The sequence below is a fragment of the Dendropsophus ebraccatus genome, chromosome 7, assembly GCF_027789765.1.
Source record: "Dendropsophus ebraccatus isolate aDenEbr1 chromosome 7, aDenEbr1.pat, whole genome shotgun sequence".
NCBI lineage: Eukaryota > Metazoa > Chordata > Amphibia > Anura > Hylidae > Dendropsophus > Dendropsophus ebraccatus.
Window position 1 is genome coordinate 80,001,453 of NC_091460.1, and position 62,116 is coordinate 80,063,568.

At 42.4% G+C, this 62,116-nt stretch overlaps 1 protein-coding gene across 5 annotated transcripts; it reads left to right on the forward strand.

The window, feature by feature from the left end:
* The first annotated feature begins 28,398 nt into the window (after positions 1-28,398).
* AADAT (aminoadipate aminotransferase) lies at positions 28,399-50,798 on the forward strand. Of its 5 annotated transcripts, none has more exons than XM_069976593.1 (14): positions 28,399-28,545; positions 35,898-35,966; positions 39,212-39,380; positions 40,074-40,206; positions 40,812-40,886; positions 41,840-42,049; positions 42,702-42,767; positions 43,452-43,534; positions 43,710-43,806; positions 44,954-45,015; positions 45,785-45,849; positions 47,512-47,618; positions 48,979-49,080; positions 50,543-50,798. In XM_069976593.1, the coding sequence occupies exons 1-14, from the start codon at positions 28,509-28,511 to the stop codon at positions 50,585-50,587; spliced, it is 1,320 nt and encodes a 439-aa protein (XP_069832694.1). In that variant the 5' UTR covers positions 28,399-28,508; the 3' UTR covers positions 50,588-50,798. The 5 variants fall into 5 exon arrangements, with proteins under 5 accessions (XP_069832694.1, XP_069832695.1, XP_069832699.1 ...); XM_069976594.1 differs by lacking the exon at positions 28,399-28,545 and adding an exon at positions 30,980-31,058; XM_069976596.1 differs by lacking the exon at positions 28,399-28,545 and adding an exon at positions 31,045-31,104.
* Positions 50,799-62,116: the final 11,318 nt, after the last annotated feature.

A 62,116-nucleotide genomic window follows, 5' to 3' on the forward strand; every position in this document is an offset into this window, starting at 1 on the left:
ATGAAGAGCAATTTCCCCGATTACAGGAGTACCTCACATGTGGACACAAACTGCAAAGTCGGCGCACGGAAAGCCTCCAAAGGGAAGCAGCGCAATTTGGATTTTGGAAGCTGGATTTGGCCAGAATGGAGGACGAAGGGTTCGCAGAGCCCCTGCTCTGCCAAAACATTGTAAACCCCCCACAAGTGACCCCAACAAACTCAAGAATCTGTGGCTCATACAGGTTGGGGTCACTTGAGGGGGTTTGTGGGGCTTCCTGGGGCTTAGTCCTTGGGCAGCGCCTTAGGGGCTTATCATCACTAAATGATGATGACGATGAGGAAGAAGAGGAAGGGAGAAGGAACGTGGGATCTTTCTCTTCTCCCTCACTGGTTGTCTCAGTATCGGAGGCAATCCAGGCGTATGCCTCCTCAGCCGAGAACAACCTGTGGGCCATTTTTTTTTGTTTTTTTCTTTAGGGTGCCTTCACACACACCGGATCCGCAGCATGTATGTAAGTTAACCCCCCGAGCATACATCATCTCCCCCGGCTCTGGCTTGCTTCGGGGCTCCCCAATCAGTGTGCTGCCCCGCCACAGCCAATGAGTAGCTGAGCGGAACCCCCGAAGCGGGGAGGAGGTGATGTATGCTCCGGGGGGGTTAACTTACATACACGCAGCAGGATGTCATTCCCGCTGCGAGTATGTATTCTCATAGTGATGAACTGAAACTGGATCCGCAGCAGATTTCGCTGCGAATCCACAGCGTGAAATCCGCTGTGGATCCGGTGTGTGTGAAGGCATCCTTTAGAGGGGGTGTGTAAGTGTTATGCTTTTACACGTGTAAGTGTTAGTTAGACCTGCTAGCTGTCTCCCTGTACCAGAGGACTAACGGGGGGGGGGGGGGGGGCGGAGGAGGACACATGGGGGGAGGAGGCACCCGGCGCCCGGCACACTCCAGGACTGCACCTGGCGCCGGGCACAGGGCACACAACCCCCATCATCACCTTCTCTGCTGCTGATTCTCAGCTAGCAGAGAAGGTGATGATGGGAGTAGTGGTATACAGCGCCCGTGATTTGCCGGCTGGTGGTTACCGGCCAATCACGGGCGATCGGGGGCCGGCACCCACGGGCAGGTGATGCCCAGGCATAGCTGTGATTGGTGCTGTCTCGAACAACACCAATCACAGCTCTGTGCCAGGATCCGGTCCCGGAAACACAGCAAATCGCTGTGAATGGCCGATGAGAAGTCATCGGCCAATTACAGTAATCATCGTCACAGGGGGAACGGAAACTGCCCCCTACGTGACACAGGAAGATGGCTGCTGCAAGAATCAGCAGTCATCTTCCCCAGAGCGCTGCGCGATTTCGCACAGCGCTCGTTTAAAGGGCCCGCGTACCGAAACGTCATGGGTCCTTAAAGCGTAACTGTCATTTCAGGGTCATTTTTTTAAAACATTAAATATCAACAGTACAAGCGATTTTAAGAAACTCTGTAATAGGTTTTATAAACCAAAAGAGTTTCCTTCTGTACTGAAAAAGCAATCTCCCAGCCTCCCCCCTCACTTCAGAAGCAGCAGGATTTCTGTGTCCATTATGTGGCTATGGAGAGGGTAGGGGCTGTTAGGAGTGACTGAGCATGAAGCAGTCCTGCACAGCACAACACCCTGCAATCTTCTCTCAGTAAGTTCATAGATAAGCACTGACCTTTCTGACCCCAGAATCCTGCATTTTAGGTGCCCAGAGAGTCTAAAAGCAGCTGACCTTCATGTCACCTCTTCCTGCTCCCTCATCTCCCTCGGCCCCTCCCCCTTCCATAAGGATAGAATGGAGAGAGCAGAGCCCGTCTTCACTGGCTTTTGTGTAATGAAGACATGTTTGCCTGATAATGCACAGATAAGAAGTCAGGGGGGGAGGCTGGGAAATTGCTTCTTGAGTACAGAAGGAGGCTTTTTTGGCTGATAAAACCTATTACAGAGTTTCTTAAAATCGCTTATACTACTGATTTCTGCAATAAAATAAATATGACAGTTACGCTTTAAGTGAAAGTGATCCAGCAACCAAGGCAAGGCAAAGTATTAGGCCCCCACTTGGCCCTTAAATGTAAAAGAGTGGTAATGCATACAGTGATGCATCACTGCTCGCCATGGGCGCACACACAAGTTTCTTAAGATTTGGGATCTAAAACAATAAAGTATACCTCCACACCAGGATGACATATTACTGCTACAGTAAAAAAAAAGTGTGGCTTGGAAATCACATTGCACTGGCTCGTGCCTAAGGCCCAACAGGAGACCAGTAGTGAGGGTAGGTGTAGTATCAGAATGAGCAGGCAGTGGGTTATCAGGGTACAGATGTAATGTCCCAGAACCAATGTGAAATTACTGTTCTGAGCCTGTGTAGTCTGGAACTGAAAGGAAAGCTATAGGTCCAATATAAGCAAAATAGCTGCGCACAAATCTGTCATACAAGTGTGTATTACGAAGGGCTTGTGAACCTCCAAACAGTCCAATATAAGAATAGATACACACAAATAATATGTTTCAATTTTCTTTATTCAAAAAATATTTTTGAGGATACAAATGCACAATGGTATATTTACCCAACTCACGTGCTGAAAGTTCCGATGCTGTATAAGAGAACAAAGTCCTTTTAAAGCTCAGTCATAGCGCTGTCATCTCCAATGGATGCTTGAAAAAGTGGAGTATATCCACGAAACATCGCAGAATCCGGCGTCTGCTTCCGCAAAGCCGTTCACCTTCATGGAGATGACAGCGCTCTGAGTGAGCTTTAAAAGGACTTTGTTCTCTCATACAGCATCGGAACTTTCAGCACATGTGTTGGGTGAATAAACCATTGAGCATTTGTATCCTCAAAAATATTTTTGGGATATAGAAAATTAGAACGTCTCTCAGTATTTTCTACTATTACTATTGCAAAGGGTTATCTGTGAGTTTACCTCTCAGATATCACTATCAGGTAACAGAGGTCAGTTTCATGATCTCCCCATGTCTTATCCACCTATAGAGCTCCCTGAAGTCTATATATTCAAGTTGAGAAAGCCACACACTCCAATGAAGAGGTGCTGGTACTTCAGGTGCTGTGATTGTATGTAAATAGCATGCTGGCCACTTTGTACATTTCAGCCATGATTAAAGAGGACCTGTCACCCCCCGTGCCGGGGTGACAGGCTCCCGACCCCCCGTTAGAGCCCCCTATACTCACGTGATCCCGCTGGGTCCCGCTTCCTGATCCGGTCGGGTCACGAAGATATCAGCGCCTGGCGCGCGCGCTGACAGGAGAGTCCGACGCTCATAGAGAATGAATGGGGAGTCCGATGCTCCATCATTCTCTATGGGCATCGGACTCTCCTGTCAGCGCACGCGCCGGGCTTCGGGTGCTGATATCTCCGTGACCCGACCGGATCAGGAAGCGGGACCCGGCGGGATCACGTGAGTATAGGGGGCTCTAATGGGGGGTCGGGAGCCTGTCACCCCGGCACGGGGGGTTACAGGTCCCCTTTAAGGAGCTGACGCTCTGAAACTTATCAGCGTTATACCATGACCTATGGTTTTTTATTCTATGTTTTTAGGAATAAATACACAAAACAAGGCTATGCGTTTTAAAAATTACATAATTTTATTGACACGATTAAAAAATCTCATGACATGTAATAGTGTAAAAAGGATCCAGCAAAGACAAACAGAAACCACAGTATTACGGTCAAGTAATCACACAGTCAAGTATGGGCAAGCGTCTACAGGGCATAAATATCAGCACATGCAGTGTATCCACATGGCCTCAGGGCTGCTAAACGCAGCGATCTTACGCGAAACGTGCGTCAGGGTTACAGACGCCAGACTCCACTATGGGTAAGGGATATTTATACTTTCCATCTTAGATAGACATCCTCAGGTTATGCAAGTCTGCGTTTAGCAGCCCTGAGGCCATGTGGATACACTGCATGTGCTGATATTTATGCCCTGTAGACGCTTGCCCATACTTGACTGTGTGATTACTTGACCGTAATAATGTGGTTTCTGTTTGTCTTTGCTGGATCCTTTTTACACTATTACATGTCATGAGATTTTTTAATCGTGTCAATAAAATTATGTAATTTTTAAAACGCATAGCCTTGTTTTGTGTAATTGTTTGTTAAGAAAGGCTATTATATGGTAAATTTCTGGACAGAGTAAAATATGGTGAATTAATCTCTGCTAGGCAGAAACCAATATAATGATTTAAATGTCCATTGGAACTATTGTGTATAAAAAATTTTGGAATAAATGTATAATTTTTTTTAACACACCTGTTGGAGCTGGATACCTTTTTGCATTCATTTGGGGTATGCTGGGGTATAAGATTGTTATATCTATGTATATTATGTATACATTGTATTGGTCAATTATACATTGCATACCCTTGTAGAACTTACTGCTCTCTTTTTTTGTAATTCTTTTCTTTCTTTTCTCCCCCCTCCCCTTTTTTCTTATCCATTATCTTTTTACTTTTCTTTTCTTCTTTTCTTCTCACAAAAGTGTGCAATAGGGTTGATATTCCTGGAGGTGTCAGTAATATGGAAAATGATTTAGCTTTGCTAGATAAGTGGTCCAAACATTGGAAATTGAAGTTCAGTGTTTCCAAATGTAAAATAATGCACTTGGGGAGGAGGAATCCTCTATCCGATTATCACATTGGTGGTACTGTGTTGGAAGAGACTTCAGAAGAGAAGGATTTAGGGGTAGCGATTTGTGACAGCCTTAACATGAGTCGCCAGTGATACCAGGCGGTGGGGAAAACAAATCGTATGCTGGGCTGTATAGCTAGAGGTATAACCAGTAGGAAGAAAGAGATTGTGATTCCGCTGTATATAGCTCTGGTGAGGCCACATCTGGAATACTGTGTCCAGTTCTGGAGACCTCACCTAAAAAAGGATATTAATAAAATAGAATGGGTCCAAAGACAGGCTACGAAAATGGTGGAGGGTGTGGGGCATAAACCATATCAGGAAAGACTTAAGGATTTGAATCTGTATTGTCTGGAGGAAAGAAGGGAAATGGGGACATGATAGAAACCTTTAAGTATGTTAAGGGACTAAACAAGGTTCAAGAGGGGAGTGTTTTTAGTTAAAAAAAAACTTAGCTCAAGAACAAGAGGACACAGTGAGAGGTTAGTTGGGGGGAAAGATCAGAAGCAATGTGAGAAAATATTATTTTACTGAAAGAGTAGTAGATACCTGGAACAAACTTCCAGCAGATGTGGTTGGTAAATCTACAACAACAGAATTTAAACATGCCTGGGATACACATACATCTATCCTAAGATAATAAAGAAAATACTAAAAGGGCAGACTAGATGGACCCAGTGGTCTTTTTCTGCCGACAATCTTCTATGTTTCTCCCCACCCCTTGTTCTCCTTTTTTATTTATTTATTTTTTCTTGTCTATGTTTGCAGATTTAGGCTGGGTTCACACTACGTATATTTCAGTCAGTATTGTGGTCCTCATATTGCAACCAAAACCAGGAGTGGATTAAAAACACAGAAAGGCTCTGTTCACACAATGTTGAAACTGAGTGGATGGCCGTCATATAACAGTAAATAACGGCCATTATTTCAGTATAACAGCCGTTGTTTTAAAATAACAGCAAATATTTGCCATTAAATGGCGGTTATTTTAAAACAACGGCTGTTGTATTGAAATAATGGCAGTTATTTACTGTTATATGGCGGCCATCCACTCAATTTAATTGTGTGAACAGATCCTTTCTGTGTTTTTAATCCACTCCTGGTTTTGGTTGCAATATGAGGACCACAATACTGACTGAAATATACATAGTGTGAACCCAGCCTTAATCTATATTTCTTTCTCCCCTCTCCATTCCTTTTTTTCTTCTCTTTTCCTTCCATTCTTCTTTTTCTTCTCTGCTCCACTTCCATGTTTTCTAGCTTTTTTTCTCTTTCTTTTTCTTTGTTCCATTCTGTGTCCTATTTAGAGGAGCAGTTTTTATGATTTTAATTTATGCTGTGATCAAAGCCATTGGCCAAAACACTTCTAGCATAGGACAAGCCTTTTTATCTGTACTTAGAATTTTTTATGGATTCAACATAAAAAAGACAAAGCTTTTATCTGGATTTCAAGCTGGAATATGCTGTCAATGCTTTGTCTCTGTAGAATCTGCCAAACATTTTAGGCTATTTGCATTTTCACCATCCTAACCATCTATACAATGTCCCTATCTGTATTGCTCCTTACTGTAACAGTGTTCACTCTGTGCCCCCATGTAGTGCTTAGGCCCTATGTGGACCCTCAAATAGTACTTACACCCCTCTATGCCCTCATATAATAGATAAGCCCCTCTGTGCCTCTATATAGTAGTTAGACCCCTCTGTCTTCCCCATACAGTAGTTAGGCCTCTCTGTCCTCCCATAAAGTAGTTAAAGCCCTCTCCCTCACATATATAGGCATTGTCCCAGTAGTAAGCCCCTTCCCTCACATATAGGCATTGTCCCCTGGTAATAAGCCCTTCTCCCCTTACATGTAGGCATTGTCCCCGGTAGTAAGCCCCTCTTACCTCACATATCGCCATTGTCTCCTGGTAATTATCCCCCTCCCCATATATAGGCATTGTCCCCTGGTAGTAACCCCCTCCCCCCACATATAGGCATTGTCCCCCTGTTAGTAAGCTCCTCTTCCCTCAAATATAACCAATGTCTCCATGCGTCACTCAGTGCCCTCGACCAGTGATAGGTGGATCATCGTAACTGTAGATACAGGTATTTATATTGCCACAACACATTGCGAGTACCTAGTGTCTGGATAGGTACTTGAGTACGTAATCCACCTACTATTTAAGTCAACTTTATACTCAAGCAAGTAATTACCTCCTAAAGAGACCTATAAACCTATAAAAGCTATATTCATTCAGTATACCTGCTAAAAGCTGTGGTTTTAAGTATTCTCTAGTATAAAAGGGATCTCAGCCAGCGAACTCTCAAACTATTATTTGCACCTTGCTAACAAAGGAACTGTTTATTACTGTGTACTACACTTTTAGGCTATGTTCCCACACAGCATTTTTGCTCAGTATTTTGCAACCAAAACTGGGAGTGGATTGAAAATACAGAAAGGCTATGTTCACACACTGTTGAAATTTAGTGGATGGCGGTCATTTAACAGTTTTTTCAAAACAACAGCCATAGTTTTAAAATAGCAATTATTTGGCCTTAAATGGCATACATATTTCAACAGAGTGTGAACATAGCTTTTCCATGTTTTGAGTCCACTTCTGGCTTTGGTTGAAAGATACTGGCCAAAATACTGAGCAAAAATACTGTGTGCAAGCATAGCTTTAAGAAAAGTTTAATAAAATCTGCACCTGCTTAAGTTGATCCTGGACTGTATGATTCCTCTGCATTACACCTGCAGCTACACCCTGTGTGTTGGGATCCAGGGAGGGCATACACCGCCCCGAGCCCTGTGAGAAGATCCACAGCGGTATCGTAACAGCTGCCCTTGCAAATAAAACCTAGCATCCCTTGGGTTACCACATAGTCTACTATTGGGCTACTATCAAGGAAGTTACGTATCAGCAGCAGGGCCGTGCTAACAGCTGCTGCTGCCCTGGGCACTAAACCTGAAGACTCCCCATCTTGGGGAGGGTGAGGGAAAGTGGTTTCGGCCACATGCGTTTGAATCGCGTTTTTTGCGTGTTTTTTCAACAGCTTCAAACATAAACAAATTGAATCAATGATTAGAGCAGTCTGCATATAGTCTGACTGAATTCTCACTACAGACCTGAACAATACCCCCCCCCCCCCCCCCCCAATAAGTCACCAGATTTACTGGCAAGTCTGAACAGGAGGTGGAATACTAAAAGAAATAAAGTTGTTTCTTTGCCCCTGTTCCCTGGTGCGGCCCCCTTGCAAAGTAAGAGAAGTCCACTTACGGACAAATGTAGGGATCCGTGGTCGAAATAATAAATCTGGTCCAGTAGTTTCTTATCCTTGTAATTCACCGACTTATAGCTACTACAGTAGACCTGTTAAAACTTAACCTTTATTACAATTTGAAAAAGGTACCAATAACAAAAAAGCCCATCCAAAATTGGAATCACACAATAAATAAGTGCTAATCACATAAACACCTGGGGCAGTGGTGTAATACTAAGATACAAGGGGAGAGAGAGGAGGGGAGAAATGGGGAGGATATATTGCATGCTAATCTTGATGTCCCAATGTCTCACCCTGCCTTTTGGGGAACCCACCTCCTTAATAGGGTGGCCCCAACCACGGTGTCAGTCCCTTGCCTAACATACGTGCCCAGGAGAAAACAACAAAAATAGTGAAATAAACTGTGTTTAGACCAGTGCGCTCAATTCCAGTCCTCAGGCCTCACCAACAGGTCATGTTTTGAGGCTATCCCATACAAAGAATACCTGATGCACTATAATAGTATAATTATTTCACCTGTGAAATACTAAGGAAATCCTCAAAACATGACCTGTTGGTGAGGCCTTAGGACTAGAATTGAGAAGCACTGGTTTAGACAGTACTATACATATATACAAAAATGCAAAAATTGCATCATTAACTTGGATTTATAGGTATTACTCATAGAGCATCAAGGCAATATTGGTACAATAAATATTCTTTCCAAAAAAGTATTGATATGATTTTCCAACGTGTTTCACCCATCAGATTAGAGTGGGATCATCAGGGAATTATACACCCAATCGTGTCCATCCTGTAATACCATAATTCGAGACAAGCTGCACACCAACATATGGATGGGGTTGGCAATAAAATAAGATTAATAGATAAGAACAACAATAGAGTATTGTATCCCCGATAGAAAATAGGGTTAACAAGAACCCGGACTGGCTATGCAATAAATGGTGTATACTATATATCATTAGAGATGAGTGAACCGGGATCGGGTTCGAGTCGATCCAAACCCGAACGTTCGGTATTTGATTAGCGGTGGCTGCTGAACTTGGATAAAGCTCTAAGGTTGTCTGGAAAATATGGATACAGCTAATGACTATATCCATGTTTTCCACTTAGCCTTAGGGCTTTATCCAAGTTCAGCAGCCACCGCTAATCAAATGCCGAAAGTTCGGGTTCGGATCGACTCGAGCATGCTCAAGGTTCGCTCATCTCTATATATCACATATAGCTGCAAAACAACATGTATCCTGCCAACGATGAAAAACGCAACTTAATTCCAAGTAGCAGCCAAATGTCCCCCACAATGGGACTAGCACATGCATAATATAGAATACTAAACAATATTTTATATAAGCATGCAAACAAGGGAACAAAATATAACAGATAACATCCCCCACCGCCTAACCAGTCTAGGATAAATACTGGCTGGACTGGATAATTGCAAGGGTAAAATGCTACTCATCCATACCAATGGCTCAGATGTAGTAACGGCATCAGGACAGCAAAAAACGCAAGCTCCAGACAGGTACTATCGCCTCCATGATGGACGGTGCAAGGTGCTGCCCTAGGCACCAGACCATGGGTGCCTAGTGGTAAATACGGCCCTTATTAGCAGAATTAGTAGTCAGAGGGATGATCAGGGTACGATCCATCCTTCTTATTTGTAGCTCTTACCTTAACACAGCTCTCCAAAGCATACATAAATTCTGCTCCTTAGCTCCTTTTCTAAATGTAGTGGAAACCATGCCTTTATTTCACTGTCCAATAACCATGTGATAGGGAGAATCTCAAAAATATTGCACAGTTATTGGGGGAGAAGAAAGATTGGGTTTTCACTGCGTTTGAAACTCATTCTGAAAGTATATGTGGAAACACAGCCTAAGGGCCCTTTACTGACATGTCACTTCTTTGGGCAGACTGCGGAATTCGCCCGACCATAGAAAAGAGTCTATGGGACAAGTGGAAATGCACGCGGGAGCGAGCAACGGAATTCGCAGCAGATTATCCACTTCTTTTCCATAGTGTGAACCCACCCTGAGGACCCTTGCAGACTACAGAAATCAGAAGAGAGCAACGGAATCCGATGGAGAAATCAGATAAGCTCCATAGGATTCCATTGCTCCAATTGACACCCCCCCCACACACACACACACACACACACACACCCTGAGCTCCCGTTTGACGATCTGCCAGTCCCATAGGCTCAAATCTATTGTCCGGCGGATTCTGTCATCTGCCCAGAGAAGTGACATATCACTTCTTTGGGCAGACAACAGAATTCACCCAACTATACAATGTAGTCTAAAGGACAGGTGGAAATGCACGTGGGCGCGAGCAACGGAATTCGTGGCTATTACGTAGTGTGAACTCACCCTAAGGGCCCTTGCAGACTACAGAAATCATGTGGATAAGCCCTGTAAAATTCCGTCGCTCACACCCCACACCCCCCCGCTCACTCCATTCTATAGTCCGGTAGATTTCTTCGTCCTCCCAAAGAAGTGACATGTCACTTCTTGGGCGGACGACGGGATCCACCCAACCATAGAATGGAGTCTATGGGACAGACAAATTTTTAAGCGGGAGCGTGCACGTAATCCGTGGGAGCTTATCCGCGCGATTTCTGTAATGTGCAAGGGCCCTAACAGGAACTTTCCAATTGGCTTATTAGCTTATATCTGGATTAATATCTGCCTATCTATGCAGTTACTTGTGGTATGAGTGTATGTCATTGCCTGATAATGCGGTCTCATTACTGACCACACAGGAGGTCCATCGCGACCACGTGGCTCTCAGTCTATGCTATATAGGGTCCATTGTGACCCAATGAGCCATTTATATACTTTGGTGTTATCCGTTTTACATTCACATTTTATATTATGGTATTCTCTTGTGGATCTATGTGATATCACGTAGGTGTCATAGGGTATACTCTTTACTGGCTGACATACATGTGTTTATCGTATCACTATCTGTCCGAGCATCTGAAGTACAACCTCTAATCTTTAGCATTTACCTTACTTACCATATACGCCTTTTGTGCTCTATCTTGGCATAATGTTAATAATGTTCCCTGATGAACCTGGGGTAACGCGTTGGAACAACAGTAGTTTTGTACTGCATCAATAGCGGAATTGTGGTATCATAGGAATAACAGAAGTTGTGTACTATATCAATAACGTGATTATGGTATCATAGATCCAGTTTTTTTTATTTATAGCATATCATATTCTATTTGTATATAGCATCAAGGTTTGTTAGGTGTTTCATAGCTTGTTAGATTATCATCACATCGTTTCTCTACTTTGTCTGTCCGTTTGTTATTTTTTTCCCGGGCACTTAGAAAGAGTAGGGACTGTCTACGTTGTTGGGGCCACCCTGTTAAGGAGGTGGGTACCCCAAAAGGCAGGGAAAGATCGCACCACAAGAGCAGGGCACACTTTCTCATGTTAGATAGATTTGAGGTATGTACCTCTTTTAGTATAATCTAATAAATGTTAAGTTTTATGACTATTATTTGACCAACGGTGGATCCTATTTCTCAGTGACACGCTAATATTCAAACTCCACTGGGTCGCCCTCACCTAGGGCTCACAGACCCTTAATTTTTCCTGTGTTTGTATTGTTGCAATTGGCTTATTAGGGACTTCCCGGACGATCTTTACATTGTCTGGGGAGCCCATAGGAGATAGCGGCGGTCTGCAATGTGAAGTAGAGTAGCAAGAGACAGGATGAGCACTAGGAGTTTGTGAGGAGTCAGTTGCCAATGTTTACTTAGGGATCAAGCCTGGTTCCTGCAAGAAATTTCAACAAATAATCTGGGTACCAGCTATGCCCTGGCCTGAAAGTCATTTTTATTTTGCAGCCTTTAAGAAGAATTCCCACTCCTAGTCTAAAGAGGGTAGTGATTTTAAAGCGACTCTGTACCCACAATCAGACCCCCCAAACTTGTACCTTCGGATAGCTGCTTTTAATCCAAGATCTGTCCTGGGGTCCGTTCGGCAGGTGATGCAGTTATTGTCCTAAAAAACAACTTTTAAACTTGTAGTCTGTGCCAAATGAGAGTATCTGTGCCCTAACTTTGCACCACTTCTTTGTCCCTCCTCCCCACCCTCTTCATCATTAGGAATACTCCAGGCAGATTGCCTCCTATTCCCCACCTGTATCAGCCCGGCACATGGGCTGGATTATTAAGGACCTGTGCAATGTTCAGCATGGAGAAAATGTTTCAGTGGCATTGCTAATGATGAAGAGGGTGGGGAGGAGGGACGGAGGGGTGGTGCAAAGTTAGGGCACAGATACTCCCGTTTGGCACGTGCTTCAAGTTTAAAAGTTGTTTTTTTAGGACAATAACTGCATCACCTGCCGAACGGACCGCAGAACAGATCTTGGATTAAAAGCAGCTATCCGAAGGTACAAGTGGTTTGGGGGGGGTCATATTGTGGGTACAGAGTCGCTTTAAGGACCTCTTGCAGTCTGGGATAGACCTTACTGAGTCTCCAGTTGGCTTCCAACCACTTTTTTGTGCCTACCAGTGTGATATCTTTCTGTCACCTTCTGTCAACTTTCTTATCAACTCAGGAACATTAATAACTAGCTCAACCAGGACAGCGCACAACCTGAAGCTATCTTGTTCAGTTTTGAACTGTAACTCATTAAGAACTGTGCCTTTATGTTTGTGGATGATCCATTACTAATTAAAGTTACCTGTTGTATTCCACCCTTCTTTTCTCTCGTATTTTCTACTCCTGGTGCCCCGATGTAGCAGGCCAGATTAACCTTGTCCAGATTATACCCAGGTATAGTTTGGCCTAGGCCAGAGTATACCCCAGGGTATAAAATAGCCTAGGCCAAACTATACCCGGTGTGTAAAATAGCCTAGACCAAACTATAACCCATTGTGTAACATAGGCTAGGCCAGAGTATACCCATCCAGACCAGAATATATCCATCTAATGTCAAACCAGGCCACAATATACCCCAGGGATAAACTCTATATCTGGGGGTGTAAACAGCCTAGGCCAGACTATAACTCTCCGGGCCATAATGTTATTACTTTACTGATTTTTTTCACCCCTGGCCCAGGCCACAGCATACCCCAGGGGATATAATTTTGTACCCAGGGTTGTAAAATAGCCTAGGCCATACTATAAACCTAGAATATATACAAAAAGGTTCACCGTAGAGGAACTCAATCACCCTTACTCTCAGTATAGCCCACTAATAAGTTGTAGCCATGGGTGTTACTCTACTCAATTAACAGATGAACCCACCATAAAGATGAATACACAACAAAAAACTATGGGCATAGATTCTGAATCACTGCAAAATTTATTTATCATAATTATGATGATAACATAATAAAAACAATATATAAAAACTCACTAAAAATATTTAAAAACAACCAGGTACAATACATATATAATAGACAACAACATAGAATGTATGGGTGATCAAATATTAGGTGCGTCGCAATGGTATGTCATTCCCTAAAACTAAACCGCTGTTCCAGCAATATTATGGCACAAGACAAACCAGAGACAGTCATAAGCCTTATCAGCACTCACCCATTTCTCCTATGAGGGTCACAGCGGTCCCTACGTACGTTTGACCTCAACCGGGCTTCTTCAGGGAACTGTCCCCCTAAATCCCCCTCTCCCTTATATACATACTGGGCCTCATTATGGATTAGCCCCGCTTCCGGGCTTGTCGGCGCGCCGGACCGGAAGTCGAGACCGCGTCACTTCCGGGTCAGCAGCTCACCCCACGTACGCACGGCCGTGACGTATTAACGTCACGGACATGCGCACTAGGAGTACTGAGGCTGCCCGGAAGTGACCGCAGCGTCAACGACCGGCCGGGCACACACACCCATCTGCGATGACTTCCCAGATTAACTATAACCTCGCTGGGACAGCAGTGATTGAATAAACAGGGGTTTTGGACATATAATAAAGGCGAGAACAAAAATTGTTCCTATTCTCCTAACATACTTCACCGAAATAAATATCATAGTACAATATATTAATTCATAATATTTAAGTGATTTATACAAAATAATGACTACATTCTTACTACAATTATATATATTACAAAAGTGACTAGTGCTATAATAAAAACATAAGTGATTTGTTACAAAGCAAAAAAGTGCGCAAGTGCTGCGCAGAGAAATACACTAAATTTGTGTACTACAAAAGTGACTAGTGCTATATTAAAAGCATGATTAAAGTATTGCAATACAAAAAAGTGCGCAAGTGCTGCGTAAAAAACGCAACCAAACCGCAAGTGCAAAAAACGCATAAAGTGAATCGGTGCAAATAATTATTACATTTTTTATTTTTTATTATTTATTTTTAATTATATATTACAAATCATTATAGTTACTATTATTTCATGTGCAAAATTTATTACAAAAATCTTCTATCCAATAATATCCCCCTCAGTTATTAACAGAAATATCAAGAATGCTGTCCCACTTTCTTATCTTCTTGAGGTACCCGAAACCTAAATATAGATAGAAAATCTGTATGGCAGAGTTTAGAATAGAAAGAAATATAGTGAAAAGGAAGATGGAAGGAAAAAGAAAGACATTAATAACATAAAAATACAATAATATAAAAAGATTATGGATTCATAAAAATGGAACAAAGCTACAATTTTCATTAAGTCCTGAAGGGGCTACTGTACCTAACACTGTAATCCAGCGGCACTCCTTCTGGGCCAGGATCCTCCTCACATTGCCTCCTCTAATACCGACCTTGACCTTTTCAATCCCTCTGACCTGAAAGCTTTTTGGATTACTTCCATGGAATAATTTGAAGTGTCGGGGGATAGTCTTAAGGGAATCAATATCATCTGTGTCTTTGGCTGCCACTATACCTCTCACGTGTTCCCTTATTCTCACTTTTAGTTCACGTGCAGTCAAGCCCACATATATCTTGCTGCAGCCACATGTGGCATAATACACCACATGTGTACTATTACAGGACACATAGTCCTGAATCGTATATTGTCTTGTGCCGTCGGCATTTTGAAACGTCCCTATCCTAGTAACATTCGGGCATGCCACACAGTTTCCACATGGTTAACATCCTGGGGCTGGAGGGAGTTTACAGGCCAACACTGGGTCTGTAGTTAAGACCTGCCAGTGTTTATGCAATATTTTCCTCATCATTTCCCCATCTACAGTTATATGTTGACACAAATCTCACAGTCCCATCACTTTTTTTATTTCTTATCCCTGTCTTTAGGGTATCCTCCCTTTTGGTCTGCTTAGCTCGTCTATCACTCTCTTGCTATATCCTCTCTCTCTAAACCGATTCTTTAAATCCTCCGCTTGAGTCTCAAATTTGGACTCAGAGGAGCATATATTCGACGCATCCTTAGGAACTGTCCAGTTGGGAAAGCCCTAATGGTTGCCGGTGTGTGTGCTGAGGATGCGTGGAGCAACGAATTTGTGGAGGTTTTTTTGCGGAACACATCCGTCTGTAACATACCCAGATCATCACTCTCAATTAGAATATCCAAAAACTCTACCTTCTTTGGATCACTTTTATAGGTAAGTCTGATGTTTAGGTTATTGCGGTTGAGCTCATCCATAAAGCTCCCCAGTTGGGACTCCGTTTTATTTATTTGGCAGGGATCGGAGTCCCAACTGGGGAGCTTTATGGACTTCAGGACTTAATGAAAATTGTAGCTTTGTTCCATTTTTATGAATCCATAATCTTTTTATATTATTGTATTTTTATGTTATTAATGTCTTTCTTTTTCCTTCCATCTTCCTTTTCACTATATTTCTTTCTATTCTAAACTCTGCCATACAGATTTTCTATCTATATTTAGGTTTCGGGTACCTCAAGAAGATAAGAAAGTGGGACAGCATTCTTGATATTTCTGTTAATAACTGAGGGGGATATTATTGGATAGAAGATTTTTGTAATTAATTTTGCACATGAAATAATAGTAACTAAAATGATTTGTAATATATAATTAAAAATAAATAATAAAAAATAAAAAATGTAATAATTATTTGCACCGATTCACTTTATGCGTTTTTTGCACTTGCGGTTTGGTTGCGTTTTTTACGCAGCACTTGCGCACTTTTTTGTATTGCAATACTTTAATCATGCTTTTAATATAGCACTAGTCACTTTTGTAGTACACAAATTTAGTGTATTTCTCTGCGCAGCACTTGCGCACTTTTTTGCTTTGTAACAAATCACTTATGTTTTTATTATAGCACTAGTCACTTTTGTAATATATATAATTGTAGTAAGAATGTAGTCATTATTTTGTATAAATCACTTAAATATTATGAATTGATATATTGTACTATGATATTTATTTCGGTGAAGTATGTTAGGAGAATAGGAACAATTCTTGTTCTCTCCTTTATTATATGTCCAAAACCCCTGTTTATTCAGTCACTGCTGTCCCAGCGAGGTTATAGTTAATCTGGGAAGTCATCGCAGATGGGTGTGCGCGCCCGGCCGGTCGTTGACGCTGTGGTCACTTCCGGGCGGCCTCAGTACTCCTAGCGCGCATGTCCGTGACGTTAATACGTCACGGCCATGCGTACGTGGGGTGAGCTGCTGACTCGGAAGTGACGCGGTCTCGACTTCCGGTCCGGCGCGCCGACAAGCCCGGAAGCGGGGCTAATCCATAATGAGGCCCGGTATGTATATAAGGGAGAGGGGGATTTAGGGGGACAGTTCCCTGAAGAAGCCCGGTTGAGGTGAAACGTACGTAGGGACAGCTGTGACCCTCATAGGACAAATGGGTGAGTGCTGATAAGGCTTATGACTGTCTCTGGTTTGTCTTGTGCCATAATATTGCTGGAACAGCGGTTTAGTTTTAGGGAATGACATACCATTGCGACGCACCTAATATTGGATCACCCATACATTCTATGTTGTTGTCTATTATATATGTATTGTACCTGGTTGTTTTTAAATATTTTTAGTGAGTTTTTATATATTGTTTTTATTATGTTATCATCATAATTATGATAAATAAATTTTGCAGTGATTCAGAATCTATGCCCATAGTTTTTTGTTGTGTATTCATAATATAAACCTAGGTATAGTCTAGCCCAGGCTACAGTATACCCTGAGGGATAAACTCTATATTTGGGGGTGTAAAACAGTCTAGGCCACACTATTTCCCTCCAAGTTATTATGTCACTGGTTTTCTCACTTCTGGCCCAGGCACAGTATACCCCAGGGGATATATTCTATACCAGGGGGGAATATAGAATATATTCCTCCACAGGGGCGGACACAGAGTGCAGAGCGCCCCTGTGCAAAAAAATGTGTTTGGGCCCCCATAACCCATTTGTTTCTCCACCTTTCTGCCTTGAAGGCGCACACATATGTATGCCTAGGTATCCAATACTTGTGTCCTGGTCTCTCGGCAGGGCCCTACAGTACAGCACAGATGCCAGGGCCCACTAAAGGACTGTACTGCAGTCTGTGCATGCCCCAGTGTGGGACTGGGGCACCTGTGGCCGACCAATAGAACTGATCATGGGGGCACCCAAATAAAGAACCCGTCAGAAGCGACATGCTGACCTAGTCCCATCTTGGACTGATGTATCTGTGACCACAGCTGCCTGAATAACAATAACTACAACTCTCAGAATGTCTTAGATTTATGAGTCTCTCAGGGAATGCTGGGAGTTGTAGTTTCAACCTCTTGAGTTGTCTGCTCATTTGTACTTCAAATCTAAGCATATCCTGAGAACTTCAGACTGCAATAAATGCTGGGAGTTGTAGTGTTTGCAGCTGTTGTACTTGGAGGGTCCTGGATGCATTATACACTGGATGCTGTGTGGGGGATTGTGTGGGGGATTAGAATATATAGGTCAGATTGTGACCCCAGAACAGCACTAATAGGGGATAGAACACATGGGCTCTTAATCACTGTTGGGGCAGAGGTGGGATACATGTACTGTATATGGCTCCACAGGTGGGATACATGTACTGTATGTGGCTGCACAAGTGGGATACATGTACTGTATTTGGCTGCACAGGTGGGAGACATGTACTGTATGTGGCTGCACAGGTGGGAGACATGCACTCTATGGCTGCTTAGGGGGGAGATGAAAGAGAAAAACAACCATGCTGCAAGGGGGGGAGGGCCACAGATATTTGCTAAAAAGGCATAAACTTACAATAAAATTTACAGCACCAGAGAGGGGAGCTGTCATCACATGCTCTCTCTCCTACTTACACAAGGTATGCTGGACAGTGGAGTACAGGATGGGGTGTCAGGAGCAGCAGGGTGCAGGAGGAGAGAAGAGAACCAGTGCCGACTGGGCACAGCATCCAGTCACTAAGTGGGTCCCGCAGGAGCATGGAGCCCGCACTTCTTGGGTGCGGATGTCGCCTGGGGGGCCCACTACAGATGTGCCATGCTGAGCTGACACTTTAGAGTCTGAGCCTGGTGAGCCTCTCTATTGGCCTGGGCCCCTGTGCAGCTAAACAGGCTGCACAAATGATAGGTCCGCCTCTGTTCCTCCAGGTCATAATGGTATCACTTCTCTGGTTTTCTCACTTTATCTCTAATTTGTTAAAAAGTGCGCAGATCTTTTTTTTTTTTTTTTTTTTAATCAGATACACAGCTGCTTCCTCTTGTTGGGAATTACAGTGCAGTGCTTACATTAAACTGACAGTAGGTCACAGTAGATGGCGCTGTCCCATCACTTCATCATCTACACATTTTTTTGAGCATGAGAGGTTACGCAAAATCTTACAGTTGTTTCGCAAAAATCATCATTAGACGCAAGTGCCTTGATGCATCTTGCACAATTTATTGCACAATTTTTGCCTTAGGCTGGGCTCACACTGCACTTTTTGCAGTCCGTTTTTTTCATCCTTTATTGCAAACAAAGAAACAGATTAAAAAACGGATCAAAACGCATCTTTTTTTAACATACACAAAAACACGGTCAACCACATTTTTTCTGTTCGCTAAAAAAACTAATGCATTTTAATCCATTTTTTTTCCATTTTTTATTTTGGAAGTTAATAGAAAAACTGATCAAAACGGAGGCACACAAACACTTCATTTTTTTCATCCATTTTACAAAGAACGGGAAAAGAAAACAGACAAAAAAACCCAGCTTGGCTACAAAGCTACGCTAGACTAGTGCAAAAAACGAAAAATTGCACATGATAAATCTAATAAAAAAAGTAGGTAATAGGACAAACACACACACACACACACACACACACACACACACACACACTGCAAACATTGAAAAAAGGCTGTGCAGGCTGTGGAAACTGATGTGAAATAGCACATAACCCTAAATAAGTATTGCACAGATATATATGAAGTCACAAATTCTCCTCATTAGCCAAAAAATAAATTGTGCAAACGCAATGATAAAATGTTGAAAAATGAAGTAATTCTTGTGTCTATCACTCAATGTTACTGATATCATGGGGTAATATATGGCCGGAGGGGGTATGAATTGGCCTAGGCCAAAATATACCCGGGGTATAATCTAGCCTAGGCCATCTTAACCCGGGTATAGTCTGGTTAACCCCAGGTATAGTCTGGGCTGGGGGTATACTCTGGCCTGTTACACCGGCTTTACCTGCAACTGTGTCAGCAGGGCATTGCACTATAATCCATAAATACTTTGCAGCCCCCACCCCCATTAGTACTGCCATGTGTGTTAAGGAATTGCCCACAGGTCCACTCTAATTACCATGACATCAACTTAACAGGTCCCTTAGAACCACAAGTCCCAGCAGTCTCCCAGTCTCCCAGCATAGCAAATGAATGCCCCTAGTTGTACTTTTCATGTACACAATAATATACAAAATAAAAGCCAAGTATACAGAAAAATACTGTCATTTCAAAGAACCTAACAAATTCCAGACTTGTATAATCACTTAAATGTTTTATAAGCTGTGATATAGATATGCACAGCATACATGTTAAATGAAGAATTAATATTAAGTACCTTGTTAGGAGGCCCCTGTGAAATATGTGTTAGCAAAGGTTAGCAGATGTTCCGAATCAATAGCATAACTAGTCTCGGCAGATAGTCAGATTTCCTTTTCATAGCTGTCACAATGACTAGTACTAACAACGCCTGTGACAGTGCTACCTTAAGAGACTACCAGTCAATTACTGAAGTGTTATGCTCACATCTAGTGGTGAGAATAGAATATGACTATAAGACCTTTACTATACATAAGGAGACGTAAGGAAATATGTAGAAAGAGACATTTTCCAGCATTAAAAGACAAGGCGAGTTACTAAATATATTTACAATTTTATTTGGAAAGCTCTATAACAATGAATGGCCCAGATACACTAAAACTTCCTATGCGCACACTCAGAGTACACAGTCTATTAACCCCTAGACGACCCTGGACGTAGGGTTACGTCATGGAAGTCTGTCCCCAGACGACCCATGACGTAACCTTACGTCATGGGTGTTATTCCCGCTATGAAGCGCGCTCCGGAGCGGAGCGCGCTTCACAGCAGGTGGGGGCCGGCTGCAGTGAGCAGCCGGGACCTCACCGGTAATGACACGCTGCAGCGATCGCGCTGCCGTGTGTCATTAACCCCTTAAACGCCGCGATCGCGGCGCGACCGCAGCGTTTAAGTGTAAGTGACAGGGGGAGTCCCCTGTCACTTACCGATCGGGACCCCCGCAGTGTGACTGCGGGGGTCCCGATCGTTGAAACGGACTGCTGGAGGTCTCTCACCTGCCTCCATGCGGTCCGATCGGCGATCTGCTACACTGAGCCTGCACAGGCAGGCTCAATGAGCAGAGCGCCGATAACACTGATCAATGCTATGCCTATGGCATAGCAATGGTCAGTGTAAAAATCAAACTAATGTATGTACAAGTCCCCCAAAGGGACTTCAAAAGTGTAAAAAAAAAAAAGTTCAAAACACTAACACACTACCCCAAAACCCCTCCCCCAATAAAAGTCTAAATCACCCCCCTTTCCCATTATATAAATAAAACATATAAAAATTAATAAATAGATAAACATATAATATACCGTAGCGTGCGTAATTGTCCGATCTATTAAAATATAACAAGCGTCATTGCGACCGGTAAACCGCGTACACGAAAAGAGGGGAAAAAGTGCGCAGATTACCGATTTTATGTTACATTATATATTAAAAAAAATCAATAAAAAGTGATCAAAACGTCCGATCTTCACAAATATGGTATTAATAAAAACTAGAGATCATGGCGGAAAAAATGACACCCCATACAGCCCCATAGGTGAAAAAATAAAACAGTTATAAGCGTCACAATAGTCCCATTTTATTAATATTTAATTGCCAAAAAAAAGGATTTCATAAAAAAAAATATATATAACATTAGAGAATCTGTGTAACCTGCATATGGTTGTGTTCGGACTGACCTATAGAATAATAGTGTCATGTCGCTGTTACCATATAGTGCATTACGTAGACACAGGAACCCCCCAAACGTTACCATATTGCATTCTTATTTACGATTTCACCTATTTATATCTTCATAAATAATATATTTGGAATTCCATCATACATGTTATGGTAAAATGAAAGGCGCCATTACAAAGTACAACTATTCCTGTAAAAAACAAGACCTTACATGGCCTGTAGATAGAAAACTGAGAGTGCTAGAGCTCTTAGAAGGGGAGGAGGGAAAAACGAAAGCACTAAGATCAAAATTTGCGCGGTCCACTGGGTCATTTTGGGCCTGGTCCTCAAAGGGTTAATGTAGTGCAGATGTGGTTCTTCTGCAGATACATTAGTTCATCTGGACCACTATGCTTTATCATGCTCCAAATGCAAACCTGCCTGCTACTATCTCTATAGTAAGGTTCAGTTATTATTCATGTTTCTGGAGAAGCTAGGTAAAAGGCGAACTGAATTACTTCTATGTTTATGATGCATGTAAAAAGTTGTAATAGTCACTCATGGGGTGCTTACTTAATGTATAATACAATCAGCCAAAATGACAAAAAAAAGTGAGGGCACTCACCATTTCGAATGTGGCTTTTATTTCTTAGCAGAATTTGGCATACATCACATGCGGCAGCAGGTAGCGAGGACGCCAGCCACCTCAGTGATTGTGACAGCTGTTTTGTGCCATGTGTGTTTTTGGACCTGTCTTCAGGGACAGATTAGGGCTTCACATACCATCCCCTTGTCATAACACTTATCCTATTGCTCGGCATATGGAGATAGCTCTTAATCACTAAGCCCAAAATAAGCAAAGATTTAAAGCGACTCTGTACCCACAATCTGACCCCTTTCCCCCCCAAAACTGCTTGTACTCAGATAGCCGCTTTTAATCCAAGATCTGTCCTGGGGTCCGTTTGGCAGAGGAGGCAGTTATTGTCCTAAAAAAACAACTTTTAAACTTGCAGCCTTGTGTCAAATTGACGTGGCCTAGAATGTGTGTGCCCAAGCCTTGCACCGACTCTCTGTCCCTCCTCCCCACCCTCCTCATAATTAGGAATGCCCCAGGCAGCATTTTTCCTATTCATCACTTGTGTGAACACTGCACAGGTGCCTTATTGATCCAGCACATGTGCAGTGTTCGCACAGGTGATGAATAGGAGAAATTGTTCTAGGGGCATTCCTAATGATCTGACCCCCACCAAACCGCTTGTACCTTCGGATAGCTGCTTTTAATCCAAGATCTGCCCTGCGGTCCGGCAGGTGATGCAGTTATTGTCCTAAAAAACAACTTTTAAACTTGCAGCCCGGAATGCTCCAGGCAAATTGTCTCCTATTCCCTACCTGTTTAGCCCGGACCATGGGCTGGATCGTTAAGGCACCTGTGCAATGTTTGGACAGGAGAAAATGTTCCAGTGGCATTCCTAATGATGAAGAGGGTGGGGAGGAGGGACAGAGGGGTGGTGCAAAGTTAGGGCACAGATACTCTACGTCCCGGCCGTTTGGCATGGGCTGCAAGTTTAAAAGTTGTTTTTTAGGACAATAACTGTATCCCCTGACAAACGGACCCAAGTGTGAGTGGATGGTGGTCATTGCACTAAGGACAATTTCTACGGGTAGTATATATGGATAAGGATACTGGTTCTATATCTGTATTTGCTTTACATATCACTTCATATATAACATGGTTTAGATATATGCCCAATGCCCAGTGCTTTGCCTATGTAGATTAACAACACTATATATCTTATACACGTTGTATTGTGGATATTTATTGTGTTTTTATATCTACTACCATCAATTCCCTTGGGGATCTGTTGATGTATCAGCTCCTATACTGCTTTTAAAGTGTTTCGTATAAAAAATTTTCTACATGTATGTGAATAAAAGATAAACCATATATTTCCTTACATCTGGTCCTGCATTTGTTTTTTGGTGGAATCCTTCCACTTTCTTTTTTGGTTTGGTATATAGGGTTTGCAGCATAACACTGATAACATTATCTGATCTACATATTTATCAACTCTTTTTTTCTATATTGCTAGTTTAAAGTCAGTTGAAAACAAAAGTGCAGAACGGCTAGCACTCTCACAATAATGGCTACAGAGTGTACATATTTATGGCAGGAAAGATGAAGATTGCATTTTAGTTTATTTAGGGAAGGAGTCACCAGCGCAGTGGACTCCACAAGTCAATATACATCACAGAGCAGTAAAAAGCTATAAAACATTTCTTTGCATCCTCAGAACGTGATCCCAAGACGAGTGCACCAAGACAGCTTTGGATAACTGTAATATTTTGTAAAGGGGTAGGGAATGGAAAAGTCTGAATATACTGAACCCATGTTTTGTTCCAATGTGTGTGGACATAGCCCCGGTGTGCACTTGCAATGCTAAACTATTGAGTTCCTTAAACTAATTTCACACATAGTTCAATAGAATAGTTTTTTCAGCCTTAGGCTGGGTTCACACTACATTTTTGCCATCTGTTTTTTTCATCCTTTTTTTTTTTTTGCATTTGTGTGCATCTATTTTAATCTGTTTTTCCACTGACTTCCAAAAATGTAGTCAACCTCATTTTTGTGACCCGTTTTAATCCTTTTTTTTACAATGGAAGTAAATGGAAAAAAGCATCAAAACAGATGCACATAAATGCATTGCATTGGATCAAAACAGATGGCAAAAACGCAGTGTGAACCCTGCCTTAAATGGCAAAAAATAAAAGCCATTTTTTTGTCATTTTTTTCAGCCATTTATAACTGAAAACTAAAACCAATTTAAAAAAATTTAGTGTGGACATAGCCTTACGGCTTACACAGGCCGAGGATCAAGTGAGCGCCGACCTGTCAGGTAAGCGCACGCTTGCTCCTCGTTACCCACTCGCTGATGGCTCTGGGAGGGGCCCATAGGGCATAGCTGCAGTCTGCTGCTACTGCTATTGCACGGGTCAATGGCCAGCAGACCGCTGTTATTGTAGAATTTTTCAACATGTTAAAAGACAAGGATCAGCCAACATCACGTATGTCGGCTGATCGTTGCCTATTAACACTAGGTATTGCACCAAGCAATTATCAGCTGTAACGGCCGATAATTGGCCAAATACGGCCGATAATCACCTAGTGTAATAGGGCCCTAAGATTGTTTAAAGTTTTTGCAGTTACATAATTTACAATTTGCAATGCACTATTGCAATCTAGTCAATTCAAATAATTGCAATACTAGACCCAGCTCATGGACATGAGTAAGGCTATGTTAACACCGTGAAAATGAGGCCAGACAGTATTCAGACAAAAAACAGCCATTTGTAGTTAAATGACGGTTGTCCAATAAAATCAGATCCTTTAAAGTAGCCCCATTTTGGTGCTTTGACAGCTTTGCACACTCTTGGCATTCTCTTAATCAGCTGCCTCTTGGTTTGGTTAACAGTATGCCTTGTCAAGAGTTAAAGGGGAACTCCGGATAAGAAAAACTTTTTTTCATTAAAAGTACATTAAAAGTTAAACATATGTGTTTATACAATGTATTATTGTATCTGTACGGTTCTGCCACACTGGTAGCTGATAGAAATCCAGGAAGTGAAGAAAAATGTCCACATTGTCTCCTGCTCCCACTGCTCTCCCTCCTTAGGAGACAAATCTTCCATGACTCTGTCTCACATTGTGTGTGTTTGCTGAGATCGGGCTGATGATGCAGACGGGGGCAGGGCGTGATCTCCCAGGAGACTTGGCTGGATCCCCAATCTCCTGAGTGATTCACCATCTCTGCCCGGCCAGAAGCAGCTGTTGCACTTATTTGTCTAATTGTGCAGAAGTGTGCAGTGAAATTAGGGCTGTGTTCACACATGTTGGAGTGTCATTGCAGTACTGCAGCGTATTCACACAAATGATGCAGTAACACAAGTAAATGATGCTAAACAGCAGAAAGAATGAGAGCCTTATTGTGGGGCTCAACTTCAAAGATAACAGATCCTTGATCATAATATGTGCATGGAAATAAAAAGAAAAAAAAATTCTAAAAGTTTTTTACTTTATAACAATATCAGCATTACAGGTAGAGAATACAGCGTGCTGTGTGGTGTTACGGGTAGAGAATACAGTGCGCTCTGTGGTGTTACAGGTAGAGAATACAGCGTGCTGGGTGGTGTTACAGGTAGAGAATACAGTGTGCTGTGTGGTGTTACAGGTAGAGAATACAGTGTGCTGTGTGGTGTTACAGGTAGAGAATACAGTGTGCTGTGTGGTGTTACAGGTACAGAATACAGCGTGCTGTGTGGTGTTACAGGTATAGAATACAGCGTGCTGTGCGGTGTTACAGGTAGAGAATACAGCGTGCTGTGCGGTGTTACAGGTAGAGAATACAGTGTGCTGTGTGGTGTTACAGGTAGAGAATACAGCGTGCTGTGTGGTGTTACAGGTAGAGAATACAGCGTGCTGTGTGGTGTTACAGGTAGAGAATACAGCGTGCTGTGTGGTGTTACAGGTAGAGAATACAGCGTGCTGTGTGGTGTTACAGGTAGAGAATACAATGTGCTGTGTGGTGTTACAGGTAGAGAATACAGCATGCTGTGTGGTGTTACAGGTAGAGAATATAGTGTTCTGTGTAGTGTTACAGGTAGAGAATACAGCGTGCTGTGTGGTGTTACAGGTAGAGAATATAGTGTTCTGTGTGGTGTTACAGGAAGAGAATACAGTGTGCTGTGTGGGTGGGACCACAATGAAATCATAAATTACTGCAAATAATTCAGTAACACAATGAAACTGCAATGTGAGAACACAGCCTAGATGTTCTGCAACAGATTTGGGCGGAGAATGGGCAGGGGGGAGGACTGTGATGAAACAGCTCAGGGAAAGCATTGCATTCTGGAACCTGTAGTACTGTGTACAACTGATAAACCAGGAAGTGCACAAACACAAAACAGAACAAAACCCCCCAAAACAAATGGATTTTTGGTAGTTTCAAAAATGGTATAGATAGGTAAGTAATGCTTTATGCCTCTGCAGAAGTTTCATTTTTTTTAACCTCTATCTGGAGTTCCCCTTTAACTTGTGGCATTTCTTGCCTTTATAATAGAAACATAGAAGATTGTCGGAAAAAAAACACCTGGTCCATCTAGTCTGCCTTTTTAGTTTTAGTAAACCATCCAACATTTTTGTGCATTGTTTGCCCATTATGGCAGGAACCACTGAACTAAGTAAAGGGAAAGGACAATCCATTATTACTCTAAGACATGAAGGTCAGGGGATCCAGAAATTTACATGTATTGCAATAGAGTTACCAGCCTAAGAAACTGCAGATTAAGAACACTTTAAAGCGAATGTACCATCAGTACCATCTATCCATGTCCATGGATAGAGCGGTGTTGGCACAAGGAAGCCAGTGGCACGGTCCTTTTTTTGAACTGTGACCTGGTTTCCGTGTACGGCACCATTCTATTCCTGGGCTGAAGCATTGAAGGCGGGCCGGCCCCCAGTGGGAGGAAGCCCCCGCCCCTCTATCATGCAACTCCATTTATTCTCATTTTAAAAAAAGGACCGCGGCACCGGCTTCCCCGCACCTGCTTTATTCTATTCATTGGCAAAACTTAAAGCGAATGTTCAAGTACTAGACACATCTCAACATACATCAACTGTTCAGAGAGGACTCCAAGAATCAGGCCTTTATGTTTGAATTATTGCAAAGCAGGTACAGTATGGGCCCATTCACACTACGGATTTGTCGCGTAGATTCTGCCGGGAACCTCCGTCCTTGGTCTCCGCGCTTAATCCCTCCTGCTATGTCTCTAAATGGGAGGGCTTGCACGCCTCTGCTCAGAGAATTGACAGAAAAGGCGCGGATAGCGGAGGTGCATAAGCCCTCCTATTCAGAGACATAGCAGGAGGGATTTGGCCCAGAGACTGCGGACGGAGGTTCCCGGCACAGGGTGAGCTGTATTGAGTGGCATGCACCTCTTAGTAATTCCTGCTGGGAAAAAGGGGAGGAGCTTTATTTAAGACTGCAATACTTATACGCCAGTCTTGATAAATGTCCCCCTGTATGTTGGTCTGATATCATAATCTGAGATGTTTCATTCTAACGCCACATCTTTATGATTTGCTGGTAGTAACATTGTTGGTGATTTATTCATATGTATTGAATACATATGAATAAATCACCAACAATGTTACTACTCCATTGGGCTGTACAAACAATGGAATGAAACATTTGTGGAAAAGTGAGTCCTTTTATTGAGCTCAATGAATTCCAGTATGGTAGTGTAATAGAAGCCACTGCTGCATGAAATGCCTTGCCACTACGATCAACTTTGAGTGATATTATAGGAACCGCAAAGTCGAGACCACAGAAAATTTCTCTCCTGGAGTGTCGTCTTAAAGTATAGAATACTGTAGTTTGCAAAAACTGATATATATGTTTGCTGTGTATAAAGAGCTGTATCACTGCTTGAAAAAGGCTGTCTGTAGCCGAAACGTTGCGCACTGGTGTGATAATAAATACTGGACTCTTTTCACCTTGGATGTGCTGTCTCCTGCATCTTTTTCATGAATACTGTAGTTTGTTACTGGGACAAAATCTGTCTGACGTGCAGCTAATAAAACAGAGAATTGCCAACATGAAGCATTAAGTCTTAATACATTTAGAATGTACATTGTACACATAATATAGAGGTAAACTAGGCCATGTTTCGGCAGCTGTAAGGTAGCTGCTGAAGCCATTCCCAAGATTTAGTTTCCTAGAGGTCCCTTCTCTTCGTCTTTAGAAGATCAGATCCCATTTCAGGTATTTAATGCACTGTACAGCACTGTATTATACTCATCTATACACAGCCTTAGGACAATAACTACTTGCATTCTGAGGCCATACTGATCTACCTACTGTAACTTGTGAATAAGATCATAGACTGAGCCATATTAAATAAAGTTTTGTACCACTAGATGGCACTGCACATCAAGAAAAATAAACTTTGTCCTAAGATTACAATGTAGCCAAGTCTAAATCTCTAGTGCATGTGTAACCTGAATGTTAACAAATAACCATGCAAGGCAAACGTATCAAAGGGCAAGTGGAAACAATCTGTACACACTAAGTATTGTTTCTTTCATGTTCCAGCAGAAGCTGTAAAAAAAAATAACCGTAATAAGTTATCGTATAGAAAAGGTACCAATGTCTTACTCATCTGGACAACTCTCCAAAGCCAAAGGTAGGCCTTGTTCTTTAATGACATATAATGTTATTATTGTATTCCCAATGTTACACACACAAACAGGATCTTTCCGGAATTTTTGGATTGAAAAATGTTATTTGCATAAATTCTCTACAAACAAACCTGAAGCAGATGATAAGAATCCTTGTCATGCTGTTATAGACAGGTATATACTGTGGCATCAGACAGCATTCCTACATTTGTTATCTGAATGTGGACTGCACCCCCATTTCTATACTAATAGTTCCAGCAACATCACAGGGCTGGAAAAGAAATAAGGACGTGGTCTCGGCTACTTTCTGAACGCAAATGTGGGAACGCAGCCTTCGTGTTATTTTATTTGGAGACAAACGGAAGTCAACTCTCCTACTGGAACCTACATTAATTAAATTTTCAGGGATTCTTCCTCTTCAGGTTTATCTTTGTGGAATTTTGCAGAGATGATTTAAATGTACTGTATGTACTGGGAACACCACCAATCAGCTGATCAACAGAGTGGCCAATCAAATCTATGTGGTGAATAGGGCAAGAAGCAGTTGGCTCCATTCACTATATAGTGGCCTTTCCTGGTTACTGCAGATCAGCTCCCATGTACCTGGTATCACTAAGACCTTGTACTTGATGTGCTGGTTACTAGGGGATGGGGTCACAACATTTCCACATTGATTCTACTTAGCAACTACCAAAAGTGGTTCAAGGAAGGACAACCAGAGAACCAGTGACAGGGTCATAGGTGCCCAATGTAAATGTCTGCACCTGTCAAACAGAAGCTAGACCGGTCAAAATCCCATGGCCCTGTTGTCCACACAATCTATTAAAATGAATAAATCCAAGAGTCATATTGGGAGTTATAAGTAACTAGAAAAGAAGTTCATTAAGAACTGTAGAAGACGCGGTTCGTAAGGTGATAATCCACATATGATTTTTCGTGATGCCTGCACCATGAATACCCTGACTGAATTGACCAAGTCAATGCCAGAAAATATTAGACCAGTAGGTTCTGATCCATGTTGTTCCAAATATCTTTTAAGGATAAGCCGTCATGTGTGATTACATAAGCTTAGTCTCTATGATGACTCCCCTAAGCTGCACACATAGAAGATGGGTCCTGTTCTTTATCTCTTTTCAATATCATAAGAAACCGTTGCAGCATAGAAGACAGTATAGAGCAATATTGTGCATTCTAATCTGTGAATTGAACCCAGGGTGAGATCTAGGCTAACAGTAAATTCTAGCATAGACTCTTTGCCGCATATGTTTGCTCTCTCTGATCACTACCTTTCAGGTCTTCCACCTCGCCCATCTCAATAGACTTCTCCATAGGCTTGTATAGGGAGCCCTAATCCAGCAATGAGCAAATCTTTAAACACAAGTCACAACTGAGCTGTTTTTCAAAGTGAATAAAGGTCTGGGGAGAAGGAGAGGGGGGTCTGATAAGGAGAGGGGGAAAGCATTTTCTCTGATTAGATATACAGTACTATAACATTTCTTATACTGATTTATGCAAAGTTTGTTAAACACCAAGTGCCGGATTACAGGATCTGCTGCTATTATCTTGGTGCCAGATACCATAAGACACCGCCAGAGGTGGAATTTAGGTCCCCATAGGTCAGGGCTGTTTTGGCAGGTGGCTGATTGCTATGACTGATCAGCATAACTGATGCTGCGTTTACAAGAAACGATAATTGGCCCGATCGTACGGTTAACGATGTCAGAGTAACGATTTTTTTTTATAACGATCAGCGTTTAGACGGTACGATATATCGTACGGAAACATTTTTTGCGATCGTTTTAAGATCGCACACCCGTAGCACGGCCCCCCGCTCGAAGCCCGGCCCCCCGCTCATCCGCAGCCCGGGCCCACGGTCAACCGCAGCCCCCTGTGCCACCCCGATCGCCACCCCCGAAGCTTCTATATTAGAAATTGGTGGGGGGGTCTCCTGACTATCAAAACTTTTGCCATGTTTATTTGGTTTTCTTAGCAGCTGTACTACCTTAAGTGCCTGCACCAGCTGGCTGTCTAGTAGCACCTCTCCACTGTACAGTACACTGCTGTTCTGCCCTTTCCCTGTACCAGGGTAAGCTGCTGCATTGTTTTTCTCTGGTCCACTCTCTTCATTGTTTTTCTGGTAAAAAAAAAAAATGCTATGAACCATGATCAGAGGAAAGGCTGGGCGTCACTAGGTTCTGGATAGTAAGGTCTCACTGAGAATCACTGATCTATATAATTAATAAACTAAAGATGTCACTTGGAGATCTCTGACATGTAGAAGGTCGTTTGTGCACTTGAATGTGAACGAGTTTTATGGAATAAACCAATTACTTGTATTTCACCTAATGACCAGTAGGTGGCGACCTAGGAGCTTTCTTCGTGTTGACGTTGTAAGGAATGTAAGCTGCTAACCAGGAGCCTGCGTTCTGTCTGTAACTAGTTGTAGCCTTGCTCGGGGATGGATTGAGCTTGTCTGGCCGGAGTCTTTGCATAAGACAGTGGAATGAATAGGCAGAAGGTATCTGTGTGCTGTGTGTTATGTGGTGTCGCTGTGCAGTGTGTCGGTATGTGGAGGCTGATAGTTCTCTATCTCTTGTGCTGTATGCATCTATCTATTGATATGCCGCACCTGGGAGACATTAGTACTCGCTGCAGGTCCGTAGTAAACATGGGGCACCATCTGGGATCACTGAGCACGTGACATCCTGGGAACATCCTGAAAGCTGTCCCTGCAGAGCGTGTCACATCAGGCCTGTCACATGTATGAACGAAGGGGATCAGTGACCCAGATGAAAGCCATCTGATAAAGGTCATATATACAGTATATATATATATATATATATATATATATATATATATATATATACATACACACTATGGAGTGCCACAAGCTGTTATATATATAGACAGCAGCCTGGGGCGTATTGGAAATGGCTGGGCCTTATAGCAAGCTATTAATTGGGCAACCCACCCCCACCGACTGCAGTCCTAAGCTTATGATATACATTACACACACACGCACACACATACACACACACACATATATATAGTATTAGGAGGAGCATTATAGCACCATACATATCACTGTCACACTGTTACTGACCAGATCCTGTATACCGGGACCACCATTACCAATAATATCAGTATACAAAGGGCAACAATTATGGCCACACCATGACCACTAACGTTACCACCATACTGTTACTGACCAGATCCTGTATACCGCCACCACTATTACCAGTAATATCAGTATACAAAGGGCAACAATTACGGCCACACCATGACCACTAACGTTACCACCATACTGTTACTGACCAGATCCTGTATACCGCCACCACTATTACCAGTAATATCAGTATACAAAGGGCAACAATTACGGCCACACCATGTCCACTAACGTTACCACCATACTGTTACTGACCAGATCCAGTATACTTAGACAAATAGTACCAGTTTACCAGACAAAGATTACCACCACATACTGTCTAATATCACTACATACTGACTAAAACCACCACATACTGACTAAGGCTATGTTCACACTTGCAACAATGGCGGTAATTATTACAGAACTTACGTAGTGGTGCTGTCTATGGGATCCCGGCCGGAGTGTATACATATAGTATACACTCCAGCCAGGATCCCCAGCGGCGCCACAAAAAAACTGACATGTCAGTTTTCTGCGGCCGCAGAAAACCTGTTAGTGCACACAATGGAGCGTGCAGCTCCGACCGCACGCTCCATTGTGTGCAGCGGGGAATTCGGATGCGCCCACATGCGAATTCAGCAGCAGGGAAGACCATCTGGCCACTACTGCAGTACTGGACGGGATGATCTTTTCTGACACCAGCCGGGTCGATGAACTGCCGGTGTCTTACGCCATGTGAACATAGCCTAATGGTGCGTTTACACAGACAGATTTATCTGACAGATTATTGAAGCCAAAGCCAGGAACAGACTATAAACATACCCAGCTCTATACCTCCTCCTGGGATATCACCCCCACTCTTCTACAGAACACCAGTGACTGTCTGTCTGCCAACTCTAACATTATGCCCTCCTTTTATCCAAAACTTAATCTTGAGCTTCTGACATTTCCCTATCTCTGTTTACCACCTTACCCATGCTTGACGCTCTGCTAATGACCTACACCTAACATCCTCCGTAATCCGCACCTCTCACTCCTGTCTCCAGGATCTTACCCGAGCTGCACCAGTTCTATGGAATGGATTACCTGTCAGAGTCACCCCCAATACCCAAAGCTTCAAACGTGTCCTCAAACCTCATCTGTTCATGCATCCCTAATTACCCTATTTATAAAAAAAATTGTGGGGCCATTGTATCAGTGACATACTTTTGCCCCTCTGCCTTTTGTCTTCTTTGTACCCCCAGAATTGTAAAGTGTTGCAGAATTTGTTGTTGCTATATAAATATAAATTATTATTATCATTAACCCCTTAGCGACCCATGACGTAACTGATACGTCATGGTGCCGCGGGGGGTGTTCAGAGCAGGATCCCGCCGGGACCCCGCTCTGAACGGCGCTGATCCCGGCTGACATGTGCAGCCGGGCAGTGCCTCTATTAGCCGGCGCGGGTCCCGTTGCCGCGCCGGCTAATTAGGCCTCTAAGTGCAGCTGTCAAACCTGACAGCTGCACTTAGATGCTTAGATAAACACATCCCTGGTGTCTAGTGGGACGGAGATCCGTTCTTCTGCCCGTGCCGGGCCTCAGCGTCGGAATGACGATGATCCCGGCGGGGCAATAGATTGCTATGGCCTGCAGCAGGCCATAGCAATCTATCACCGATCTGATCGCTCTTTGCTGTGTATATACACAGCATTGATCTCTATGAGAGATCAGTGCTGTCTATATACAAGTCCCCCAGGGGGGCTTCTAGTTAAAGTAAAAATAAAAGTAAAAATGTTTTTTTATTAATAAAAAATCCCCTCCCCTTTTAAAAGTCCAAATCACCCCCCTTTTCCCATTTTATAAATATAAATAAACAAACATATTTGGTATCGCCGCGTGCGTAATCGCCGAACTATTAATTTAATCACATTACTGATCTCGCACGGTAAAAGGCGTAAGCGCCAAAAAATTCCAAAGTGCAAAATTGCGCATTTTTGGTTGCATCAAATCCAGAAAAAATGTAATAAAAAGTGATCAAAAAGTCGTATTTGTGCAATCAAGGTACCGATAGAAAGAAGGCATCATGGCGCAAAAAATGACACCTCACACAGCCCCATAGACCAAAGGATAAAAGCGTTATAAGCCTGGGAATAGAGCGATTTTAAGGAACATATATTTGTTAACAATGGTTTGAATTTTTTACAAGCCATCAGATAATATAAAAGTTATACATGTTACATATCGTTGTAATCGTAACGACTTGAGGAACATGCATAACATGTCAGTTTTACCATAGGGCGAACGGCGTAAATGCAAAACTCCCCGAAATCAAAATAAATTCCTTTTTTTTTCAATTTGACAGCGCAAATGATTTTTTTCCGGTTTCACAGCATATGTTATGGAAAAATAATGCCTGTCATTGCAAAGTACAATTGGTTTCTCAAAAAATAAGGGCTCATATACGTCTCTAGGTGAAAAAATGCAAGCGCTATGGACTTTTAAACATAAAGTGGAAAAAGCAAAAGTGCAAAAACGAAAATTGGCTTTGACCTTAAGGGGTTAAACACATACAGTAAGGAAAGAGCAGCATTGAGAGCAGCATCTGATCTGGTAATGATACTGCCTCCTGGTCACACAGGGCAAAGAGGTCAAAGGTAATTGACGCTGAGGCAGTGGCTGCTACTGTGCCTGTCACTTTGACACCAGTATGAATATTGCCTGCACTGGTATGTACAGCACATATCTTACTAATGGGCCAGAGGAGAGATATTTTTACATATTATATGGAAATATATTATGTTTTATAGTGAGAGCTGAAGAGTCACAAAGTAGAGTGATAACCACAGTGGCCACAGCTATGGTGACAGCCACAGTGGCCACAGCTATGGTGACAGCCACAGTGCCCACAGCTATGGTGACAGCCACAGTGCCCACAGCTATGGTGACAGCCACAGTGCCCGCAGCTATGGTGACAGCCACAGTGCCCACAGCTATGGTGACAGCCACAGTGGCCACAGCTATGGTGACAGCCACAGTGCCCACAGCTATGGTGACAGCCACAGTGCCCACAGCTATGGTGACAGCCACAGTGCCCACAGCTATGGTGACAGCCACAGTGCCCACAGCTATGGTGACAGCCACAGTGCCCACAGCTATGGTGACAGCCACAGTGCCCACAGCTATGGTGACAGCCACAGTGGCCACAGATTTGGTGACAGCCACTGTGCCCGCAGATATGGGACAGCCACAATTCCCACATCTATGGTGACAGCCACAGTGCCCACAGCTATGGTGACAGCCACAGTGCCCACAGCTATGGTGACAGCCACAGTAGCCACAGATTTGGTGACAGCCACTGTGCCCGCAGATATGGGACAGCCACAATGCCCACATCTATGGTGACAGTCACAGTGCCAACAGATAAGGTGACAGCCACAGTGCCTATATCTATGGTGACATTCACAGTGCCCACAGCTATGGTGACAGCCACTGTGCCCACAGCTATGGTGACAGCCACTGTGCCCACAGATATGGTGACAGCCACAGTGGCCACAGCTATGGTGACAGCCACAGTGCCCACAGCTATGGTGACAGCCATAGTGTACCTAAAAATTAGCTATTAGCTCCCCTTTAGATAACTGTTTACAGTCTGTTCTGATCTAGTGGTGGTACAGAAGAAAGGATTGTGCTGTTTCTGTGTTTAGCTCATAGAGCATTGCCCTGGTAGCTCCTGATGTCTTTTCCAGGACAGCCCGTTACAGGCCATATACTTTATCCAAGGTTTTCCAAGATTAAAAAAACATGCTGTAGCTGCTTTCTTCTAGAAACTTTACTAATCACACCAGTGTGCACTGCTGTGATTAGTGAAGGTCCTTGGATGTGCTATCTCGACATTGCTTCTTTGGATTGATATACGTACATGGGTCCGGTCCGGTGAGATTAGCATCCACCTATTTCTGGTGCTGCTGGGATTTGTAGTTCTTTTTGCTTTCTTCCAGAGACAGCAGTTGTAATACCACACATAACCTGAGGGTGGACATGTTGCAGCCTTTGGAAGATAGCAGCCCAGTTTTTCTACCTTCATTTGATGAAAGGGGACATCTTATCCACTGTGAACTAGGAGCCATGTCCTATTTCTTGTAGGCTTTTGTTTTATTTTTTATGCATACATTGCTGCTGAAACAAACATAAATCATGTTTCCTATATTATTTTTATGTGTTCACAGACATGAATTACGCACGGTTTCTGACAGCTGTGAGTGCAGCCAGGCAAGCCTCGCCTATAAGGGCAATGAGTAAGTATACATAGGAGATAGTAGTATAAGGTATTGTGTGATGTATGTACAACCTAGGGATACATCTTTGGGGGTAAGTAGGGGAATTGATATAACACAACACACTTTACTGCTGTTCCTGCTATCCTTTGCCCCAAACTGGCCCTTGGCACAACTGTCTTCCAAAGAATCGATGCCCTACCAATGCCACCATTGAGCAAAATGCCATGATATGTACCTTACAGTATTGTCTTATGAGAAACCAGCCATGTGCATTCATGCTACTGGCTAATTCTACTTTGTCCTTAAAGGGAAGTCCAGCCAAAATGAAAAATCTGCTGCAGGGAGGGAGGTGCGGGAACATAATAGAAAATATATACTTAAAGGGGTAGTGCGGCGGTAAACATTTATTTACAAAATAACACACATTACAAAGTTATACAACTTTGTAATGTGTGATTTATGTGAATGGCCCCCTTCCCTGTGTTTCCCCCCCACCCACGCTAGACCCGGCCATCTTGTGACAATGATGTCGTCTTCGGGAGGCCGGCCGAACCGCTCCATCAGTCCCTCATCCCGGCCCCCCTATACTGCGTCATCAGCTGCTCAGCCGCGATTGGCTGAGCACAGTTATGCTCAGCCAATCGCGGCTGAGCAGCTGATGACGCGGCATAGGGGGGCCAGCATGAGGGACGGATGGAGCGGTTCGGCCGGCCTCCCGAAGACGACGTCATTGGTCACAAGATGGCAACCCGGGGTCGACACGAATGCACCAACACTTCTGGGTCTAGTGTGGGTGGGGAGGAACACGGGGAAGGGAGCCATTCACATACATAACACACATTACAAAGTTGTATAACTTTGTAATGTGTGTTATTTTGTGAATAAATGTTTACCGCCGCACTACCCCTTTAACCATCTCTGTTCCCCCACAGAGATGGCACAGGCTCTCTGACCCCTCCCACTCCTGCAGTGTCACAACCCAGCTCAGAATAATAATCGGCCAATAATCGTCCCGTGGAATAGAAGGCAACGGTCAGCCGACATCGTTCATGACGGCTGATCGTTGCTGTCGTTTGTCTTTAAAACATGTTGAAAAACAAACGACTGATGTAGCAGCGATCTGCTGCCGTCGCTTCGCGGAACTGGAGCGGCGGCAGCAGACCGACTCTATCCACTATGGGCTGACCCGACAATCTAGCAATCACCCGGGCAGCCCGCCCCCCCCGCAGCTCCCCACGGCCCCTCCTGCACTCACCCGCTTGATGCTGCCGCGTGTCATAGCGGCGGCAGCGAGAGGAGAACGAGGAGCAAACGAGCGCTAATAGCGCTTGTTTGCTCTTCTTAGTCAGCCCGTGGAATAAGGCCTTAAAAGAGTTATTCAGGATTAGATAAACATGCATGTAACAGAATGGCAGTCATAGTAAAAGCGTGATCGCCAACCTCAAGCCCACATGTGATAAAAGCTGACAACCTAATTTACCAGGCGGACATCAATTTGACACATCAGGCTGCTGTGTAAAAAGCCATTGATCTGCTGTGGAGAAATGCTTTGGGCTCCATACATAGGCTGTCATTACTTAGTGTTTAATAGCTCCCACAATATGTTATTCTTTTATGTGGCGCTGTAACTTTTACTGTATGAACATAAATATTATTTGTGGTTATGAGAGTATAGACTTTTTGCTGGGAGAAGTGACCATTAGATTTTGATGGCAAAATTAATTTATGCGCCCCGCTCATTTTACTGCAGGATTGGATTCTATAAAATTACCATTTCCCTTTATCTTTTATGCATAGAAAAAAGCTTTTAACTTACAAGAATCATTGTTTAGAATTCTTCTTCATCATTCATCACATGTCATTATTGCTTTAAAGGAATGAATGAAAATTCTGGAAAAATGGGATTTTTTTCTTACATTTTTTCTTTATTATTAGTCAGTAAGATTGTTTCATTTATTATTCTGTCCCATTGGGTCTAAACTTTCCTCTTGCGATCCATCAGCATTTCTCTTGGTAGTAGATGGCATTGGTCTATGAGATTAAATGGTTTTTCAGGACCTAAATGAGAGTATAAAAACCATTCATATGTATAGTAGATGCCCTGACAAATCTCCGCATGTACGTGCTTCTGATGCAGTGATTCCTCTGTACAGGTCAAGGCTAGCCCGCAGGATCTGCACCCCTCTTCTAGGTGCACTTGCACAGTTTTTGAAGGAACAAGAAGGTTGTTCCAGAAATCTTGGAGAGCTAACCACAGACCTTCTGTGGATGTAGGTTTGCTCAAGTCATTCTGTTTCTTCATCTACTCCTAGATAGACTCAATTATGTTGATTTCCGGGCTCTGTGGGGGCCACATCTTCATTTCCAGGCTCCTTGTTCTTCATTATGCTAAAGGTGATATTGGCTTTGTTTGGGGTCATTGTCTTGTGGTGTATAATAAACATATAACCATATAAAATAAGATAGAGAGAAAAAACAACTACAGCATAAGTACTGTACAGCTTTATAATAATATATATATATATATATATATATATATATATATATGTATATATATATATATATATATATATATATATATATATATATATCGCTAACTTATTTCGCAAAGCTGTACATAGCCACTTGATTCTATCCCCATCCCCATTAGGGCTCACAATTACCTGTCTGTATGTTTTGGTTTGTGGGACGAAATCGAAATATCCGGAGGAAACCCACGTGAACGTTCATAGTAAAAAAGGAAAAAAAATATTTAATGTAATTGATTTTATTATGATCTGCATGTAGGGAATGTCCTTGTAGAGGTGTCAACACCTGTACAAGTGACTGGGGGTCTATACCAGTGGCCAGCTCTGCCTGGTGGTACCAGCTGTGACAAGTGACATCTGTACATGATGGAGGCTGGAGGTAATGCTTGCTTTCCCTGCTCCTTTGGGGTATGTTCACACTGAGCAAATACGACGGAATTCTGCAGCGGATCTTTCTGCCGTGGAATCCCGCCGTGCTCAGTGTCACGCTGTGAGTGAATGAGAGGGTGCGCGCTCCTCCACTGACACCGCTCTCCGCTCAAAGAAGTGACAGGCGGGATTCTGCGGCAGAAAGTTCCGCCGCAGAATTCCGCCTGTTTTACTCAGTGTGAACATACCCTGTTGTGACTCCGATTATGTGGGCAGCTGCCGATTACATGTTTCAGCATTGCAATTCCCACACTGAAAGATATTCTACATTTTCATCTCTATTTTTGTTTTACCCATTTTTTGCAGCTGATTTATTAATGAATTCTCCACCGTCGGTCATATCACTGGCAGGGGGCGCTCCAAATCCAGATACTTTCCCCTTTAAATCAGCAAGCGTTACTTTGAATGATGGGACAGTCATTGAGATTGGGGAAACTTTAATGAAGAAAGCATTACAGTATTCTGCAACACCAGGGTAAAGTCCTTAGCTTGTCATGTTATTAACCTCTTAACAACCAGCCCTGTTTGTGTCTTCACCCCGTGTAATAGGGGCTTTAGAGAACCAGTATTTATTTATGTTTTTTCATTGTTGCATTGTATTGTTCCATTGTATTTTTGTAGTTGCATTTTTCATTTTGGGGTACATACAGTATAACTATAGAACTAACTTTGTTAACAGTTTCTGGGAGGTGGGGAATGAATAAAGCATCAAATTAAATTGGATTTCCCTTAATAGAAAATTATGGCTTTACTAGAAGTGAATGGGGATCACAAACTTATATCCTAACAATATGTCATCACTTTCTATGATGGTTATACCCCTTTAAGACCTAATGCCAGCTGGATGTAGGATTGCTGTATTTATAGCCGTGGTACGCTTTAGCACAATGGATGCTGATTTTTGTTCCCTCCTCTTTGAATTTGAGCATCTATATAACCACCACTGTCATTCCTATAGAAAACACATCTTATGCTTATACCACACTTTAATGCAGTTTTTAATACCTCTTTATGAGTGAATAACTATATATTTATATATAGTTGAATGACTTTATCTTTATATATAATATATGAGATTTTTATATATTTATGTTTCTGCTCTGAGGAGCATCATACAGTTATTATTGTATGTAAATCAGTTTGTATCCATTCTCTTATTAACATATAGAGTTCCAGAACTGGTTTCCTGGTTGAGAGAATTGCAAAAAAAGCTGCATAATCCACCAACCCTTGCATACAGCCCTGACAAAGGACAGATGGCCATGTGCATCACTACTGGCAGCCAGGAAGGGTTATCTAAGGTAAGATGGGTCTTTACCTGTATATGCATATACACACTGGGGAACCGTAACTATTTGATAAATCAATATAATTTACTATTGCGATGTGCAGATGACACTAACCAAACCTTATCAGCTACTCAGATGCCAATAGGGTTCACGTGGCACTAATGTAATGTGTCAATGCCAATAAAAAAACATTGACATATTAAGTTTAAATTGGTTGGCATCTTGGTGCTGATACCCCCACCAATCGCAAAAACAAGTGGTGAGAAGTGCTCAGCAAAGTGCTTCTCTCCCTGTCTTTTGCATCAGTGCAGAAGACAGATTTTTATAGAAGGTCTATCGAGCCCATCTTTAGTGAATAGAGAGACAGGGAGAGAGGGAGTGTTTTTTAAATCACAGTAACATTTTACTGTCAGGCTGGGACATTGCAATCACATAAACAGTGTGAGAGGGCAAAATCTTGCAACCTTTGGTAAGCACATGCAGACATGGTTTCATCCACATGCCACTGCCGCAACATGTATGTGCACCCTCATTGCATCTGAATGGTGTTTTAGGGGGTTTATTTATTGGTAGGAATAATATATTCCTAAGTTAAATATTTCTCTTAATTCTTTTAGGCATTTGATATGCTTGTAAGTCCTGGAGATAACGTTTTGATAGATGCACCAACCTATTCTGGAACTCTGGCAGCTGTGAGTATATTGTGTTTTTGTTTTGTTTTTTTGTAGAATCATGTGACCGCATCATCTATAGGATCAGGCACTATGGTCATCTGCACTGTTGCACACATGATTGCACACACATAACATCACAAGAACAAAACATCACCATGGCTATATTTGTTACATACAGCCACAGGCTGTCTAGTGCAATTTGTATAAATCCTCCCTGCTCCCATTCTGTCTTCTTAGGCTAGGTTCACACTGCGTTTTCAGCATCCGTTTAACGCATCCGTTTTTTGCAAAAACCGCATGAAAAACGGATTCATTTGTGTGCATCCGTTTTTCCATTGACTTCCATTCTAAAAAAAAAACGGATCCGTTTTTTTGGCGGACCAAAACGGACCAAAAAACGTTGCTGACCCTATTTTTCTGGACGTTAAAAAAAACGGATCCGTTAAACGGATGCTGAAAACGCAGTGTGAACCTAGCCTTACCCATAGCCCATCGCTTCACTGTATCTAACTGCTTGTGCACTCCATGGTAAGAGTCCCCTCCATGGTGCACAAATATTTCTCATTTTTTACATATCAAGGGGCATTGCTGGGCTGTTTGTCATCAGTATTGACAGGGTTTCCTTACCCTGACATCTCTGGCTCATCACATCACAGCACATACACCTTTCTAGTGTGTCATGATATAGTGTTGGTAAAAGTGCACTGAGCAGACTGCAATGTGCTGGTGGATGAATTACAAAGTACACTACTAAAGATAGGGGCAGAAATTAAAGAAACAGTCCTGGCAATGAAGGGGTTACACTAGAGAAGCTAATAGAGAGAGTAAAGATTACACTGCAGCACTATAGATATACAGCAATAGTTACACTGGTAGTTACACAAGCAACAACTGCCCAGAACTGTCTGGGTGGTTACATATGAGAGGGAAGCTAAAACAATATTCAGCTAATTAAGCTTTTTCATTTACAGATAAAACCACTGGGATGCAATCTCATTGGTGTTCCCACTGATCAACATGGCATTATTCCTCGGGCTCTTAAAGATATTCTTTCTAACTGGGCACCAGAAGATGTGCACATACCTGAAAAGAATTCCCCAAAAATTCTTTACACCATTCCAAATGGGGGCAATCCCACAGGAGCCTCTCTGACCACCGAGCGCAAAGTAGAAATCTACAAGGTACAGGGCCATGAGAAGGTCGACTAATCTGTTTGTAGACATGGGGGGATAAACTAACTGCCTCTTATGGCACTGAAGAGCAATGCAAGTGGTACTTATGTGCAACTAAATTATCAAATAGAAGATCGTGAGTTTCGTAAAAAGTCACATATGTGTGAATGCCTGCTTTGTGATTATATAGCGCTTACAGTCTCCCTCTTAGAGCAGCATATTACCATGGCAGACAAATGTGAGGCATCTGTAACAGGCTGATTGGTGCAGTTCTTGCAAATAATTTATGAAATAATGGAGAAATCCATAAAAAAATCTGTTTAAAAACATTAAAACAATACATACCAATACCACTCAAACGCAAACATGCGCCATTCATTAAAAGTGACCGTACTTTATGTTCATATTATTCTAAAAGTGTGCTAATGGCTGTGGATAAAATGGATGTGAATTTGTGCAATAATTTCCACCAACATCAAAGTCTAATTTAATAAATGAACCTTACACAAACAAGAATCCATACGTGCAGATAATAAACGTAAGGCTACAGTGACAGTCTGTATTCTCTTGGATGCATTGTGCTTATTACACAATGGTAAAGCTGCGTTTAATAAATCGCTTGCTGGATTACATATGTCAGATATCCTTTCTCTTTTCACAGATTGCACAAGAATATGATTTGATTATTGTGGAGGATGATCCCTATTACTTTCTTCAATTCAATAAGGTAAGCCCATGTAACTTACAGAAACTGTATTTAGTTTGATCAGCGTCTATATATTCACAAGCTAGGAGCAAGCTGAAAGAACATGAAATGCAACTTTGATTACCTGTAATATTTTAATTGGCCTATAGGTGGCTCATTGATGAGGTATTTGCATACGGGTTCTATTCTTAAAGGGAAAATGTCAGCTGTAATTCACATTCTAAATTTCTGACACTGTTAGATAGCTGTTAGGTCAAGGAGATAGATGGTACCCTTCATATATCAGTCTGTGCTTCCAGGATGACACCTGAAAGTAGAGCTTCAAGCAGTGTCTGGTATCGGAGAGCAAGGGAGGATGTGTTAGGGTCCTTTTACACACACAGATATCTGACCATTTTATCTGACAGGTCATAAAGGAAAGACTGAGATTTTTTCTCTTTTTTAATCCGTTCCTGGCCTTGGCTTAAAAAAATCTGTGAGATATATTGGCCTGATATCTGTGTGTGTAAAAGAACCCTTACAGCTTGGTGCACTTCAGAGGCACTGGAAAGCCTCTTTGACTCTAGTCCTAAAATGAAATGTAAAAAGTTACAGCCAGAAAATAGAAACAGAATAGAAAAATAAGAACATGTTTCAGTATGTGGTTCTAAGCAGAACTTTATTAAAGGCATTTAAAAGTTTTCTGTTTTTCTTTGCTTTCCCTAGCCTTGGGCACCATCATTTCTATCACTGGACATTGATGGTAGAGTTATTAGAGCTGACTCCATGTCAAAGATACTCTCTTCAGGGTAAGATCATTGTTCCTAACTTCTCAGGAAAGATGATGTTTTCTCTAATGAATAAGTTGTGGAATGATTGTGGGATTCTGTATTTTATATGCAGAATCATCCAGCATATCTAAATAGCATGGAAACATGGTTATTTTTCCTAAGGAGAAACAGTTGTTTTTTTTTCATCCACCAGACTGAGGATTGGCTATTTAACTGGACCTAAACCACTTATAGACCGGATAATACTGCATATGCAGGCGTCAACACTACATACAAGTGCCTTTACTCAGGTACAGGATTTTTTGTAAGCAGGGCTTCTCATTTCTCCTCTTCTATCTTCGCTTCTTAGTTCACCACTCAAAAAGGTTTGCGGAGCCTCAGTTATGAGTCTCAAAACCCGTGACTAGCCAGATATCCCTCCAGGGAAGGTCCCAGCAAAAAGGATGGCTCCTGTACAGAGACCACCAAAACCACCATATTAAGCGGCCCCTTCTGTCAATATCCAATTAGAAGTCTGATGATATGGCCAAAGAAATACTAAGGCCAGGTATCCATCCACAGACAGCTGTTTCAAGGTGTTGCCCCACAATCCTCAGGGGTAAATAAAGTGCACATAATGCATATTAGAATGTGGCAAGACATGTGTGACATCTTGCCCATAATGCAGCATTGCTGGCGTGATGCCACATGTGTCTTTCCACTTTTTAAAGCACAATATTTGCAATGGATGATCCCCTGTTAGAAAACTGCGCACTCTGCAATCCAATAGTATGTATTATTATCAGAATGTTTTCCTCTATGAGTGGCAGCCATCTGATAATAAAGTAAGAGATCTGTGTATAAATATACTCAGTGGCTTGCTTTCTGCTTACCATAGTCAGTTCTTCTCTGTACATTACAACTAGGGATGGTCAGAACCCTCCGAGGTTCAGGTTCGTATGAACCCGAACGCTCGGCATCAGATTCCCGCTGTCTGCCCGCTCCGTGGAGCGGGTGGATACAGCGGGAGGACCGCCTGGAAAACTTGGATACAGCCTATGGCTATGGCTGTATCCCAGTTTTCCAGGCGGTCCTCCCGCTGGATCCACCCACTGCGCGGAGCGGGCAGACAGCGGGATTCATTACCAAGGGTTCGGGTTCGTACGAACCCGAACCGAACTCGGTTCGGACCATCCCTAATTACAACCATCGTTCAGCCCACTCACAGCTCACTACTCACAGTTCCAATAACATACTTATACTTGTATATACATAGAACACCTTCATCACACCTGTTTCAGCCTTAAATGCCATTATTAGGTTTATTTTATGTACAATATGTAGTAAGTATAGACAATAGTGGTAACAGAGACACCTACAGTATATATTTACTGTCTTTAATGTTAACTGTCCAGTCATTGGGACACCTCTACAATGCAGACTACTCTTCTTTTCCAGATCATGACATTGCAGCTGCTGCAGACCTGGGGCGTTGAAGGCTTCCTGGAGCACATTGAGAGGTATGCAATGTGGAATACTTAGTTCTTTCTGTAAAATTGTAAAAAATTGCTCCAAGTGGAATGTTTCTAGAAAACTAATAATTTTATTAACATATCTGCAGGCACATATACCTGAATGATTTCTTACATGTAGTCACTACAGTCTTCCACCTGTAAGCAGTTACCTCCGTTAGATCCAGCAATATATCCCAGTGAGCAGTAATGGCATCTGCCAACAGTTACAAACACTTGGAAGACGTGTAGATGCTTCCTCCTGTACTGACCCCCATCTAGGCCATGGCCCTCCTGCTTTGGCTGCATGGCAATATTAGGTGGCTAAGGCAACTATCAACCTAAGATGACGCAGAGCCTAATAGCCTATTTAGGGGATAATCTACCGTGCCTTGCGGACTGAGGTTATACATCATCCTGTTTCTCATACCTTGTCCATTTGTTTGTGGTTCCTGATGGCGCTGATCATAACCTCAGCCTTGATTCTGGATATGTCCCCTATGCCTCACCCCTGCAATTGTCCAGCCATTACCAAAGTTGTTATCTTGGTGCTGACCTTTTCCCGACTATACTTCTCCTGGTAACAACCCTGGTAGCAACCTGGGGATCCGTACAAAGTCCATACTTCCTTGCAGGAGTTAAGGTTGAAAATAAGGGGAACACATAAACTCCACATCCCAGTATAACCTGTACTAAGCAGATAACAGCATAGAAAATCCACATCTTCATCTGACAGCTCTGTCTTGTGCATATATAAGTTTGTTTTTTTTACTTGCAGTGTCATACGGTTCTACAGATCCCAGAGAGATGCCATGCTTGCATCTGCAGATAAGTGGTTAACAGGTGGGTGAACAGGCCAAAAAAGTATGTGCTAAAAAGCTGGTTTTCCTAAAATACTAAATGGTATATTGTTAAAAATCATCTAGTAATATTATATGGAAAAGGACTTGGCATTTTACACCATACTGCTTCAATATTAATGTATTTTGTGTTTTTTTTATTTTACCGCATCAAGGTAAGCTACCGTCCTGAGTTATCAGCTGTGTTAACAAAATACTGTAGACACTTAGGGCGAGATTTATCAAACATGGTGTAAAGTGAAACTGGCTCAGTTGCCCCTAGCAACCAATCAGATTCCACCTTTCATTTTCCAAAGAGTCTGTGAGGAATAAAAAGTGGAATCTGATTGGTTGCTAGGGGCAACTGAGCCAGTTTCAGTTTACACCATGTTTGATAAATCTCCCCATTACTGTGATGCCTTTATGGTTAATATGTTAAGTGTTAACCTCCAATAAGAAACTTTTACGTAAATGGTCCTTTTAAGCTGTATGCCCAAGGAGGCGGTGAATGAAAATATAATATGTACTTACTTAACTGGCTCATGCGCTGCCACTGGTATGATACTTCTCTAGTCTATGTTGTGCGGCCACTTCTGGGTACAGGGATGTGACATAGCAGGCCTGCTTAGCCAATCAGTGACCGAGACAGGATCCTCTCACAGGCGCTGATTGCCTGGACGGGTCTGCTGTGTCACATCCATAAAGAAGTGGCCACGTATAGGGGACCAGAGCAGTACTATACCAGTAGCAGCGCTTCAGCCATCAACATTTTATTTAAGGGCTGATCTCATCAATCAACACAATGGACCCTCACCAATCAGTACAATGAAAGGGCCGCAACAGTCCTGTGAGGCAGACCTCTTCATTGGTTAAATAGGAAAACAGCTTGACTATACAAATGATTCTATCTAATACTCACCTCCCAGAAATACCAAGACTTAAGCACTCTCTGGCAGAGAACTACTATATAATGTAACATTTTACAAAACCAGACATAGAAAACCGACAAGAGAGAACAAATTTGACACGTCATCTGACTATAATAAATACTACAGCATCATTTTAACTTCAACTTTCCAGGTTTATTGTAATTTGTTGTGACTTGTCATAGCCTTATATATATGGTTGTTAGCAAAGAACAAAGGTTCCTTGTATATTGTAAACTTAAAGGGGTTGGCCACTTTTTAGTAAAATAGGTCAGTGTACAGTATTAGTAAGTGTGCTCACTGGATATACCGATAGCAGCTCCCTGTGTATTTCATAGAGCTAAAATCAGACTCCCCTCCTCCAGGCTGGGCTGCCCTGCTCTGTTTTGTTTCAGTCCATAAAATGGCTGACATGGAGGAGCATGTGACTATGCCCTGTCCACTGTGTTCTCCATAGACATATACAGGCTCAGTGGTGGACACTGGGGGGGGGGCATGGTCACATGCTCCTTCATGTCAGCCATCTTATGGACCAAAACACCACAGAGAAGGACAGCCCAGCCTGGAGGAGGGGAGCCTGATTTTAGCTCTATGAGGTACACAGGGAGCTGCTGTCAGTAAGAGCAATGAGTACAGTTACTAATACTGTACACTGAGCAATTTTACTATAAAGTGGCCAACCCCTTTAAGCAGCTAGAATCCTGTGTTACTGACCATCTATTCTTTATTTCACTTCATAGGTTTGGCTGAGTGGCACAGTCCCACAGCGGGCATGTTCCTGTGGATGAAAATCCTTGGAGTCCCAGATACACATCAGATGATCATGTTGAAAGCAATAAGCAAAGAGGTGAGGAATCAGTGTCTGAAGATCTATTACAGCTAGTAGTGAGGCTTTACATACTCGCAGCGAAATGAAAAAACGCATTGCAGGGAATTTCGCTGCGGAGCTAGCAGCGTGAAAGTATTCTGTTTCCCATTTTAATATAGGTTCTACATTCTCTATTAAATCATTTCATATTACATATTTTGAGTTTAGCCTTCTCTGTATGGCCTTAGAGTTATGTAATAAAATCTGCTGCCACCACTAGGAGCAGCTCATTGCATAAATAAATAAATAAATATACATATACAGCAATATTACTGCAGGGTCAGACTAATCTAATAACATTGCATGTGGAAGATTCACCCACATTAGTGTACCTGTAGGGTAACATAAACCCACTTACAAGGCACACACAGCTAAACTAGACCAGATTGTTCTGGGCATTGTTCACTAAGTCTTGACTGCCCTGACAGCCCCAAAGAACCCAGGCATTGTAAAACCTTATATATTATTGTGAATTAAAGAATTAAAGTGTACCTGTCACAAAACATGCTAACCCATGAAATCATGAAATCCTTCGGCCGAACATTTGGGTATTTATGGATACCACCACACTGGGTCAGTACTGTGCATGAGCCCAACTGGATGAGAATGGGGGTTGTGCACAATAATTACCCAGTGTGGTTGTATCCATGGATACCCCAACTTCCAGCCAAAGACAGGTACACTTAAAGTGACACTGTCACCCCCTATGTGCATTTTGACTGCTCTCCACAGGTGTAGAGGGTAAATGTTACAGCTTTCGTTACTTATTTTATATCACACCTCATGGTGCTTGTTCTGGTAAAAAGTTGTTTTTATCACCTGTGGATTGGTATATGAGAGCGGGGCCTTGCGCCCTATGTGCCACATCGCTCCACCCCTAGCACCACTTAGCCCCACCCCATCCGTGACATCATTGCCACGTAGGCCCCACCCCCTCAGTGGCCATTGGTATGGGACAATCTAGGGGTGGGGCCAAGAGCTTTAGGCTTGCCCTTCCAATGGCTGCTCAGGGGCGGGGCCTATGCGGTGATGACGCCACGGATGGGGCGGGGCTAAGTGACGCTAGGGGCGGAGTGATGTGGCACATAGGGCGCAAGGCTCCGCCCACATATACCAATCCACAGGTGATAAAAACAACTTTTTACCAGAACAAGCACCATGAGGTGTGATATAAAATAATAAGTAATGAAAGCTGTAACATTTACCCTTTACACCTGTGGAGAGCAGTCACAATGCAAATAGGGGGTGACAGTGTTACTTTAAATGTAATCCATCCAAGCAAAATACCAAAACACAGTGTAACAATTGTATAAATAGTTTGATGTGTATGTGTTTGTAGGTTCTCCTGGTTCCTGGATCAGCATTTAACATTAACAGTTCAGAGCCCAGTTCTTATGTGAGGGCCTCCTTTTCTCTCTCTACTCCAGAGCAGATAGACCAGGTATGTACACTGCGGTATTATAAGTGATGACATGGAGGAAAAGGTCATTTACCTATTGCAGGGTCTGACACAGTGATTTTCTTGTTAGTATTCTGTAGCACCCACGCAGGCCCTGTAAAATTATCTGAATAAAGTATTACTTCTGCCTGGGGTGTTTTAATACTTTATTTAATATAGAAAATGCCAGATAATAGTAGTAGTAATTAATGCCAAAACATTTAAAGAACAGGTCCAAGGACTGGCTACAAAAATGGTGGATGGTCTCAAACATAAAACATATCAGGAAAGACTTAAAGTGACACTGTCATCCCCTTTTTACATTATGACTGCTCTACATGAGTGTAAAGGGTAAATTTAGAAGTTTTCATACCTCATTTTCAATCATAACTCATGATGCTTGTTCCAGTAAAAAGTGATCTTTTATTATCAGGGATTGGAATACCTGGATGGGGCTTCATGACCAAAGCACCACTTAGACACACCCCCAGTGTAACTTAGCCCCGCCCCCTCCATGTCATCACCGCATAGGCCCCGTCCCCTTAGTAGCCATTGGAAGGGCCGGCCTAAAGGTATAGGCCCCACCCCCACTAGATTGGCCCTCACCAATGGCCACTGAGGGGCATGGCCTATGCGGCGATGATGTCACTGAGGGGGCTTGGCTATGTGGCGCCCAGGTATACCAATCCCAGATGATAAAAGATCACTTTTTACTGGAACAAGCATCATGAGGTATGATAGAAAAAGAGGTATGAAAACTGCAAAATTTACCCTTTAACAGTGTCACTTTAAGGGTGCGTTCACACCTACCGCATCCGCAGCTTATTTTTCCGCGGAAATCCGCAGGTCTGGTAGTGCAGATTTCAACCTGCGAGAAATCCGCGTATGTGTGCGTTTTGCGGTTTTTCTGCATCAAGTTTATCGCAACTGAAATGTCAGTTTAAAATGTCTCTCATTCTAAACGGACATTTCAGTTGCGATAAACTTGCTGCAGAAAAACCGCAAAACGCACACATACGCGGATTTCTCGCAGGTTGAAATCTGCACTACCAGACCTGCGGATTTCCGCGGAAAAATAAGCTGCGGATGCGGTAGGTGTGAACGCACCCTAAGGAAGTAAATCTGTATAGTCTGGATAAAAGAGGGGGAATGATCAAATAAATATGTTAAAGGACTAAATAACGCTCAGGAGGGAAGTGTTTTAAGTAGAAACTGAACCCAAGAACAAGAAGACACAGTGAGAGGTTAGTTGGGGGAAAGAGTAGAAACAACATGAGAAAATATTACTTTAATGAAAGAGTAGTAGATGCTTGGAACAAACTTCCAGCAGATGTGGTTGGTAACTGAATGTAAACCTGCCTGGGATAAACATATGTATCCTAAGATAACCTGTATTAACCATCCATGAATTATTGAACTGTAGAATGTGTCTCTCATGTTTCTGTCATTATTTTGGCCATTGTAGGGACTGGAGAGACTGGCATCTCTTATCACTGCAGAAAGAAAGTGATGACCTTAGGGGACAAACACAAATGAACACCTGTTTTAGAATCTAGATTGTCTTCTGAACAATGACACGATGAAGATATATTTTATGCTGCTAAGATCTGTTCAGTTTTAGAACAAAGACAACTTTAGGAACAAATGCAAAATCTGCACCAGATTAGTCATTTCTTATTATAAAATAAAACAACGAAATAAATAAAACAAAAATATTTTAAAAGAAGAATATCTATATGTGGCGTGTGTTTTCTGTAAACCAATGTCTAAGGGAATGATGTGTTTGTGTAGATCACCAGGCTGGCATATGGAGTCTTATTGGCCAGGCAATGCTCCCTGGGAAAGGGTATACAAATTAGCTATTCTCCATCAATAGAGAGAACTGACTGAGCTTGAGTGCAGTGTAATGCTATGGAGGAGGTAGAGTGACATGCACCTCCATGTGTAACCACTTTATGGACAGGTAAGCCATCCAGCCAGCACACAATCCAGGGCATCGGCAGGGGGCAGAGCTACATTGGTACGGAAAAGAGGGCTGCAGTCAGCACCGTGTATGTGTGTAATACAATAATTAAACCTGTCTATGAGAGATCAGGAAGACTGGTGTATACAGGCATGTGACATTGTATTTCAGGGATAACTGGTGCCACATGAGTATAACATTGCTGTGTTCATCCATGAGCAGTGTGTGGAATTGCCGCTGTACTGGAGATAAGCAGCAATCTCATTTGTCACATTATGCTCTGTGCACATTGTGTTCAAGGTTTACATCAGGAAAATGACACAATGTATACCTGCATAGGCATACAGGGGCATACATCACCTGCTGATATTCTGCTGCGCTTTCATGTGCAGTTAAAAACAACATTGTCCAAATGCATGGTTAGCAAGGGGGGTATTTATGTTATATAGTCCTGGAGAATTAGAGGGATTAGCAATACTTTTTATATAAAACACTTACCTCCCTCCATATAGTACCTTCTGAACTGCTTACTTGACCTAGTCCTAGCAGAACATGGGCTAGAAGCCTTATGCTGGTACTCAGCTAAGAGCCTGTAGGCCGGTACACAGATTTAGTTACTGCTGTACCGTGCATGTACTTAGAATAGCTCTCTGCATATGATATGTAATAGAGCATGCAACAATTTTTAACTTATAGGAGATACAGTACATAAAGGGTCTGTACAGCTGTATGGGTGCCATATTATGGGTAGTAGTACAGCACCTTACAGTGCATGAGCCCTTTAACAGATCTGACCCACAAGATCTGTTGTTTTCCCGTAAGTACTCTATAAAGTTCCTATAAAATGTATCCCATTCAGGATCTCTTTCTTCATAATTCACAGTTATTCCTCTTGCCGATATTGAGAGATTGACATGTTTCATGCTGTAAAGCAAGATAAAGCGCTCTACCTTAAAGGGGTAGTCCACCCAAAAAAAATTTCTTTCAAATCAACTGCTGCCATGAAGTGACAGAGATTTGTAATTTACTTCTATTAAAAAATCTCAAGCCTTCCAGTACTTATCAGCTGCTGTATGCCCAACAGGAAGTTGTATTATTTCCAGTCTGGAGAGCAGGAGGGGTTTTCTATGGGGATTTGCTCCTGTTTTGGACAGTTCCTGACATGGACAGAGGAGGCAACAGAGAGCACTGGGTCAGACAGGAAAGAAAACACTACTTCCTGCTGGACATACAGCAGCTTATAAGTACTGGAAGACTTAAGATTTTTTAATAGAAGTGAATTACAAATCTCTGGCACTTTATGGCACCAGTTGATTTGAAAGAAAATTTTTTTGGGTGGACTACCCCTTTAAAAGCTTTTATTCCTCAGGGAATCGTAAACCCTTGCAGCAATTACACTTTAATTTATGCTGCGTTTTAGAACATTAAATAACTGTCAGTGACATCTCATTGTATAGATTCCTTTTTATAGCGTCTACTGTTCTTTTTTTTACTGGTAAAAGTTCTTGTTATGATTCTAGTTCTGAGCATTTTTGTCTGGCTTATCCAGGGGCATGGCTATACAGGATTCATAGGTTGCAGTCGGAACACAAGACCCTTAGATCTCGCTGCTATATAAGAGAACAGCGGCACAGTATGCATCGCCAATATTATCAGGGTTTATTGAGCCGTCTCTGTATATAAATGAATAGTTCGTTCTTAGATTGTATAAAGGCGTGATGCAGGATAAGAAAAGAAAATATTAAGGAAGGTATTGCTTTGGCAGTATAAATCAATAGTTTTAAGCTACAAACCTGGCTGTATTTCCTGATCTGACAATAGAATACCTCCCAACTTTTTGTACAGCCAAAGAAGGACACTTACTATTCAGTCTAGGAAAATTTTACTGACATTTCTATACTTTTTAATTCAAGGGTGCATCCACACATAAAGGATCCGCTGCAGATTGATGCCTGCATTTAGTTAAATTGATATCTGCAAATCTGCAGAAGATGTATGTGTGAATGCATCCTTAGCTCCCATTCGCACATCAGTAACCTTGTCTATAATTATGGAGCTATATGCGGTACAGTTATGCCCTATGGACTCTGCATTCTCGCTGCGGCTGCGGCTTGCTTCTCTGGCTCCTGGGTCACTGACAGCGTTCAGCCAATCAGTGCGCTGTCCCACCGTAACGCACTGATTGGCTGCGTGCCGTCAGTGACCCGGGAGACGGAGAAGCAAGCCGGAGTTGCAGTAGGTAATGTATGAGCCTCTTTAAAGGTGGAGCAGAGGAACAGGATGCAAATAAAATGTTCGCACACGTGTGCACATTTATGCACATCTGGCCCTTCTGCACCAGAAAATGCAAGTTTCGCCGCTTCATAAATGCCTCCCAATGTGTATATGAGCCTCTTAAAGATGGAAAGTGACGCCAACTTGGCACCGTGCAAACCTTCAGACCTGCGCTACTCTCGACCCTGGTTGTATGTAAGTATTTTGCCTGTTTGCTGTTTTTTATCATGTGGCTTTCTCAGTTAAAGGCCATGTTCACGTGATGTTTTTATTTTTTCTCAAAATGACATCCATCATGTTGTTGGCGCCCGTCATTACAATGAAGGCTGTTGGTACATTATTCTAGTTCAGTCCCTTTTGGGTGTGGTTCTTTTTTGAAGGTCCATTGAATTTAGTAGTAAAGACAGTAAAAAAAATTTGTGAACAAATAAAAATATCGATGGTTGTTTGCAAAATAATGTTGACAAATTGTCATGAAAATTAATTTGACATCCACGCAAACACCCGCTATTCAATACACTTTGTGTATTGGGCAACCATTATTTTATTGACTTCAATGCATTCTATTGACTTTAATTTTATTTTGGTAATAACAGACATTTTTTTCGTAGACATTTTTTTTTTACACAGTGTAAACATAGCCAAAGTAAAACCACTACGCCAGCCCGTTCCTTCTTATTAACATTCATTCATCGCTCTGCAGAGATGAGCAGCCGAAGTGATGTCATAGCACAGTGCCAGAAGTATATTTGTGTGGAAGCAGCAGAAGGGAGGGTCCAGATGAATTTGATATCTGTCTAAGGGACCTTTAACACAGGCTGATTGTCGTTGCTAGAAAAGCTCCTTCGGCCAGCAATCGGCAAATGTATAAGTGAGAAAACGCCAGACATGCGGCTGACAGCACGATATTTAAATGGCCACATAAATGCTGATCAGCACTCATTTGCTTCCATAGATATGTGGCCGTCTAAAAGGATCTTAAGTTAATACCTATAAAAACAAACCTATTCATTTGTTTCCTCTGAGATACAGTGGGGAAAAAAAGTATTTAGTCAGTCACCAATAGTGCAAGTTCTCCCACTTAAAAAGATGAGAGGCGTCTGTAATTTACATCATAGGTAGACCTCAACTATGAGACAAAATGACAAAACAAATCCCGAAAATCACATTGTCTGATTTTGTAAGAATTTATTTGCAAATTATGGTGGAAAATAAGTATTTGGTCACCTACAAACAATCAAGATTTCTGGCTCTCACAGACCAGTAACAACTTCTTTAAGAGTCTCCTCTTTCCTCCACTCATTACCTGTAGTAATGGCACCTGTTTAAACTTATAAGTATAAAAAGACACCTGTGCACACCCTCAAACAGTCAGACTCCAAACTCCACTATGGTGAAGACCAAAGAGCTGTCAAAGGACACCAGAAACAAAATTGTAGCCCTGCACCAGGCTGGGAAGACTGAATCTGCAATAGGCAGCCAGCTTGGAGTGAAGAAATCAACTGTGGGAGCAATAATTAGAAAATGGAAGACATACAAGACCACTGATAATCTCCCTCGATCTGGGGTTCCACGCAAAATCTCACTCCGTGGGGTCAAAATGATCACAAGAATGGTGAGCAAAAATCCCAGAACCATGCGGGGGGACCTAGTGAATGAACTGCAGAGAGCTGGTACCAATGTAACAAAGCCTACCATCAGTAACACACTACGCCCCCAGGGACTCAGATCCTGCAGTGCCAGACGTGTCCCACTGCTTAAGCCAGTACATGTCCTGGCCCATCTGAAGTTTACTAGAGAGCATTTGGATGATCCAGAAGAGTATTGGGAGAATGTCCTATGGTCTGATGAAACTAAAGTGGAACTGTTTGGTAGAAACACAACATGTCGTGTTTGGAGGAAAAAGAATATTGAGTTGCATCCATCAAACACCATACCTACTGTAAAGCATGGGGGTGGAAACATCATGCTTTGGGGCTGTTTCTCTGCAAAGGAGCCAGGACGACTGATCCGGGTACATGAAAGAATGAATGGGGCCATGTATCGTGAGATTTTGAGTGCAAACCTCCGTCCATCAGCAAGGGCATTAAAGATGAAACGTGGCTGGGTCTTTAAACATGACAATGATCCAAAGCACACCGCCAGGGCAACGAAGGAGTGGCTTCGTAAGAAGCATTTCAAGGTCCTGGAGTGGCCTAGCCAGTCTCCAGATCTCAACGCTATAGAAAACCTTTGGAGGGAGTTGAAAGTCCGTGTTTCCAAGTGACAGCCCCAAAACATCACTGCTCTAGAGGAGATCTGCATGGAGGAATGGGCCAACATACCAACAACAGTGTGTGCCAACCTTGTGAAAACTTACAGAAAACGTTTGACCTCTGTCATTGCCAACAAAAGATATATAACAAAATATTGAGATGAAATTTTGTTACTGACCAAATACTTATTTTCCACCATAATTTGCAAATAAAGTCTTACAAAATCAGACACTGTGACTTTCTGGATTTGTTTTCTCATTTTGTCTCCCATAGTTGAGGTCTACATATGGTGTCAATTACAGGCCTCTCTCATCTTTTTAAGTGGTGGAACTTGCACTATTGGTGACTGACTAAATACTTTTTTTCCCCACTGTAAGCAGATCGCAGATATTTCAGCCAGCCAATTGCCCCCTTCTGACTACATGCCAGACGTTCTCATTAGATGTCCTGAATCCGCCATAAGCAAGCATGTGGTTAAGTGTGTCTATTTCTGTAAGGTCTTTTTCACTAAATACTGGGTGCCCAAGGTGAGAGATAAAACAGATAGTGCTAACAGAAGGGTTTATGGAGGTAACGATTTGTATAAATAATAGAATAGGCAATATGGATAGTCCATATGTGAAGGAGGCCAAGGTAGGTGGTCCACATAAACAGTTTAGAAGGCAAAAAAAATGTTAAGATGAGGCAAGTGATTATTTATGTAGATTTAGACCGAATGCATTTGTGTCCCAGACAGACTGATACATAGAGTATAAACAAACATGCACAGTAATGCAATCTTTAGAACACTTGGTATTTTTCCAGATCATTTGAACACTTTTAGCTTAAGTCCAAGATTCCATTTCCTAATTATCAGAACGTGAAGTTCTTTCAGATTTCCTGTGGAAGCTGCCAAAGAAATAAGTAGAACTAGTTCTGTGACAGCATGCATACACCCCACCAGTTCTGCCGCTGTCTCCCATCAGGTTAAACTTTTTTCATTTATCCCTTTGTAAAAAATAAAAATCTAATCCACTTTTTTCATGCCAGGAAGAGGAGTAACAATTATACCCTTAATATCAATATCTTTCCTACTCTATATTTAACCCCTTAGGGACCAAGCCTATTTGGACCTTAATGACCAGGCTCCTTTTTCAAAATCTGACCTGTCTCACTTTATGCGCTTATAGCTCAGTGATGCTTAAACATATGCTAGCGATTCTGAGATTCTGTTTTTTCCTAACATATGGTATTTTATGTAAGTGGCAAAATTTGGTCACTGTCTTGTGTGTTTTTTGTGAAAAACATCAAAATATCATGAAAAATTTGCACTTTACGAACTTTAAAATTCCTTGCTTCTAAAAAAAGAAAGTCATATCACATAAATTAGTTAGTAAGTTACATTATCAATATATCCTCTTTTTTCTGGCTTCATTTCGTAAACATATTTCACTTTTTTAGGGTGTTACGGGGCTTAGAAGTGTATCAGCAAATTATGAAATTTTCATAAAATTTCCAAAACTGATTTTCTTTAGGGTCCAGTTCTTTTTTTAAGTTGATTTAGGAGGCTTGTATACTGGAAACCCCCATAAGTGACCCCATTTTGGAAACTAGACACCTTAAAGAATTAATGTAGGGGTATAATGAGCATTTTAACCCTACAAGGGCAGGAGGAAAGTATTCACAATTAGGCCGGAAAAAAATGGAAAATAGAAATTTTCCAATAATATATTTGTTAAGATTAAAGTATCTCATTTTCATAATAAACATGAGAGAAAATGTACCCCGAATTTTTCCAATAATAGGTTTGTTTAGTTTGAAATTTCTCAATTTCACGAGGAACAGGGGAAAAAAAGCACCCCAGTATATGTAACACATGTTTCACTAAGTAGAAGGGTACCCCATACGTGGGCATAAACCACTGTATGGGCACACAGGAGGGCTCAGAAGGAAGGGGGCGCCAATTAGTATTTTCAGTGCATGATTTTGCTGAAGAAGTTTCTGAGAGCTAGGTGCATTTGCAGTTCCCCTGTAGTGTCCGCAGAATAGAACCCCCCCCCAAAAAAAGTCACCCCATTTTGGAACGTACACCCCTCAAAGAGTACATCTTGGGGTGCAGTGAGCATTTTGACCCCACAGGTATTGGAGGAAAGTATTCAAAACTAGACTATAAAAATTTAAAAAAATTGAATTTTTCCAATATGTTCATTTAGTTTGAAATTTCTCAATTTCACAAGGAAGAGGGGAGAAAACTCACCCCAATATATGTAACGCAGGTTACCCCATATGTGGGCATAAACCACTGTATGGGCACACAGCAGGGCTCAGAAGGGAAGGAGTGTCATTTTAGTTACAGGCAATATGTGAGTGTTTACTGGCTATCTGGGGTGGTAATGGACAATCTCGGGGTGTTAACTGGCTATCTGATGTTGCGACAGGCAATCTGGTGTGGTTATGGGCAACCTGGGGTGGTTACAAACAGTCTGTGCCAATCTGGGGTGGTTACGGGCAATCTGGGGTGGTTACAGGCAATCTGGGGTGGTTACGGGCAATCTGGGGGTGTTTACTGGCTATATGGGGTGGTTACGGGAAATCTGGGGGTGTTTACTGGCTATCTGGGGGTGTTCACTGGCTATCTAGGGTGGTGATGGGCAATCTGGGGTGGCGACGGGCAATCTGGGGAGATGAAGGGCAATCTGGGGAGGTTGCGAGCAATCTGGGGTGGTGACAGGCAATTTGGGGTAGCTACGGGCAGTCTGTGGCAATCTGTGGTGGTTACGGGCTGTCTGCGATGGTTACAGGCTGTCTGCGATGGTTAAAGGCAATCTGGAGGGTTACGGGCAATCTGGGGGGTTACGGGCAATCTGGGAGGTTACGGGCAATCCGGGGTGGTTACAGGTAATCCAGGGTGGTTACGGCACCATTTGGAACAAGCGATCAGTGGTATATAGTACATACCGCTGATCGCTTGTACTAGGAACACACCGGGTGGTCCACGATCATTGCCCCATGCTCTCTGCCACCTCTGGTGGTGGAAAGAATGGAGCTTTGATCATTTTTAGAAATTCCATCACTGTGAACAGTCTGTTCACAGTGATGGCGGCGGCCATCTTGGATCAGATGGCCGCCCAGGGAGGGGAGGGTCAGTGACCAGGTCACTAGGGTTAATTCTGGGGACAGAGGGGGACATGTTCTCATCTCCTCTCACCGTGGATTCACTGTGAGAAGAGATGAAAGCGTTCAGCTGCGCTGGCAATGCCCATTACCGGTGGCCGCCGTTATACTGTTAATAACGGCGATCGCCGGTGAGGGGACTGGCCGGGACTGAGCCCACACTCTGCCCCGACTTCTCAGCGACCTCCAATAGCTGAGAGGAGGGGGCTGCGGGCCTTACCGGCGTCGCTGCACTATTCTGCACCATCGCCATAAAGAGCTGATGGCAGCAAAATAGAGCCCATTAGTGATCGCCGTAAAAATCCGTATCGGCGGTCATTAATAACATAATACATGTATTCTCTGGGTCACTACGGTTACGGCGATACCACATTTGTGTAGGTTTTTTTAACTATTATCACTTTGGCGCAATAGAAACTATCTTCCTAGCAAAAACAAAAAAAAACTGTTGACGCATTGCAAGATCCATAGCGTTCTTATCTTTTGCGCGACAGAGCTGGTTTGGGGGCTTATTTTTTGCGGGAAGATCTGTAGTTTCTATTGATACCAAGTTTTATATGTATATGACTTTTTGATCTCTTTTATGACGTATTTTCTAAAGTGGATTGATAAAATACAGCTATTCTGGTACTGTTTTTTTTTATTTTATTTTTACAGCGTGTGTCGTGCGGTACAATTATTGATATAAATTTATAGATTGGGTCGTTACGGACGTAACGATACCAAATATGTATAGGGTTTGTGTTTTTGATCACTTTTATGTAATGTTTTATTGGGTATAGGGAATGTAATGCATCTGCATGTGTTTGGTGCTCACTTTTTTTTTCCCTTTTTTTACTTTTACACTAGTGTACATTACTGTACACTAGTGTAAAATGCTTAGATCACTGATACAATACATTGCAGTACCTGATGTACTGCAGTGTATTGTATCATGCCTCATGCTGACAAGCAATAGCCACGGCCACCCCTGTCAGCATGAGGCATCTCCATGGTGACCCCGGGGACCTTCATTAGGACCCCGGGATCACCATGGAGACATCGGACGGCTCCGCGGGACTTCGCGATCGGGTAAGTGACCCACGGCGCCGACCGGAACCCGTTAGATTTAACGGGTTAAACTGCACGGAGCGGAGAATCCGCTCCAGGCAGTTTCAGGGGGGTGTCAGCGGTCACACTGACCGCTGATCCCCCGCTCTGCTGCCGCCGCCGGGCAGCAATTCGTTCCGATGCGTACGCCGTTAAAAGGCGTACGCATCGGAATAAAGCCCATTAGTGGCCGCCGTGAAAAGGCAGCATGGCGGTCACTAAGGGGTTAAAGAGTCACTGTAGTTTTTTTTTTTTTTTTTTTCCAGAAATCAATAGTCCAGGCGATTTTAAGAAACTTTGTAATTGGGTTTATTAGCCAAATATGCCATTATCTGATTTAAAAAGCCTTTTCCCAGGTCCCCCCACCCTCCTCTTTTCCATCCACTGCAAAAAATTAGGAAATTGTGACTTTTTGCATGAGACATACCCAGTCTGTTCTAGGGAGGGGGGAGGAGGGAGTTAGCCGACAGCAGAAAGCTGAGAACAAAGGGATTACAGGCACAGAGCTGGGTGAACGCTGTAATCAGAGCTCAGAGAGGTCAGTGGTGACTGTCAGAGGAGATAAAGGGCGATGTATTTGTAGATTAACTCTTTGTTGTCCTGCTTTGGTCTTTTATTTAGCTATCTCCATAGGAGAACAATGAAGACAGGGGGGAGAGCTTCAAACTGCTTTTTCATGATAAAAATGCATTTTTCGGCTAATAAGCCTAATTACAAAGTTTCTTAAAATCGCCTGGACTATTGATTTCTGCAAAAAAAAAAGAATTTCACAACAGTGACACTTTAATTTCTGACCCCTACTGATTATGTGACCAAAATTCTGTTTGTCTCTTTGGCTATGTATGCTTCACAAAATGTTAGCAAACATTTTTCTTGACTTTTTGAATTATGAAAACATGGCTAAATCATTCCCCCATGATGCACCTAGGATTCTATCAAAGTGCTTTTGTACATAAGCCTGAGGATATGCTTTCACCCCTCAATGCATTGAAAGTTCTTCAGGTGAAGACCATCAAATACATAAATCGCAACAAAAGCATTATAATTAGTTTAATAACATACTTATGCGAAACAAGAAAATGTTACCTTTTTAGGCCACATTCACACAATGTATCTTTTGTATTAATCATGGCTGTTGTTGCCAATTTGCAACAACAGCCGTGATTGATACAAAAGATACATTGCATATAAGTCAGAGGGAGTCCTGGCCAGAGTGTATATACATAGTATGTCAGCACAAAAATACTGACATTTAATAGCAGACGCACAGAACTGTCAGTTCACTGCATGGTGAATTGGGATGCAGCTGCACACGGGTGCACCCGCATTCCCATATCAACATAAATGAAGTTCATCTGATGATGATAATGATCTTCACTGACATGGCCGGGTTACAGAACAGCCGCTGTCTTACGTAGTGTGAACCCAGCCTTAGTTATTCAAGTCACCAGTGGAGTTATGAATGATGTCAGACCACACCCATGCCCCATAATGTATTTGTATCACCCACTCTTTTTATGTACAGTACATAAAGCTGCTCTTTTGGTGTCTAGAGTACTTTAATTGGGATGTTATAGACTTTATAGCATTGTGATTAATAAAAGTGAAAAAAAAGGAAAAATTTGGCAGCACATCTATGACTCTGTTCACACTGCAGGTTGCACGCTGCTAGTGGCTTAAGTACAGACAAAAAACAAAAAGTGCAGCAGCGACCTACAGGTGCATGGGGCCGACCGTATATACTCCTCCCAGCGTACACACGATAAACACCTGCTCTGTACATATTAAAAAGTGAGGATCTTAGCAAACTATTTGATCAGAGTGTACCATGTCGCCACGTTAAGGCGTCCTTGCTCTAGCATTTTCACACTAGCAATGGCCTCTCCTGGGCTAAATAAGCCTACAACTGGGCAGATAGGAGCCAAATGATCTCTTTTATAGCAGCCTTGGGACATGGGCGGAGTGCAAGCCAACAGGAGGTAGCCACACACCCCACATTCAACAGAAAAAAAGGGAAATTTGTTGCTGCTGATCAAAGCCATTTTGCTGCCTCTTTGGTTCTACATGGAAAACCAAAGTGGCTTACTCCCATCTTATGAACTTAATCTTTACCAGATTGTTTCTGATTCTTTGCTGGACTTACTTCTATATTATATCCATCCTTTAAAGGGGTTATCCAGTGAAAATCTTTTTTCTTTCAAATCAACTGGTTTTATAGGTTTGTATTTTACTTCTATTTAAAAATGTCAAGGAAAAGTTTTTCCCTTCTCAGACAGGAACTGTCCAGAGCAGCAGCAAATTCCCT

What these genes read in the sequence shown, in the direction of transcription:
- AADAT (XM_069976593.1), top strand. Translation starts at nt 28,509, where the DNA reads ATGTCTTACTCATCTGGACAACTCTCCAAAGCCAAAG. An exon ending in TTCCTGGAGCACATTGAGAG is followed by an intron (nt 45,016 to 45,784) that starts GTATGCAATGTG and finishes TTTTACTTGCAG; the next exon opens with TGTCATACGGTTCTACAGAT. An exon ending in TGCAGATAAGTGGTTAACAG is followed by an intron (nt 45,850 to 47,511) that starts GTGGGTGAACAG and finishes TTCACTTCATAG; the next exon opens with GTTTGGCTGAGTGGCACAGT.